This window comes from Ranitomeya variabilis, chromosome 3 (genome assembly GCF_051348905.1).
Source record: "Ranitomeya variabilis isolate aRanVar5 chromosome 3, aRanVar5.hap1, whole genome shotgun sequence".
Taxonomy (NCBI): Eukaryota; Metazoa; Chordata; class Amphibia; order Anura; family Dendrobatidae; genus Ranitomeya; species Ranitomeya variabilis.
Genome location: NC_135234.1, coordinates 550,557,930 through 550,630,018, shown reverse-complemented (window position 1 = coordinate 550,630,018; position 72,089 = coordinate 550,557,930). Strand labels below are relative to the sequence as shown.

General features: G+C 41.9%; 1 protein-coding gene and 1 long non-coding RNA gene across 3 annotated transcripts; one reads left to right on the top strand and one right to left on the bottom strand.

The window, feature by feature from the left end:
* The first annotated feature begins 20,120 nt into the window (after nt 1-20,120).
* Nucleotides 20,121-41,169, top strand: LOC143818373 (uncharacterized). 2 transcript variants are annotated; one of them, XR_013224494.1, is made up of 4 exons: nt 20,121-20,309; nt 29,952-30,038; nt 30,282-30,385; nt 41,052-41,169. It is a non-coding gene; the product is annotated as an uncharacterized LOC143818373 (long non-coding RNA). The 2 variants fall into 2 exon arrangements; XR_013224495.1 differs by lacking the exon at nt 30,282-30,385 and having other exon boundaries at nt 41,052-41,130.
* A 7,371-nt stretch (nt 41,170-48,540) lies between these two features.
* On the bottom strand, nt 48,541-57,740 carry LOC143817733 (uncharacterized). Its single transcript, XM_077299219.1, has 3 exons — nt 57,390-57,740; nt 56,901-57,269; nt 48,541-48,547 (listed from the first exon to the last, which is right to left on the bottom strand). The coding sequence occupies exons 1-3, from the start codon at nt 57,515-57,517 to the stop codon at nt 48,541-48,543; spliced, it is 504 nt and encodes a 167-aa protein (XP_077155334.1). The 5' UTR covers nt 57,518-57,740.
* Between the last annotated feature and the right edge of the window lie 14,349 nt (nt 57,741-72,089).

The following is a 72,089-nucleotide window of genomic DNA, read 5'->3' as shown; positions in this document are numbered from 1 at the left end:
ATGATGTCAGCAGCCATAAGACAGCTGACATCAACCCCACAAATATTAACCCTACTTTCCACCACCACAGGACAAGTGGGAAGAGACAGACAAAGCACCAGAATTGGCACATCTAATAGATGCGCCTTTCTGTAGTGGCTGCAGGCTGCTATTTTTAGGCTGGGGGGGCAATATCCAGCTAGAGAATATCAGCCCACAGCTGTCTGCTTTAGCTTGGCTGGTTGTCAAAAATGGTGAGGGCCCCACAACATTTTTTAAAACTATTTATTTAAATAATTTAAAAAGCAACATGGAGACCCCTCTATTCTTGATAATCAGCCATGGTAAAACTGACAGCTGAGGGTTGCAGTCTGGAACTGTCAGTTTTACCACGTTTTAGACGAGACACCACAACATTTTTTTAATTTATTTATTTATAGCCCAGGCATCAGTTGATGAATACTCCCATCAGCTGGTTAATGCACTTTATCATATATCAAGCAGAGACACCACCTAAATACTATATATAAACATTAGATATTGAATCCCTGTACAAGAAGGTGTGATAGTTTAAATGTATTAAAAAAAAAGAGAAGACCAGAGTCTGGATCATATTATATTGGTAGTTTCAAAAAGTAAGTTATATTTGGCATATTCTTGATTATATGATTGCTACTTGTGCTTCATCACCTATTGTTGGACAGTAGCATCAATAGTATGGAACTTCTTTAGGGCTCTGGTAAATAAAGGCACTTATAAATATTACAGTGATACACAGCACCCTACTGTTACTTCTATCCTACACTTTGCACATAGCACTTTTTACACCATGTAAACCATTTTACAACATCAATTCCTGTCCAGATTGCACTCCTAGCACTTTATTACAATTTTCATTACTATTTAAAATATGAAATCATAGGATTGCTAAACCATGAGCTATTGTTTTACTACTTTTTGACAATACCAATGTGATACGTATCAGACTCCGGTCTTCTCTGGGCTGCATATGGTGATAACTTATGCTTGATTTTTAAATTTCCTTTTTTAAATGTATTGAAATATAAATAAACTTTGCAATTTTTATAAGTTTAGACTATTGTACCTTCTTGTACAGGGACTCAATATCTCTGCAAATGTGTTCATTTATCCCATCAGCCGGTGTCTGCTCTTGCTGTTATCAGCGACAGCAGGCGTAGGCTGATTGGAGTAGTGCTTCCATCAGCCGATGCCTATGACCGGATGTAAATTTTTTACCGCCAGCCACAGCTGCTTGCTCACGCTGTCATCTAGCAGCATTGGAGTCACCGCTCTATGACCGGTGGTAATGATTTATTTGCTGATCAGAGCTGTTTCTCGCGCTGTCTTGCAGATAACTGTTGTGAATTCCGTTCTCGGACTCCCTCCTGTGGTCATGAATGGTACTTTGGTTAGTTCTGCTCTTGGACTCCCTCTGGTGGCTTCGAGCGGAACTGCTGGTCACTGAGGTTGGCTTTATCAGCTGCTCTCGTTTATTGCTATGCTGACTTCCCTATTTAACTCCACTCAGATCGTTACTTCATGCCAGCTGTCAATGTTCAGTATTGGTTCAGATCTCTCTTGGACTTCTCTGAGGACTCCAGCAGAAGCTAAGTCTTTGCTAGTTCATTTGTTGTTACTGCTTCCTGAATATATTTCTTAGTACTGCTAATTTCTAGTCCAGCTTGCTATCTGATATTCCCTTGCTAGCTGGAAGCTCTGGGGGTGCAGAGTGGCACCTCCACACCGTGAGTCGGTGTGGGGAGTCTTTTTGCTTACTCTGCGTGGTTTTTGTAGTCTTTTGTGCTGACCGCATAGTTCCCTTTTCTATCCTCTGACTATTTAGTGAAATCTGGCCTCCTTTGCTAAAACCTGTTTCATTCCTATGTTTGTGACTTTCCTCTTAACTCACAGTCAATATATGTGGGGGTCTGCCTTTACCTTTGGGGAATTTCTCTGAGGCAAGGTAAGGCTTCTATTTCTATCTTTAGGTGTAGTTAGCTCTTAGGCTGTGAAGAGGCGTCTAGGGAGAGTTAGGTACGCTCCACGGCTATTTCTAGTGTGTGTGATAGGAGTAGGGTTTGCGGTCAGCAGAGTTTCCACTTCCCCAGAGCTAGTCCCGATTTTGAGTTTACTCATCAGGTCATTCCGGGTGCTCCTAACCACCAGGTCCATAACAGATAACAGCGTGGGAAACACCCGATGTTCAGGGTGTCGAACCTGAACAGTAACACGGACTTCCTGAAGAAAGTAGGTGTTCGGTACAGACTCCGAACTTTACTGTTTGGGTTTTCCCATCTCTTATTATGATGCCATGATGTCATAATGTGAGTTGTGATGTCAGAGGCCTATTTGGTGCCTGAAGCTCGTGGGAAACCAGTTGAAGCAGAGAGCAGGACAGGGAGCTGTAACGATGGGACAGGTGAGTGGCAAGATATGTATTTTTTTTGTTACGTGCTCTACGTTTATTAAACTCTGGGATTTGGAAATTACATAATAAGGAAAATTAGGTTTGCATTAAATAACTTTGATGAAAAACGAATTTCCTTGTCAAACTTGAAACAACTGTCTAATTCTAATTTCATCAGATTTGCTCAGCACTGCATTATATAAAAACTTACTAGCTAATGGGGGCTTTAGAGGACAATGATAAATTGAAAATCCAGATACAACCTAAAATATAGGTTCAGTGCCTTACACCCACATTTCAGACTTCCAAATCCAGAGATTATTGTTGTGCACATTTAGGCTCCCTCAATTGAAGCTGTTACTGGATATTATGTTCTCAAGTGGTATTATAATGAGATAGCTAGGACGCAGTAACAAAAATAATCAAGTTAATATTAAATTTAACATTAATATCCAATTTAATTCATGGTGGTTATGACCAATAATAGTTCCCTGGTGATTAAGAATGATTTAAGGATAAATCATAATATTCCTAGTAGTTTCAGTGTCAAATGTCAAAAAATGAAATGAATGACCTTCGTCCAATTCTGGTAAACTACTACTTTTAATGAATTAATAAAGCATTGAGTTTGAATTTTATGGATATGGAGCTGGAACAAGTTTTTTTCTTCTCTCACATGTGACTACATTGATCAACGTGGAGTTCCGTGCACCTGCAGTAGCTGTTCGGTGAGCCGGCTTTATTTTGTTTGTCTACAATTCTGGAAAACACCAATTGATAAAAAATATTACTGAAACAGAAACTGTAGAAAACTTAGGTATGCAGTAAAATCAAACAAATAATTTCAAAAACAACAGGATTCAGATTAAAAGACCGATATCTGTGATTATATCACACATGGTAACAATATAATTGGTCCAAAAGTGAAAGTAGCCACATAACAACAATGTGTACAGTATATGTACAAACACATGTTTATTCTAGTGCTCCTCCACCACATCATGTTGAATGCTTTTCATCTTAAAGATAAAACACTAGGGAGAAAGTATCACTAATAGATGTGGTCATTTCCTGAAGAAGTGCTTGATACTTTGAATTGCGTTGAATAAAAACCACATGTTTGAATCAATCCCTGAAAATTGACGTCCTCCATACAAAGCAGCATGGGAGGTATCCACAAATTATTCATATTTTCATCTTAAAGGGAATCTGTTAGCAGGCTTTTGCTATGTAATCTAAAGACAGCTTGAGGTAGGAGTGAGACACTGAATTCAGCTATGTATCACTTATTAGGCTGTGTGCTGTTGTTTTCTCACAGTGAAGGTTTGCTCACTAGTACAATATCTTTGCCCAGTCTAGCTGCCTCGTGACCATGCCCCCTACTTTGATAAGCAGCTCACTGGCATTTTGCACATATTGCAGCCAGAAATAGCATAGGCAGAGCATAGTGTGAGCGTGGGGAGAGTGAAAGGAGCATAGGGACAGTGATAGAAAGTTACAATGAGCATTATTTATTCCAGAAAGCTCTTTTAAGAGCTGAAGACTGTCAATGTTACTTGTGAGGATTTAGTAGTGAGAGATATTTAATAGGAGGAAGGGAGGGAGGGTGGGTGAAAGGCAGGCACTTGGGTGTTCTGATCATTGCAAGTACATGCTGCAGGTCTCTACCTAATATTTTTCTAGCAGTTTGTGTGACTGGAGCAATCTGGGTAGATATAATCTTACGTGACAATTTAGCAGGGGCAATAATCTTCATTACTCCGCATTTGGAGTGTGTCAGCAAGCCGATTGAATAGAAATCATAATTTGCTATTGGCTTACAAAATAGCACATCTTTATCCAGCAGTTGTGCGACTGGTGCAATCCGGGTACAGATAATCTTACGTGACAATTTAGCAGTTTCAATAGTCTTCATTACTCACCATTTGGAGTGTGTCAGCAAGATAGAGTCAGGAATCGTAAGCATGAGGACCCGTGACGTGGGTTATGAGCTCACATATTTTGTCCAAAGTATCAACTAATACCTCACATATTTCTGTATATGTTTTTTGAACTTTATTTTTCAGGGTGCAGTTGGGCCCATTTGGCTCTGTGAGCTGTGTTGTCTGTTCACATGGGATGCATTCTGGATAGCACTGGACGGCCCGCCTAATCTACTAGTAGGGGTGTGACCAATAGGCTGTAAGCCGGATGCTCTGCATCGCCTTTGTGTGAACAGCGCAGCAGACAGACAGACAGACTGACTTTTTTTTTATTGCATTAATATGCCAGGCAGCCACCCCCTCCATAGATTGGCAGGTTGTGAGTGGTTGCCTCATCGGCTTTTTTTGGACCTGTGTTAAGTGGGTCCACTGCATCCTGTTAGTGCATTTGTCTGGAGGCCTGGGCAGGTAAACATCTCTGCTTTGCTTATATTTTTCTCTGTGTTTTGTAGGATTTTTAAATCCTTTTTTTTCTGCTCAGGAATAGAGTGTGTCAGCAAGGGAATCGATAGGGAGTACAAGTTGCACCATTGCACAATGTGCCAAGTTTTTGCAAAGTACAAAACATTAGCCACATGGGGTATACATACATAAACACTAAGTACTTGTTGCAGAAGCAGGAGGAGGAGGAGGAAGAAGAGGAGGAGGTGATATCATGAACAAAATGGGTTTGTATGGTAAGGGATGGATGTTAAGACAACTTCCCAAACAGAACATTTTGGGCAGCTTTTACATTACGCTGCTGTCATCCGTAGGGCTTAAAAAGTCACTTGAAATCCAGCCCTTGTTGAATTTTAGAAATGTCAGCCTGTCTACATTTTCTATTGACAGGCATGTGCACCTATCAGTTATTATTGCGCCAGCTAAACTAAAAACCCACTCAGACAACACACTTTCAGCAGGGTATGGCAGCACCTCCAAGGTTTAGAAGGAGAGGTCTGGCCAAATGTGGAGTTTGGACAACCAATAGTTAAAGGGCACTGAAGAATAAGGAAGAACACTGGTATAGTCACTTAAGTAGTCCTTCACCACCTTGGTCAATTCTCCCTCCTTGTCATAGTTACACCCACAGATAGCCCTTGCTGATGTGACGGTCTCATGAAAATATATCAGTTGTGAACATCCCCCCGAGGTGCACCTAGTGAGCGTGGCTCTCCCCTGTAATCTTTGTGGGTGAAAAGAGCCGATATCACTGCCAGCAGCATTGTCTGAGGGTAATCTTTTTAGCAAGACTTCCACATTGGCCCTCTGGCATACATACACTGAAAATGGCACGTTTGCCTCCGATATGAGAGAAGCAAATTTCTCTTTGAACCGTGGGTCAAGAATGGTGCACAGCCAGTATTTTATGATGGACAAAATGTGTTTCATGTAAGGGTTTTGGGAAATGCATCTGGACATGAACTCACTAGAAAGAGTCAAACGTTCAGTCTCCTCACCAGGAAGAACAATAACCATCCTCTCCTCCTCACGATGCATAGCCTCCTCCTCCTACTCCTCTTCAGGCCATCCGTGCTGGACAGGCAGAGTCCCCTCTGTAGCGCAGACCAAAAACTCCTGTTCCGCCTCCTCCTCCACCTCCAGTACATCATCATCACCCAATGTGGCTTGAGAATATTGTGTGAGGCTGGGCTGTGTGGTATCAGCCATTGATACCACACAATCTTGGAACAATCTTGTTCCATAGCCACCTGTTAAGCATTCAAAGCTTCTTCTTTGAGATTCTGCAGTGAATGTTATAATAGACAGAGCAGCGGGATGATTATACTGACAATAGCGTCACCATCTTTGTGCAGTACTCAAAGTTTTGAAGAACCTCAGAAATGTCACCGTTCCACATCCACACAGCAGTTGTTTTGTGTGGGGGCTGAGTGGTAGTCTGACGGGCATTGAGAAGCTGGAATTCAGACACTGGTCTCTGCTGCTCACTAAGCCTTGCCAGCATATGAACCGCCTACCACCTCAACACAGTTATCTAATTATCCCTGTGTTGCCCACTTAAAAATTTTTCATAACCAGGATCCTTGTATCTTGTTCTCACACGTTTTATGCATTTAATAGTCCTCTATGTCTATACATTTTATTGGTTGGTAACAGGTTCATGCAGCATTATATGAATACCCGATTTGTTACATTATGGCTGGTCAGAACAATGAAAGCAATTGTTACCATCTACCTTTCATATCTCCTCTATTTCCTCATAGATTGTCAGCTTACGAGCAGGAATATGTTGGTGCTATAGAAATAAAATTATTATTTTTTATTATTATAATAAAAAAATGTAAATGTTACAAAACTATGTAAAGCAGTCAATACACGAGAAGATAGTGTTCTGCAGCAGATGGATCTGGATAAGTTGGAAACTTTGGCCGAAAGGTGGCAGATGCAGTTTAACAATCATAAATCTAAGGCTATATACATGGGAAGAAGGAATCAATATCGCCATTACACACTGAACGGGAAACTGGGTAAATCTGACAAGGAGAAGGACTTGGGGATCCTAGTTAATGATAAACTTACCTGGAGCAGCCAGTGCCAGACAGTGGCTGCCAAGGCAAACAGGATCATGGGGTGCGTTAATAGAGGTCTGGATACACATGATGAGAGCATTATACTGCCTCTGTACAAATCTCTGGTTAGACCGCACATGGAGTACTGTGTACAGTTTTGGGCACCGGAGCTCAGGAAGGATATAATAGAGCTAGAGCGAGTACAAAGGAGGGCAACAAAATTAATAAAGGGGATGGAGGAACTACAATACCCAGAGAGATTGTCAAAATTAAGATTATTTAGTCTAGAAAAAAGACGTCTGAAGGGCGATCTAATAACCATGTATAGGTTTATAAGGGGACAATACAAATATCTCTCCGAGGATCTGTTTATACCAAGGAAGGTGATGGTCACAAGGGGGCATTCTATGCGTCTGGAGGAGAGAAGGTTTTTCCACCATCATAAAAGAGGATTCTTTACTGTTAGGGCAGTAAGAATCTGGAATTCCTTGCCTGAGAAGGTGGTGATGGCGAACTCAGTCGAGGGGTTCAAGAGAGGCCTGGATGTCTTCATGGAGCGTAATAATATTGTATCTTACAGTTATTAGGTCCTTTAGAAGGACGTAGATCTGGGGATTTATTCTGATGGAATATAGGCTAAACTGGTTGTACAAATGTCTTTTTTCAGCCTTGCTAACTATGTTACTATGTATTATTATTATTATTAATAAAGGTTGAATTATAGTGTGTGGGCAGGTCATAAATCAGTCAGTGATGAGGCAAATTAAAGCGCTGCTGCAGCAGAGCTAGTCCGCCAAAAGCCTGAGATGACTTTCAGAAATGTGTGCTGACACGCCATTCCTTGGCAAGTAGGACCGATAGGTCAGAGTATGTTTTAAAAAAATGCTGTACAACCAAGTTCAGCATGCGGGCCATGCATGGAATGCATTTACCAGCTTGCTGAACTTTAAAGCCACCACCAAGTTATACCCATTATTGCACACAACCAGACCTGGTTGGAGGTTCAGCGGGGAGAGCCACTGATTGGTTTGTTTTTTTATCACCTTCAACACCTCAGCTGCATTGTGAGCGTCATCACCTAAACAGTTGAGCTTCAGCAGAGCGTACTGCCGCTTTACCAAGGCAGTGCTCAGAACTCCAAGCTGGGGAGTGATGGAGAGGCTATGTTCAGTGAGAAGGAGAAGGAGAGACAGGAACTGTAATACGAGGTGACTGAAATGCTAATGGAAGGGGGACCATTATTCTTGGTGTGGGTAAGTTGTCTGATGCCCCAGCCTCTGACTCTGTTCCAGGGAAATGTAGCATGCCTGTCCACAAGAACATGTCCACGTGTCTGTGGTAAAGTAGACCTTCCCTGTGACTACATTGGCCAGAGCATGGCTGATATTGTGTAACACGTGCTTATGCAATGGCACACCCGAAAAAATAGTGTCAGTTGGTAATTAAGTACTGTAGGTCAGCCACCGCCAAGAGGTTGCGGAAAGACTCTGTTCCCACAAGTCAAAACAGCAACATTTCCATGGCTACTAATCTGACAATGTGGGTGTTTAGCATTTTGGCTTGTGGGTGGGTGGGTAGAAATTTCTGATTTCTGTTAATCGTCTGGGGCATGGACAAGTGAATGTTGTGCTGGGACAATGACCTGGAAGTGGTGCTGACTGTTGTGTCTGTGCAACTGCAGGTTGTGGGCAGAAGGCATCAGCGCCTGTTCATGGACAGCAGTTTGGGAAGGCCATAACAAAGGGGAAGAGGCAGTGGTTTCACCATCAGACACAGATTTTTTACCCTGGTCTTCCGCCCACCTACTGGAGTGCTTAGTTGCCATGTGCTTCTGCATACTGGTCGAGCTCAGGTTGGCAGTGTTCCTGCCTCTTCTTAGCTTGGTATGGCAGATACTGCAAATTACAGTTGTTTTTTCTGAAGGACTTTCAGAAAAAAATAAGCCATACAGGGAAACAAAGCACCCTTGGCCTGTTATTTAGCCGAGTGGGGGAACTCTGTGGAACAGTTGACCAAGTTCTCCCTCTGAAACAAAGGTTAGTGGCTGACAGCACATCTGACAATAAAACAAGTAAAGGCGGATGCCCTTCCTATTTCCACTGGACCCAAGTGGAAGAGTACATACCATAGGTTGAAGTGAAGGACAGCATCCAGTCAAGGTGAAAAAATTCTTCTTTATTATGCCATAAATGCAACGTTTCAACCTCAAGGGTCTTTCTCAAGCATGGCCTGTTATTTAGCTGAGTGGGGGAACTCTGTGGAACAGTTGACCAAGTTCTCCCTCTGGTCAAACCACTACCTCTTCTTTCCTGTTTTCATTCTACGGATCCAACCCTCTCTGCACTTCTGTGCTTGCTAGGTGTGCCATCATGCTAGGTTGGATCAATGGCCTCATCATTGACCACGTCATTTTCCAATTCATCAATCTGATCCTCCTTCTGCGCTGTGATTTTAGGCTGACCTGATGGCAACTGTGCATCATGATTATTCTCCACCTCTTCAGACATGAATTGCCCTTCCACAATATGGCTTTCTCCTGGCCGTGGGTGCTCAAATGTTTGGGCATCACTGCACTCCATGTTCTCATGACCCTCTTTAAAGGTGTATGTTGAGAGGTCTGACAAATTACAAGAGAACGTAAACAGTTCCTCAGAGTGGCCAGCATTGGGGTAATATGTCTCCTGGGACTCTTGATGGTCGGAGGAAGGAGGACCAGTTTGAGGATTCAGAGGCCCAGCCTCTTGGCTACTGAGACTGGTGTTAAAGACTTCATGGTGCTGCTTGTCAAAACACTGGAGCTTTTGTCTGCCATCCAACCCACAACATCTTGGCAATTGTCTGGGTTCGTCAGTGGTGTACCTTGCAGACCACACAGGAAGCTAGAATGAGATCCAGTCACCTTCTGATCTGTAACACTATCTTGGCGGGCACCAACACATCCAGGTCCCTTAATTTCACCCTTTTTCATATTGAATGCTTTATGCTTCTGAAAAAATGCCTGACTTTATTTTTGATGGAAGTGTTATTTACAAATTCAATATATCTAGAAATGTGTGGCAATTTTTTTTAAAGATATCAGCTTTATTACACATAGCAACAGCAGACTCACAAAAATTAGAGATAAATAGTCACATTTGCGTTTCTCTGCAGGCTTTGCGACAGTCGCACAACTGCTAGATAAACATAGGCTATTTATTAAACCAATAGAAAATGCATAGTCTTGTGCAGATTGGTCAATGGCATGCCTGTCTCCCTTGAGGAGGCTGCTTCAAAGTAAAATGAGGTTTGTACTTGTTCTTGACATGGGTTTCAGGCCTGACAGACTAACCACAATACAGCCCCTCGCTTGCATACACTGTATTCAGAATTTAATTTTAATGCTTTTGGTGTCCGGTAGAATCCAATTTACTGACATTGATCATACAGCTCCCCCAAATCCTGTATTATATTCACCATACAGCGTATTCACCCGCTATGAAAGTTGTTCCCTTGGAATCCAGTGGCAAAAATGAACTGTGGAGCTTACAAAATGCAGGTTTCACAGCTGCTGGCCCTCTGCAAATTGTAAGCGAGGGCCACATAATGACATGGACATGGTGGTGAGTCGCCCGTCAGGGCAGTGGGAATACTCGGTACCGGGTCCGGTTGCAATTAAAGGGGTGGTCACAGTGGCAGCGACCCGGTCCGTGGCCCTGGTCACTGAAATAAAAGGGACGGTCTTTAAAAGGGTTGTGGAAATAATGAAAGTTCATGATGCCACCTGTGGTTTTCGGTCAGAGGTGACCGATGCTGCTTAAAGGGGTCCTCTGGGGGCGATGGTGCTGCAGAAAAGATGGTGTCGCTTGCCACAGGTGAAGCGGGGTCCCCAGGGCTCCCAGTATGTTTGGCAGGGATGGTGAATTCCGGCAAATAAATGGAGGACACAGTGTTGCAGTCTTTACCTGGCTTAATGGTGTTAAGCAGCCTCAGTCCAGGGTACCGGCAACAGGTGTAGATGGAATCCAGGCAGCCTGAAGACAAAGGAAATCTCTTTTTACAGGTCAGTTTGGGAAAATTCCACTATGCGCTTGTCTGCAGTCCCTTGCTGCCTGTAGTTGTCTAACAAGGTCATCTTTTTCCCCTATCCAGGGACAGTACCTGCACAGTAGCCAACTTGAGCCATCTCTTTGGGGTCTCTGTCCACGGTGACTCCGGGCTCTGATTGCTGCTGTACCTCAGGTATTATGTGGGCAAGTCCCTTTTAGTTTCCTGCCCTCCGGTTCTGCATTGGGACCTGTAGTTCCTCACGACCTCGGGCTCCTGGTGCATGGTTTCTGCGCTCAGCTTAGAGAGGCCCAGTGGCAGGCCTCCTCTAGCGCCTAAGTCTTTCTGTGCTCCTTCACTGTCTGCTACCAACTGTCAACTGTCTGCTTTTCTGCACCAGACTAACTGACTCCTCCTCCAGACCAGGATGTATATTGAGGGAAGCTCCCCTAAAACCGGGTTTAGAGCTCCCCCTTCTGCCCTGGAGTCAGAATATGTTGCATGTAAGATTACCTGCCATAGGGATCCCTCCTGTCTCCAGGCATGGCATTACCCTCCCCGAGAGGAAGGCAATACCACTGTGGTACCTGAACTCCTTGGATGCCACAGTGGTGGTAGCGGTCAAAGCCCAGAATTCAAATGGGCATGTTTTAGATGTCATTGTAAAGGGATAGGGAATATGTATTCACTATCTGGCTATCTATTTGGCATGAGGGAGGGACCTTCCAAATCTAGGAGTGAGAGCTCTCCCAAATATATAAAACAGGGCCACCTGAGGGCCCTTACCAAACTCAGGATGCACGGCACCTGCTGGCACTCTGTTAATTGTCAGCGAGGGCCGCATAATGACATGGCGGTGGACATGGTGGTGGTGGCGGGCTGTGCTCAAAATTCAAATGTTTGAAAAGGCATTCTAAAGGGATGGGGAATATGTATTCCACTATCTTGCTAAGTATTTGGCATGAGGGAGGGTCCTCCCAAATGTAAGAGTGAGAGCCCTCACAAATGTTAAAGTGAAAAAAAAAGCCAAAATGCTCCTTGTGAACATATGCTAAAGGGGAAGTATATGTACATATTTTTTATTTTTATTTTGCATTATATACATGTAATTATGACTGAAATAATGTTTCTTAGCATTGTTCCCTTTAAAAAAAAATTTTGTTTGGTTTGGTAGGTCTTTTTAAAAATCTATAACACCAGCGCAATATTCTGACAACATTATTCCCAGATACCATATGTGAGTCTGAAAGGCATGAAAGCATCTTCTCCATGCTGTTCCCATTTAGTTTTAGCTCTTTCACATCCATTTCAGCTTTTTTCTCATGCCCCCAGACTTGTTTGTTGGGTCCAGCAGAAAAAATATTCGGGTTTCCCATTGACTTGCACTGGATTCATTATTAGGTACAAATACACAGATATTAGAAATTATTTATGCCGATTTTCCCAAATCTGAATATTTTACTATTCGATCATCATTAATTTGCAGTGTGTGGGAGAGATTAACAGGGCATGCACCAGAGAAAACACTGAAGAAACAACCAGTTGAACTCCAAGCAGAAATTTCACATATTGCCCTATAAAAGCAACAAATGTGAATATCTCTGTACTGAAGCAAAACAGCACAAAAAGAAGAAAAAGCATCAGAAAAGGGGAGCTGAAGGACTTTTACAAGGTATTTAACAATTTTTTTTCCAGCAATTCACAGGTTCTCTTTATGGTATTATTATTTACATTTCGAGGTTATTGTGAGTGGAACAACTGCAATATTATTCACAGATCTGCTGTATTATGAGTATATTGCAGTGCACACATAGAGAGAGAGAGCTGTTAGAAATCCATCCTAAAACATATCTGCTTTTTTTTCCTAACAAAATTATCAGTTCTGTAATTTTAATTACTATTCATAAACATTTACATAAATATGTTTATTGCCAATAATTTGATCAGTTTCTTTGTTTTCTTTAATTTAAAATGATAAACATGAAAAAAATAAATAGTAAAACTGGGAATTAGGTCACCGCGCTACCTATCTCCCAGATAATAAATATACAAAGTACCCACAAAGGGGTTAAAAATAAGGCACTTACCAAGTGTTTGAGGTGCCAAAAAACTTTGGGCTGCGGGCGTTTAGTGGAACGCTGAAGAGGTGAAGGCAGCTGCTCCTCCGCAAGTCCCAGATGAGGAGGTCCGGACGGCAGCGTGAGGTGGCAGGCCCGGGGGGGAGCGTCCTCCCTATGGGCGCCAAGCTGCTGCGTACACGCCGGGAATGTAAACGAGCGACATCCTGGCCAGGGACGCTGCTACACTGCAACGAGGAATAGGGGGGCGTGGTCTGGGTGACGTCACCCGGAGCTACAAAAAAATGGAGCAGAAGACGGATGCCGGACAGGGCCTCTATTGCCTACGCGTTTCGAAGGTTACCGGACCTTCTTCGTCAGGGCTAGAGGTCCCTGGCTGTCTGCTGCTCTATATAGGATGAAAAGCGCCGCCCACTATTCAAATAAAAAAACAATATATATATGTGCATAAGGATGTTGCTTAAGCTGCAGAAAGAGGCTGTAAGTTTGTAAGTCCATGGGTCCAATAGAATCTCTTAAAAAGTATATAGGTAGTCTGTGTTACTATGTATTAATATTTAAAAGAATTTTTATTTTTATTTAATAAATACATTAAAAGTTGCGTTAAAAAATTATCTTTGAACAAAGCAGAAGATAAAAAAATATATAAAAAAAGGGAGAAGGGGATTTTTATTTATTTATGATTGATACATATAAAGGGGGGGAGGAAAGGACACAAATACTAATAAAAAATCATACATATATAACTATTTAAAAGCATAAAGCTCCAATTCATGATTAAGACCCTTAGGGGCCAGGCTCTCCAACATAAAAATCCACTTTGATTCTGTGCGTGACATTAATTTTATGTAGTCACCTCCCCTCCAGTTTTTTTGGACTACTTGAATGCCGCAGAATGTAAGTCCCTTAGTGGACCTACCATGGTATTCCCTAAAGTGCCTAGAAAGGGGTGGCCAGTAAAGCCTTTTTCTATATTATTAAAATGTTCTTTCAACCGGTCCTTCAATTTGCGTTTAGTGCGACCCACGTAGATTTTGTCGCAAGGGCATTTAATCAAATAAATCACTCCTGACGACCAGCATGAAATTTGGTCTTTAATAGTAAATTCCTGGGTGGCGTTAGAGTTGAAAAATTTAAGTTGTTTTATTTTTTTAAAATTTGTACGCACACAACAGGTACAAGTGCCGCAAGGTATAAAGCCTGGATTCTTTGAGGATATACTCTTGGCAGGGCCCTTGTTAATGGTTGGAGCTATGATGTTGCCTATTGTTTGTGATTTTCTAAAAACAAATTTGGGACGTTTTGGTAGCAGTTCCCCTATTGTTTTGTCCGACTGGAGAATTGACCAGTGTTTATAGATAATTTTAGTGAACTGTTTGTATCCATGGTGGAACTGTGTGATAATGGGTAACTGATGAATTTGGTTACGGATATAAGTTGGGATAGAATTATCCCTAGTTGTTCTCTGTATTAGAGTATCCCTCGATATTTCATAGACCTCCTGTTTAGCCACATCCACCAGATCTTTGGGGTATCCTTTCTCCAAAAATTTTTTGGTAAGTTGTTCTGCTTCTATTATATAATCTTGTTTTTTAGTGCAGTTTCGTCTTACCCGGGTAAATTGACTTTTGGGGATATTAGTCAACCAAATCGGTAGATGACAGCTATTAATCAATAAATGTCAATAAATCCATTAGAATCTACTGGTTTATTGTGGCATTTGGTTAATATCTGATTATTCTCAATAAAAATATTTAAGTCTAGAAAATTTATTTCCGATTTGCTGGTAGTGGCCGTGAATTCCAGCCCGAAGTCATTAGAGTTAAGATTCGCGATAAATACATCTAGTTCTCTTTGGGGGCCATTCCAGATGAATAGTATATCATCAATAAAGCGCCTCCACATAATTAAACCGGTGTTGGGGCTTTTGGTGAGTGAAATATGTAGCTCCTCCCACTTTGCTACATAGATGTTTGCGTAGCTGGGAGCAAAACAAGTGCCCATAGCTGTACCTCGTGTTTGGAGATAGAATTGGCCATCATGGGTAAAATAATTGTGTTCCAAAATAAATAAGATACTTTCCACAATGAACTGGATCTGTGGTTTCTTGTGGATGGCCAATTTATTAAGGTAATATTCTGCCGCTTCACATCCTTTTGAGTGGTCTATTACTGTATATAATGATTTTATGTCAAGTGTCCCCAATGTGAAGCCACTTTCCCATTGGATTTTTTCCAATAATTGGAGCACTTGACTAGTATCTTTAAGGTATGCAGGGATAATAGGCATACATCTTTGGAGATGTGTATCTATATAGCGTGACAGATTAGCTGTCAGGCAATTAATGCCTGAAATAATAGGCCTCCCAGGTGGGCGCATTGCATCTTTGTGGACTTTAGGGAGATAGTAGAATACTGCCACACTGGGGGTTTTATTCAAAATAAATAAAGATTCTTTTTTGTTTATAATGCCCAAAGATTTACCTCGTGATATTAAAATATTCAAATTTTTGGTATAGCGTTCAGTAGGGTCGCTATTTAATTTCCTATAGGTAGTTACATCATTTAGGAGTCTATCAGATTCCTCCTGGTATGTGGTTTTGTTAAGAATAACAATCCCCCCCCCTTTGTCCGCTGGACGTATAATAATATCATGGTTTGCTTGTAGGTCCAGTAGTGCCTTTTGTTCAAAGTTATTTAAATTTTGGGGTATATATTTGGGATTCTTTCTCCTCATTCTCCTAATGTCCTGTGTGACTGCGGTCTCAAAGGATCGAAAGGCATTTGAGTATTCTTGTACAGGATGGAATGTAGAGGGATTAGATAGAGACGTCTGTATGTATTCATGAGAAACAGTATTAGGGATTTGTGGTGCTTTTTTAAGGAAATATTTCTTAATGGACAAGTTGCGCAAAAACTGCTTCATACTGATAAATAAATTAAAGGGTTTTGCCATTGAAGTTGGTGCAATGCTTTTAAATAGTTATATATGTATGATTTTTTATTAGTATTTGTGTCCTTTCCTCCCCCCCTTTATATGTATCAATCATAAATAAATAAAAATCCCCTTCTCCCTTTTTTTATATATTTTTTTATCTTCTGCTTTGTTCAAAGATAATTTTTTAACGCAACTTTTAATGTATTTATTAAATAAAAATAAAAATTCTTTTAAATATTAATACATAGTAACACAGACTACCTATATACTTTTTAAGAGATTCTATTGGACCCATGGACTTACAAACTTACAGCCTCTTTCTGCAGCTTAAGCAACATCCTTATGCACATATATATATTCAGTTTTTTTATTTGAATAGTGGGCGGCGCTTTTCATCCTATATAGAGCAGCAGACAGCCAGGGACCTCTAGCCCTGACGAAGAAGGTCCGGTGACCTTCGAAACGCGTAGGCAATAGAGGCCCTGTCCGGCATCCATCTTCTGCTCCATTTTTTTGTAGCTCCGGGTGACGTCACCCAGACCACGCCCCCCTATTCCTCGTTGCAGTGTAGCGGCGTCCCTGGCCAGGACGTCGCTCGTTTACATTCCCGGCGTGTACGCAGCAGCTTGGCGCCCATAGGGAGGACGCTCCCCCCCGGGCCTGCCACCTCACGCTGCCGTCCGGACCTCCTCATCTGGGACTTACGGAGGAGCAGCCGCCTTCACCTCTTCAGCGTTCCACTAAACGCCCGCAGCCCAAAGTTTTTTGGCACCTCAAACACTTGGTAAGTGCCTTATTTTTAACCCCTTTGTGGGTACTTTGTATATTTATTATCTGGGAGATAGGTAGCGCGGTGACCTAATTCCCAGTTTTACCCTTTTCTGTATATATATATGACAGGCTTGGCGCAGTAGCCGTCTAGGCACCAGCAGCTTCCCCCACTCCTATATCTAATAACTCTTGGAGCGCCGGTGTATTTACTATTTTATTAAAAAAATAAATACAACCCCTGGAAAAAATTATGGAATCACCTGCCTTGGAGGATGTTCATTCAGTTGTTTAATTTTGTTTAAAAAAAAAACATATCACAGACATGGCACAAAACTAAAGTCATTTCAAATGGCAACTTTCTGGCTTTAAGAAACACTAAAAGAAATCAAGAAAAAAAATGTGGTAGTCAGTAATGGTAACTTTTTTAAACCAAGCATAGGGGAAAAATTATGGAATCACTCAATTCTGAGGAAAAAATTATGGAATCATTAAAAACAAACAAACAAAAAAACACTCCAAAACATCACTAGTATTTTGTTGTACCGCCTCTGGCTTTTATAACAGCTTGCCGTCTCTGAGGCATGGACTTAATGAGTGTCAAACAGTACTCTTCATCAATCTGGCTCCAACTTTCTCTGATTGCTGTTGACAGATCAGCTTTACAGGTTGGAGTCTTGTCATGGACCATTTTCTTCAACTTCCACCAAAGACTTTCAACTGGATTGAGATCCGGACTATTTGCAGGCCATGACATTGACCTTATGTGTCTTTTTTCAAGGAATGTTTTCACAGTTTTTGATGTATGGCAGGATGTATTATCATCTTGAAAAATTATTTCCTCATCCCCAAACACTCTTTCAATTGATGGAATAAGAAAAGTGTCCAAAATATCAACATAAACTTGTGCATTTATTGAAGATGTAATGACAGCCATCTCTCCAGTGCCTTTACCTGACATGCAGCCCCATATCATCAATGACTGTGGAAATTTGCATGTTCTCTTCAGGCAGTCATCTTTATAAATCTCATTGGAACGGCACCAAACAAAGGTTCCAGGATCATCACCTTGCCCAATGCAGATTCGCAATTCTTCACTGAATATGACTTTCATCCAGTCATCCACAGTTGCTTTTCCTTAGCCCATTGTAACCTTGTTTTTTTTTTTTTTAGGTGTTAATGATTGCTTTTGTTTAGCTTTTCTGTATGTAAATCCCATTACCTTTAGGCGGTTTCTTACAGTTCGGTCACAGACGTTGACTCTAGTTTCCACCCATTCGTTCTTCATTTTTTTTGTTGTGCATCTCCTGTTTTAAGTTTCCGGTCTTGAAGCTTTGATGTCTTCCTTAGTCTACCAGTATGTTTGCCTTTAACAACCTTCCCATGTTGTTGGTATTTGGTCCAGATTTTAGACACAGCTGACTGTGAACAACCAACATCTTTTGCAACATTGCATGATAATTTACACCCTTTAAAGAGTTTGACAATCCTCTCCTTTGTTTCAATTGACATCTCTCCTGTTGGAGCCATGATTAATATCAGTCCACTTGGTGCAATAGCTCTCCAAGGTGTGATCACTGCTTTTTAGATGCAGACTAATTAGCAGATCTAATTTGATGCAGGTGTTATTTTTAGGCATGAAAATTTACAGGGTGATTCCATCATTTTTTCCTCTGAATTGAGTGATTCCATATTTTTTCCCCTATGCTTTGTTAAAAAAAGTAACCATTACTGACTACCACATGTTTTGTTCTTGATTTCTTTTAGTTTTTCTTAAAGCCAGAAAGTTGCCATTTTAAATTACTTTCGCTTTGTGCCATGTCTGTGATCTGCTTTTTTTGTACAAAATTAAACAAATGAATGAACATCATCCAAGGTCGGTGATTCTATAATTTTTGCCAAGGGTTGTACCTGTAAATAACTGGTCACTTCACGGTCTAATAAATGTGAAGAGTTCAGTGTTATGCAGAAAAGAATGATTAAAATATTCTAATAGCAATAAGTCTTAGTACAGTCTTGCCCTGGGGAATGGTAATATACATTAGATTTTAATGCAGAAATTATTTATTTCATCATGGGAACTACTGTAACAGTATTAGAAAAGATCATGTTTGAATTGAGTTGTGTATAATTTTCCACCACTTTTTCCATTTACCTTCTACTAATATATGTTGTTACATTAATAGATATATTACCATAGTGAATTATGTAAATGCATTAAAATTAATTTGGTTTCTTCGCTGTGCAATGGATAGCAGAATAGCAGAATATGTTATGCATTTTTATAAATACAGGACTGTTTCCTTTCATCTACCCCTACATCATTTTTTCAATGGAAATGTAATACATGGCACAGTCAGCCTAATCATATAATGAGACAAACCATTGAAAGAAGATATTAGTTGTTCAAATATAGGACATTTACTATACAAAAAGTCTTAACTAGGTATTGCTTCATATGATGACAAGTCAATCTGTTACTGTTTCTCCATCTGTGGCTACACAGCCATAATATTTCTGCATATGTATTATACCATTATGCCCATCTATGTATAGAAGGCCTGATATTTGAGAAAGTTTCCTATTGTAACAGAAAGTTAAGGAGTCATGAAAAATACTTATAATGCATGACCTACATCTTAGGGTTGTATACATTGACTCAGAATACCATTGTACTGTATACTTAATCACACCATGGATTTCGTATGGACATCTTAATTTTTAAGCAGAATGCAGCTAAAATGATGACAGAGCAGAAATCTATATACACCTAAAAAAAGGAATAAAATCTATTCTGTGTGTCAGACCTGACATGACTGACAAAGTCGTGCTCGTGCTTGTTTAACAATTAAATTGCTAACTTGATATACGGCCTTGAACCAATATGTTCATTAATACATATAAAGTATGACATAATTGCAAAAACATACATGTATTAGACATTGTCTATCACATATTATAATATCATGGACAGATAACTGCAAGCTCCCTTGTTTGGATCAGACTAAAGGTTTACAGGTTATAGCAGACACTGCGCTTCTATGCACCTCTATGAAGCTGGGTTTCCATATATTTGGCCATAAGACTTTTTTTTTAATCCAGCATTTCACTGCCAAGCTGGTAGATAAAAAAAAGGCCAGAAGGCCGCATATCTGGTAGCCCTGGCCTTATAAAGTTGATGTAAGAACAGATTCCAAAGTTTGCCACGTCATCAGGCGCATCACTTCTTGCACTAGGCCCCTCAAGGTGCAAGATCAAAAAAACTGCTTGCGAAATACTGTAAAGGCTTGTGAAGGATCATCTATTGTACCTGTAGCAAATAAATTACATTTTTAGGTACTGCTACGTAATTTTTAGAATGAATATTTAGAATCACAATAACACTGTATTTTTCGGATATCAATGGATGGGCGGAGGCCACCACATCGCTTCAATGGATGTGCGGGGGCCTCTGGGCTTTCACAAAATGCCAGTGCAGCACCCAAACCACAGAGCACCGCTGAACCTGCTGCACCAGCCTGGGAAGGGGGTGTGATCTTCACCCTGCAGCGTCGGACCGGGACCGCCACAGTATCACCCGACTCCTGCTGCCGCCACACAACTTGTAAGTATATTCCGACTATAAGAAGCACCCCCATTTTCCCCTAAAAATTTTGGGGAAAAAAGTGCATCTTATAGTCCGAAAAATACAGTAATTCCAAAGACTTTTAACATTAACGGGCACCACAGTTGCTCAGTGCAGCCTTGAAGCGCTGGTGTCCTGGGTTCAAATACCACCAAGGACAACATCTGCAAGGAGTTTGTATGTCCTCATGTTTGTTTGGCTTTCCTCCAGGTACTCTTGTTTCCTCCTACAATTGAAAGGCATATTAGTAGAGAATTTAGATTGTGAGCCCTAATGGGGACAGCGATGACAATGTCTGTTAAAATGCTGAAGGATTATTGGTGCTATATAAGTGAGTAAAATAAATAAATAACATGCAAATATATATATATGTATACAGTACAGACCAAAAGTTTGGACACGCCTTCTCATTTAAAGATTTTTCTGTATTTTAATGACTATGAAAATTGTAAATTCACACTGAAGGCATCCAAACTATGAATTAACACATGTGGAATTATATACTTAACAAAAAAGTGTGAAACAACTGAAATTATGTCTTATATTCTAAGTTCTTCAAAGTAGCCACCTTTTGCTTTGATGACTGCTTTGCACACTCTTGGCATTCTCTTGATGAGCTTCAAGAGGTAGTCACCAGAAATGGTTTTCACTTCACAGGTGTGCCCTGTCAGGTATAATAAGTGGGATTTCTTGCCTTATAAATGGGGTTGGAACCATCAGTTGTATTGTTCAGAAGTCTGGTGGATACACAGCTGATAGTCCTACTGAATAGACTGTTAGAATTTGTATTATGGCAAGAAAAAAGCAGCTAAGTAAAGAGAAACGAGTGGCCATCATTACTTTAAGAAATGAAGGTCAGTGAGTCCGAAAAATTGGGAAAACTTTGAAGGTGTCCCCAAGTGCAGTTGCAAAAACCATCAAGCGCTACAAAGAAACTGGCTCACATGAGGACCTCTGCAGGAAAGGAAGAACAAGAGTCTTTTCTGCTTCTGAGGATAAGTTTATTCAAGTCACCAGTCTCAGAAATCACAGGTTAACAGCAGCTCAGATTAGAGACCAGGTCAATGCCACACAGAGTTCTCGCAGCTGACACATCTCTACAACAACTGTTAAGAGGAGACTTTGTGCAGCAGGCCTTCATGGTAAAATAGCTGCTAGGAAACCACTGCTAAGGACAGGCAACAAGCAGAAGAGACTTGTTTGGGCTAAAGAACAGAAGGAATGGACATTAGACCAGTGGAAATTTTTTCTTTGGTCTGATGAGTCCAAATTTGAGATCTTTGGTTCCAACCACCGTGTCTTTGTGCGACGCAGAAAAGGTGAATGGATGGACTCTACATGCCTGGTTTCCACCATGAAGCATGGAGGAGGAGGTGTGATGGTGTGGGGGTGCTTTGCTGGTGACACTGTTGGGGATTTATTCAAAATTGAAGGCATACTGAACCAGCATGGCTACCACAGCATCTTGCAGCGGCATGCTATTCCATCCGGTTTGTGTTTAATTGGACCATCATTTATTTTTCAACAGGACAATGACACCAAACACACCTCCAGGCTGTGTAAGGGCTATTTGACCAAGAAGGAGAGTGATGGAGTGCTACGCCAGATGACCTGGCCTCCACAGTCACAAGACCTGAACCCAATCGAGATGGTTTGGGGTGAGCTGAACCGCAGAGTGAAGGAAAAAGGGTCAACAAGTGCTAAGCATCTCTGGGAAGTCCTTCAAGGTTGTTGGAAGACCTTTCCTGGTGACCACCTCTTGAAGCTCATCAAGAGAATGCCAAGAGCATGCAAAGCAGTCATCAAAGCCAGAGGTGGCTACTTTGAAGAACCTAGAATATAAGACATATTTTCAGTTGTTTCACACTTTTTTGTTAAATATATAATTCCACATGTGTTAATTCATAGTTTTGATGCCTTCAGTGTGAATGTACAATTTTCATAGTCATGAAAATACAGAAAAATCTTTAAATGAGAAGGTGTGTCCAAACTTTTGGTCTGTACTGTATATATATATATATATATATATATATATATATATATATATATATATAATTGTGTACAGCCAGGACACAACTAGAAACAAAGATACACACTTTGTGCACCTGCCTGGTATCCAAAATGGAGTAGGACAAGCCTGCATATAATGTTTCCAAAGTTTGCCATGTCATCTGGAGCATCACTTCTTGCACTATTTTTTTTTCTTGCACGCCAGTCTACAGTAGAAGCTAATAAAAAATAGCCCTGATGACATCTCATGCCGTTTTGACATCAGTTCTCATCAGTTGACAAAAGAATAATAGAAACGTGCTCTAAGTGTGTTACCCCCAATATAAGATACAGCGAGCAATGGATTGTATGTGCTTACCTGTCTGCATTGTGACCTGGCGCAACTTCGTACTTGTTAGAATGAAGGGCTGCTGCTCCAACCGGTAACCCACACACCTGTGAGAAGAAACGTATTCAAGGCAAACAGGAAAAAGAGTGTGGTGATTTCCTGAATGAAATAGAGGGTGTACGTTCTCTGGATCTTTATTTTTACAACGCTTTTTGAAGTTGTGTAGATTCCTTCATCGGGTATACTATAGGAGGAGGGGTCGACTCAACTTCAAAACACGTTGTATGAATAAAGATCCTGAGTACATACACCCTTATCGTCACTAAGTGGCATTGCCTGGGAATCACCACTATTTTTCCTTTTTGGTTTGTCATTAGTCTATTTGTGTATTGTATGTTACCCCTTCTCATATACAGCACCATGGTACTCTAACAATAATTAATAATAATTCCCCTTACTGTTGGGGTTCCTCAAGGATCAATCCTAGGCCCCCTCCTCTTCTCTTTGTATACTGCCCCTATTGGACAAACAATCAGTAGATTTGGTTTCCAGTACCATCTCTATGCTGATGACACCCAATTATACACCTCTTCTCCTGTTATCACGCCGACCTTTTTAGAAAACACCAGTGATTGTCTTACCGCTGTCTCTAACATCATGTCCTCCCTCTATCTGAAACTGAACCTGTCAAAAACTGAACTCCTCGTGTTCTCTCCCTCTACTAACCTACCTTTGCCTGACATTGCCATCTCCGTGTGCGGTTCTACCATTACTCCAAAGCAACATCACAAACAACAGCCTTGGGGTCATCCTTGATTCCGAGCTTTCATTCACCCCCCACATCCGATCACTGGCTCGCTCTTATCTGCATCTCAAAAACATTTCTAGAAATTGCCCTTTTCTTACTTTCGACTCTGCAAAAACTCTTACTGTTTCACTTATTCATTCCCGTCTGGACAATTGTAACTCTCTACTAATCGGCCTCCCTCTTACTAAACTCTCCCCACTCCAATCTGTCCTGAATGCTGCAGCCAGGATCGTATTCCTCACCAACCGTTACACCGATGCCTCTACCTTGTGCCAGTCATTACACTGGCTACCCATCCACTCCAGAATCCAGTACAAAACTACTACCCTCATCCACAAAGCACTCCATGGCTCATGGCCACCCTACATCTCCTCTCTGGTCTCAGTCTACCACCCTACCTGTGCCCTCCGCTCCGCTAATGACCTCAGGTTAGCATCCTCAATAATCAGAACCTCCCACTCCCGTCTCCAAGACTTTACAAGTGCTGCGCCAATTCTTTGGAATGCACTACCTAGATTAATACAATTAATCCCCAATCCCCACAGTTTTAAGCGTGCCCTAAAAACTCATTTGTTCAGATTGGCCTACCGCCTCAACGCATTAACCTAACGATCCCTGTGTGGCCTAATAAAAAAAAAAACAAAAAAAACCCATAACCAGGTTCCTCGTATCATGTTCTCATACACTTTATGCAGTTAATAGCACTCTGTTTCTGTACTGTTACATACTTAGGCAGTTAACTGGTTCATGCAGCTTTACATGAACACCCGAGCCTTACACTATGGCTGGTCCAAATAACTAAAGCAATTGTTACCATCCACCTCTCGTGTCTCCCCTTTTCCTCATAGTTTGTAAGCTTGCGAGCAGGGCCCTCATTCCTCCTGGTATCTATTTTGAACTGTGATTTCTGTTATGCTGTAATGTCTATTGTCTGTACAAGTCCCCTCTATAATTTGTAAAGTGCTGTGGAATATGTTGGCGCTATATACCGTATATACTCGAGTATAAGCCGACATGAGTATAAGCCGACCCCCCTAATTTTGCCACAAAAAACTGGGAAAACTTATTGACTCGAGTATAAGCCTAGGGTGGAAAATGCAGCAGCTACCGGTGAATTTGAAAAATAAAAATAGATGCTCCATACCGTTCATTATGGCCCCATAGCTGTGCCATATAGTGCTCTGCACCGTTCATTATTGCCCCATAGCTGTACCATAGAAAGGTGTGCCATATAGTGCTCTGCACCGTTCATTATTGCCCCATAGCTGTACCATAGAAAGCTGTGCCATATAGTGCTCTGCACCGTTCATTATTGCCCCATAGCTGTACCATAGAAAGCTGTGCCATATAGTGCTCTGCACTGTTCATTATTGCCCCATAGCTGTACCATAGAAAGCTGTGCCATATAGTGCTCTGCACCGTTCATTATTGCCCCATAGCTGTACCATAGAAAGCTGTGCCATATAGTGCTCTGCACCGTTCATTATTGCCCCATAGCTGTACCATAGAAAGCTGTGCCATATAGTGCTCTGCACCATTCATTATTGCCCCATAGCTGTGCCATATAGTGCTCTGCACCGTTCATTATTGCCCCATAGCTGTACCATAGAAAGCTGTGCCATATAGTGCTCTGCACCGTTCATTATTGCCCCATAGCTGTACCATAGAAAGCTGTGCCATATAGTGCTCTGCACCGTTCATTATTGCCCCATAGCTGTACCATAGAAAGCTGTGCCATATAGTGCTCTGCACCATTCATTATTGCCCCATAGCTGTGCCATATAGTGCTCTGCACCGTTCATTATTGCCCCATAGCTGTACCATAGAAAGCTGTGCCATATAGTGCTCTGCATCGTTCATTATTGCCCCATAGCTGTACCATAGAAAGCTGTGCCATATAGTGCTCTGCACCATTCATTATTGCCCCATAGCTGTACCATAGAAAGCTGTGCCATATAGTGCTCTGCACCAGGGCTGGACTGGGAATAAAATTCAGCCCTGGCATTTGAAGTTACACAGGCCCACTTGTCACATGGTGACTGTATAATATCTTTGTACACTTGTAGGCAGGGCCGGTTTTAGACAAAGTGGGGCCCTAGGCAAAGTTTCAAATAGGGCCCCAAATGCTAACATATTGCACATCACACAAAAGCATTTCGGTTGTATTTATATGCGCTGATCTCAGGCCGCTAAATGAGTTTGATCGACAATACTGAAGTTGTTCAACGCTTGTTTCCGGGCCTCTTTCCACCTGCTGAGGATTAATGATGGGACAGAATGATCACTAATAGATCACTAACAGATCACCATACAGTATCATGTTATCAGCAGCACATCTACAGTTTACAACGGCGATGTGCTGCTGAAAACAATGATTTTTGTTCCGGCAAAAACAATCTGAATATGCAGTCCTCCTTATATTATAATGTGCACCATAGTCCTCTATATATTATAATACACTCCTCATAGTGCTCCATATAGTATAATGCACCGCCATAGTCATCCATGTAGTACAATTCACTTCTCATAGTATAATGCACCCCATAGTTCTTCATGTAGTGTAACATATTCCCCATAGTCCTCAATACAATATAATGCAGCCCACATATTGTATAATGCAGCCACCACCCTACAGAATATAATGCAGCCACCCCAGAGTATTATGTAGCCAACCCAGAGTATAATGCAGCCACCCCATAGAATATAATGCAGCCCCCTCATAGAGTATGATGCAATCACCCCTCAAAGAATATAAATATAATACAGCCCCCCATAGAATATAATGTAGCCCCAAATAGAATATAATACAGCCCACCTCCCCACAGAATATAATGCAACCCCATCAAAGAGTATGATGCAATCATCCCTCATAAAATCTAATACAGCCCCCCATAGAATATAATACAGCCCACCTCTCCATAATATTTAATGTAGCCCCCATAGAATATAATGCAGCCCCCATATTATATAACACAGCCTCCCCCATAGAATATAATATACCCCCCATAGTATATAACACAGCCTCCCCCATAGAATATAATATACCCACACAATAGTATATAACACAGCCACATAGTACATAACACGGCCTCCCTATAGAATAGAATATACCCCCCATAGTATATAGCAAAGCCCGCATAGTATATAGCACAACCCACATAGTATATAGCAAAGCCCGCATAGTATATAGCACAACTCGCATAGTGTATAGCAAAGCCCGCATAGTATATAGCACAACCCGCATAGTATATAGCACAACCAGCATAGCATATAGCACAACCCGCATAGCAGATAACAAAGCCCACGTAGTAGTATACAGCACAGCCCACACAGTAGTATACAGCACAGCCCACACAGTAGTATATAGCACAGCCCACATAGTAGTATACAGCACAGCTCACGTAGCAGTATACAGCACAGCCCAGGTAGCAGTATACAGTACAGCCCACGTAGCAGTATACAGCACAGCCCACATAGCAGTATACAGCACAGCCCACATAGCAGTATACAGCACAGCCCATGTAGTAGTATAAAGCACAGCTCACGTACTAGTATACAGCACAGCCTACACAGTAGTATACAGCACAGCCCACACAGTAGTATACAGCACAGCCCACATAGTAGTATATAGCACAGCCCACATAGTAGTATATAGCATAGCCCACACAGTAGTATATAGTACTGCCCACACAGTAGTATACAGCACAGTTCACACAGTAGTATACAGCACAGCCCACACAGTCACACAGTAGTATATAGCACAACCCACACAGTAGTATACAGCACAGCCCATATAGTAGTATACAGAACAGAACACATAATAGTATATAGCACAGCTCACATAGTAGTATATAGCACAGCCCACACGGTAGTATACAGCACTGCCCACACAGTAGTATACAGCACTGCCCTCACAGTAGTATACAGCACAGTCCACACACTAGTATACAGCACTGCCCACACAGTAGTATACAGCACAGCCCACACAGTAGTATAGAGCACAGCCCACATAGTAGTATACAGCACAGCCCACATAGTAGTAAACAGCACAGCCCACATAGTAGTATACAGCACAGCCCACATAGTAGTATACAGCACAGCCCACATAGTAGTATACAGCACAGCCCACATAGTAGTATATATCACAGCCCACATAGTAGTATATAGCACAGCCCACATAAAGGTATACAGCACAGCCCGCATTTCTCCCCCCCGAGAATGGCCCCACAGTCCAGTAAAAAGAAGCAAAAAAAAACCACTCCTCACCTCTCCTCGTGCCCGCGTTTCTCCCTGCTTCTGTCTCGGCGGCTGCCGCTGCACTACCTGGCACACAGTGAGTGCGCGCGCACCTGCAGTGTCAGAGGCAGAGCGGGGAATGATGGGAGAGTGAGCGTCAGCAGACGCTCTCTCCTCCATCATTGCATTCAACTGTACCGGCGTCATGGACGCCGGTATAGTTGAATGCAGTGGTGGCGCTGGTGGGGGTGAGTTGGCGCACAGCGGCCCACTACTGGCACCGGCCCTTCTGGCATTTGCCAGAACTGCCTGATGGCCAGTCCGGCCCTGCTCTGCACCATTCATTATTGCCCCATAGATGTGCCATATAGTGCTCTGCACCATTCATTATTGCCCCATAGCTGTACCATAGAAAGCTGTGCCATATAGTGCTCTGCACCGTTCATTATTGCCCCATAGCTGTACCATAGAAAGCTGTGCCATATAGTGCTCTGCACCGTTCATTATTGCCCCATAGCTGTACCATAGAAAGCTGTGCCATATAGTGCTCTGCACCGTTCATTATTGCCCCATAGCTGTACCATAGAAAGCTGTGCCATATAGTGCTCTGCACCATTCATTATTGCCCCATAGCTGTGCCATATAGTGCTCTGCACCGTTCATTATTGCCCCATAGCTGTGCCATATAGTGCTCTGCACCGTTCATTATTGCCCCATAGCTGTGCCATATAGTGCTCTGCACCGTTCATTATTGCCCCATAGATGTACCATAGAAAGCTGTGCCATTGCTGCTGCTGCAATAAAAAAAACGACATACTCACCTCTCTTGCTTGCAGCTCCTCAGCGTCCCGTCCCGGCGTCTCTCTGCACTGACTGATCAGGCAGAGGGCGGCGTGCACACTATATGCGTCATCGCGCCCTCTGACATGCACAGTCAGTGCGGAGAGACGCCGGGAAGACGGAGCGGCGCCCGGCGTGTGGAACGCGGACAGGTGAATATGTAATACTTACCTGCTCCCGGCGTCCCGCTCCCTCCCCTGGACAGCTGGTCTTCGGTGCCGCAGCCTCTTCCTCTATCAGCGGTCACCGTTACCGTCATTAGAGGAATGAATATGCGGCTCCACCCCTATGGGAGTGGAGTCCATATTCATTTCTCTAATGAGCGGTCCCACGTGACCGCTGAACAGGGAAAGAGCTGCAGCACCCGGAGACCGTGGGACTGCAGGGACAGCGCCAGGAGCCCCGGAAGCAGGTAAGTATGCCTCAGCGCCCTCTCCCCCTCACCCGCCGACCCTGCCGCCGACCATGACTCGAGTATAAGCCGAGAGGGGCACTTTCAGCCCAAAAATTTGGGCTGAAAATCTCTGCTTATACTCGAGTATATACGGTAAATAAAATTGTTATTATTATTGTTATTATTATAAAAATTGATAATAATAATTTTAAAATGAAATATGTACTGTATCATTAGGATATGTAACTACTGTAGGAGTAGAACCAGCCATTAGAAAGCAAGTATCTTGCAAGAGGAATTTGTGAAAAACATATTTTTATTATATTTGATTAAAACATATAGATTTCTTCCCCAAGTGTCTTGTGAACCTTAACACACCATGCGTTTTGGATTACTTCATCATCATCCTCAAGCAGTAACAAGCGACACATTGGTAAACTGAATACTTGTACCTTCTAACTGTAAGAGTAGGTCCCAAATATGGGTGTAAACGGCCATTTAAATGTGACCTTAATGAGATATCAGCAGCCTAGTTTGTACTTTATGCTGCATCGTGGTTTTATACGCAGACACAGTGTGCTCGGGAGCATACATGCTTTCATCTGCTTCCATGCAGGTTGTCTTTGTTGCAAATTATCTGCAGAGAAAAATTCATATAGCCAGTGTCCATCACAAGTTAGAAGTATTTAAGCCATTAATGTGATGCATAAAGGAAATATTTTTGACACATGGAATTATATTTCTTTCATGGTTTTTGACACACAAATATCATTCCATTAATCCTCTTGAAGCACATACCCTTTTAATATATAGCCCTCTGGCTATTTGGTCTAAACTGTTGGTTTCTGGTTACTCCCTGATTCATTTCTTGTTCTTTGCTTTTTGTACGTTTTTACCCTGTGGCTTTAAATTAAATGAAGTGTGGTTGATAGTCAGTGCTAGTTTCTTGTGAACAGTCAAGGTACTTCATCACTTTTAAAGAAAAGTTTTAACTTTTCTTATTAGGTATGAAATTATTGCTCTACATGGAACTTAAGAAGTTGAAGAATGCAATTATTTAAAGGATGCAAGAATCAATATAATTTGCGTATAGTAAGTTTTTTCTAATTGGGTTCTGGAAATGAAAATGCCTTTCACTGCTTAGAATGTGTAGCCATAGAGTTATATATTTGTAAAATATGAGCATACTTGGCATTTCATTTCTCTTCAATATCTTCCCAACTTACATTTTTTGCAACATTTTCTTTTGCCACTGAATTAATAATACCTTCCTCTATCAGTCAGAAGCTAAATTCTCACATTTTATACATTTTTTAACATGTTGCTTTTGTTTAGAAGGGTAATGACATCACTGCAATTATCATGCTTGCGAAATACTGTAAAGGCTTGTGGAGGATCATCTATTGTTCCTGTAGCAACTAAATTACAATAATTTTCAGGTACTGCCACACAATTTTTAGTATGAATTTTTAGAATCGCTTTGCACTGACGAGGGGCAGTACCCCGAAACACAGTGTCTGCAAATTGACATTCTGGTTTGGCTTTTATCCTAAGTCATGTGACAAGGCTCATTAAAGGGTTGACATTGATTTTTAGGATTGCTACTTCCAATATGTGGCACTAGAGTTCTACTCCTCCTCCTCTCTGAAGAGACAATTTGAATATTTCCCAGAGGAGCATTGCGGCTTTAAGTCTCCTCATCTTGGCATGGTTAGTGTTAGGTGTCGAGTTCCCGCCGCTGCACAGGGGGAATCTCGAACCATGTCCTCTGCGGTCTCCCATTCTTCCCCAGCCGCAGTGGAGTCTGCTCAGCAGAGACGTAGGTCCCAGCGTCTGGCTCAAGCTGATACTTTGCGGCTGGTTACGGCTGCTGCTCCAGGTTCAGCCTTTGTAACCAGCATTAATCAGTGGCGAGCAGACGTTCCTGGCAACCCACCAGATGGAGACCCCACTTGGAGTCTCCATATTTCAAAAAATGATTGTCACACATCACTAAAGTGGCATCAATTTCCATAGAGTAGAAACAGCATAATAAGCCTCTGACACTCCTTCTACTACAGGCAACCCACCAGATGGAGACCCAATTTGAAGTCTCCACACTTCAAAAAATTATTGTCACACACCACTAAAGTGGCATCAATTTCAACAGAGCAGAAATAGTATAATAGGCCTATGACACACCTTCTACTACACGCAACCAACCAGATTGAGACTAAACTTGGAATCTCCACATTTCAAAAAATTATTGTCACATACCACTAAAGTGACATCAATTTCCACATAGTTGAAACAGTATAATAGGCCTCTGACACACCTTCCACCTCATGCAACCCACCAGAGTCACCCAATGCCCAGTCAGCGAGATGTATCGCCCCTGCCCATGTTTGCTCATCCAGGTGTCAGTAATGAAATGCAACCTGGCAGACACAGATTTTGTCAGGGAAAGGGTGATGTCGGCAACATGCTGGTATAGAGCAGGCACAGCTTTCTTAGAGAAGTAATGGCAACTGGGCAACTGGTGCTGGGGGTCTGGGAAGGTCATAAACTTTCTTAAACCATCTGTATCCACCAGGTGGAAAGGCAGAATTTCCGTGGCCAACAGATTGGAGATGGTGGCGTTCAAGCTCTTAGCTTTGACATGTGCAGGAGGAAACGTTCTTTTATGTGACCACATCTGTGGGATTAAGGCCTGGCTGCTGTGCTGAGAGAGGGTGAAGTGCGGAGAACAGGACAAACTGTTGAACTAGGAGTGAGGTGCAAGCGGAGATGTTATGGTGGATTGAGAAAGATGTGTTGTGCTAGGTGATTCAGAAGCAGCAGGCATGTCCACTACCATAAAAGCTGATGGGCTCTCGATCCTTCCGACTGTAGGCAGTAAGCAAGTGGAGTTTCTGTGGCCAGAGACCTGTGTGACAACACTTGGCACGGTAACAGAGGAGGAAAAAGTAGCAGGTGTGGCTGATGGGGTGGCCGGTGGTTGACAAGGCCCATTACTCAGCATTTTGGCTCAGTGAGATTCCCACACTAGGGCATGTTAATCACTCATGTGCTAGTTCGTGTATGCAATTGTCAAACTATTGCAATTTTTGCTTCTACTGAGTTATTTTTTGCAAATTTGGCAAATAACGTGAGTTGGGTCATCCTTTGGGGTTTCAAAAAAGACCCAGGCTAGGCAACCCTTGCCTCCCCTGCAAACTGCACATTTGTGACCGATGCTGGCCACAGCCAGAGTTGGGGCTGAGGATGCAGCGCTTGTCATGGTTGCATCACCTTGTGTCTGTGTGGGAAGCCGCAACATAACTTCCTTGTCTTTCTCCTCCTCTGCTGAGCTACTCAGCTGTGTACCTCTGGGTTCACACAAAGTGGAATCTACCACTTCATCATCATCCTCTATGTTCTCACACTCCTCATCCTGAGAATCACTCTCCTGCTCTACCTGCCCTGACACCACAGTACAGTCCGCGTGTGCATCTGGTATGTGAGTCTCATCAGGATCACCTCCACCCTCAGGGAATAAAATCTGGTGATGAGGGTCTGGATTCTGCTCAGACCCTACTTTTTTACTTTCCTCCTCTGGATTCTGTGAATCTTTGGAGAAGACCTATGATGCCACTGGAATATAATACATAGTAACATAGTTTTTAAGGTTGAATGAAGACTTTAAGTCTAGTTCAACCCATATCCTAACCTAACATGCCCTAACATGTTGATCCAGAGGAAGGTAAAAAAAAACATGTGGCAAACAGTAAGCTCCACATTGAGGAAAAAAAGTTACTAGTTCCCTGGATCAACACCCTATCAAGGAATCTAGTGTAAATAACCTGTAACATTATACTTTTCAAGAAAGGCATCCAGTCCCTTCTTAAATTTTAGTAATGAATCAATCATTACAACATCATATGGCAGAGAGTTCCATAGTCTCACTGCTCTTAAAGTAAAGAATGCGCATCTGTTATTACGATTGAACCTTCTTTCCTCTACACGTAGAGAATGCCCCCTTGTCCCCGTCTCAGGTCTATGAGTAAAAAGATCATTAGAAAGGTCTTTGTACTGTCCCCTCATGTATTTATACATTGCAATAAGATCACCTTAGCCTTCGTTTTTCCAAACTAAATAACCCCAAGTGTAATAACTTGTCTTGGTATTGCAGACCCCCAGTACTCTAATAACCTTGGTCGCTCTTCTCTGCACCCACTCTAGTTCAGCTATGTCTTTCTTTTACACTGGAGACCAGAACTGTACACAATATTCTAAGTGTGGTTGCACTCTAGACATATATAAAGGTAAAATTATGTTCTCCTTATGAGCATCTATGCTCTTTTAATGCATCCCATTATTTTATTTGCCTTTGCAGCAGCTGCCTGACACTGGCCACTAAATGTGAATTTGTCGTCCACCCATACCCCCAGGTCTTTTTCATTGACAGTTTTGCCAAGTGTTTTACAATTAAGCACATAATTATACATCTTATTTCTTCTGCCCAAATGCATGACCTTACATTTATCCCCATTAAAGCTCATTTGCCATTTACCAGCCCAAGCTTCTAGTTTACATAAATCCTCCTGTAATATAAAATTGTCCTCCTCTGTATTGATTATGCTGCAGAGTTTATTGTTATCTGCAAATATTGAAATTCTACTCTGTATGCCCCCTACAAGGTCATTAATACATAATTTAAAAAGAAGAGGGCCCAATACTGACCCCTGTGGTACCCCACTGCTAACCACGACCCAGTCCAAGTGCGCTCCATTAATAACCACCCTTTGTTTCCTATCCCTGAGCCAGTTCTTAATCACTTACACATATTTTCCCATATCCCCATTCCTCTCATTTTATGTATCAACCTTTTGTGTGGCACCATATCAAAAGCTTTTGAAAAGTCCATATACACTATGTCCACTGCGTTTCCTTGGTCCAGTCTGGAACTTACCTCTTCATAGAAACTGATCAGTTTTTGTCTGACAGGAACAGTCCCTAGTAAACCCATGTTGATATTGGGTCATGAGGTTATTCCTCTTCAGATACTCCAGCATAAAATCTCTTAGAAAACCCTTCAGGATTTTACCCACAGTGGAAGTTAAGCTTACTGGCCTATAATTTCCAATTTCAGTTTTTGTCCCCTTTTTGAATATTGGCACCACATTTGCTATAAGCCAGTCCTGTGGTACAGACCTTGTTAGTATGAAATCTTTAAAGATTAAAAATAATGATCTATCTATGACTGTACTTAATTACTGCAGTACTTGGGGGTGTATCTCATCCGGGCGCGGGGATTTGTCAACTTTAGTGATTTTTAGATGTCGCAGTACTTCCTTCTGGGTTAAGCAGGTGACATTTAATGAGGAATTTTTGTCATCACTGATCATGTTGTCCATCATGGGATTTTCTTGTGCAAATACTGTTGAAAAAAAAGTCATTTAGCATATTGGCTTTATCCACATCCTCATCCACCATTTCACCCAGACTATTTTTAAGGGGATCAACACTATAATTTTTCACTTTCTTACTATTTATGTAGATAAAGAATATTTCGGAATTATTTTTGTTTTTTTGTAAATTCTTTATTTTTGGTAAAATAAAAGAAGATTACAACCATGTCAAAATTATAGTCATGACCAATGACAATTTGCAGTATAATTGACTTGTGAAATGGAAAGAGGAAGAGGATGTGGACATGGGGAAGGAAGGAGGGGTTAAGAGGTAGGTAGAACAGGATTAGAAGGGAAAAATGGGTAAGAGGTAGAGGGATAACAACCAATTAACCAACAATCAATGCAGGTACACACGTTAAAGCCACAGTAATTCAGCTAACTAAACATCGGGAACTATATGAAAGGGCAATTACAATCAGAAAACCTTATTAATCATTGTCTACTTGCATACTCTTCCAGGGCAGCCAAATTTTCAAGTAGAAATCATGGTTGTGAATTTCCCAGCTTGAGAGTTCCTCAAGGCGAGAAATTTGGTTTATCTTAGAAATCCATTCGCGCAAAGTAGGAGGAGACTCATTTTTTCAATGTATAGTTATTAAGTGTTTCACAGCACTGAGCAATAAAGGAAGAGGTCCATGTTTTACTGGTTTGAAGTTTTTTGACCGGCATGAAAGAATGGCTTCAGAAGCCTGTAGAGCACCCTGAAATAGCTTTAATCTTTTAAGAGTGAGATTAACATCATCCCAAAAATCTCTTATTATTGGGCATTCCCAAAATATATGTGTATGGTGACCCTTTTGATTGTGGCATCTCCAGCAAGTATTAGTGTCTGATAACCCTAGATGATGAAGTTTGACCTTGTCATATCCCATCTGGTTAGAATTTTATAAAAACTAAAAGAGAATTACGAAGACGTATTGGTGAACATCTGGGAGACATAAAGCACAAACGGGACACACCTATAGCCCAGCATGTCAGATGTTTTCACTCAAATGACAGTAGAGTAATTTCTTTTTGTGTCCTGGAGGTGGTGCGACGTAATCCCCGTGGTGGCAACCTGGATAAATTGCTCCTTCAAAAGGAGTGTCAGTGGATTTTTAGGTTACGCACTCTTGCACCTTATGGCCTGAATGAACAGCAAAATTATTGCTGTTTCTTATGATGGGTATATCTACCTATTGATATTAGCTAGCTTTTCCTATTGAGGTATTATGCCTGATATATATTTATTTATCTTTTTTTGTGTATTTTGTTATTTGCAGCATTATCACCGGGTTTGGTTTTTTATGGTATTTTTTTATTTGTATTCGTATTTTCCTGTTTTTTGTTTATGTATATATTAATGAAGGTGATGAAGTTTATTATATATTTATCACCTTTATGTATTCTTGTGGTACCCTTTGAGAGATAGGTGAATTGAATACCCAGGGTCTCTTATATCGAAGTGGTTTGTTATTTTTCACTTTATCCGGCGCATTGTCTGTTTTTTAGTGCTCTCATTGCACTGTGCGGCGCATGCGCTGTTGTCTTGATGTTTCTATGGAGCTCCTATGGTCTTCAACATCATGGTGGTGTGTTATCCTCTACCGTTTGTGCATCCGGCGCATGCGCTGTTCTTTAGCGCCTTTATCGGACATTTCCGGGATCTCCTGGCGATGGAGGTACTTGTTGCTTTTCACTTATGTGTGGGGCCGCCGTATGCTCCAATATCATGGCGTTATACATATGCTTTGCCTGTTCCCGCTAACGTGTACATCCTGGATGAGGGCACGGTTACTGACTTTTAGCATTAAACAGGAAATACATACGTCTCCTGCATTTGGAGATCATCTATTTAAAGATGGCCCTTAGGTATGTCGCTGCAGCCCTATCGTTTTTTATATCTGTCTACTGCCATATTATCTTCGTTACTCTCCTGATGAACCCATGGTTATGGGGGAAACGCGTCGAGAGGTGGATTATGGAGTTTGTTTGCCCTATCTTAATGCATACTGGATGAAGCATTAGCTGGGATCTACTATTGCAGCAGATGAGTATATCATTACAAACACTGATGTGTGTCTTTATCTGCTTATAGCATTCCCTCTGATTTATTGGTATTTATTTTACATCCAGGTACTAAATAATCGCAATGCGACTACAGTGGCCCGCGCTCAGGGGTGTGTATATTATAGTAAAAGATTGTAGGCGGCTAACATAAGTATACAATGAATGATACTTGGATCGCTACAATGGTATACAATATATGGTGCTTAAATCACTAATTAAATGCTTAGACCTGCTGTAGAAAGCATATGAGTCAATATGTCATAAATGTATTTATGCCCGTATCGGCTATGTAGAAGTTGCTTACTGTGATTGCTGCGCTGTTCCAGTGTCCTGAGTAGACCCCGGCCTGGAGTCCGCTGTGAGATACGATGCGGCGTCTGTGCAGGGCGGGGGGGGGGGGGGGGTTTTGGTGGAGAAGGAATCGGCAGCTGTAGCGGTACCTGGGAGCCCCGGCCGAGGCGTCCCTGGTAACCGCGAGGAGAAAAAAATGGCCGCTAGCGCCGGCTCGCTGGTGCCTGCAGAGTGACGTCACTATGGTACGGAGCGGTGCTGGAGCCAAAAAGGTGGCGACAAACCAACGCGTTTCGAAGGTGCTCGGCCTCGAACCCTGACGAAGAAGGCCGAGCACCTTCGAAACGCGTTGGTTTGTCGCCACCTTTTTGGCTCCAGCACCGCTCCGTACCATAGGGGCTCCCAGGTACCGCTACAGCTGCCGATTCCTTCTCCACCAAAACCCCCCCCCCGCCCTGCACAGACGCCGCATCGTATCTCACAGCGGACTCCAGGCCGGGGTCTACTCAGGACACTGGAACAGCGCAGCAATCACAGTAAGCAACTTCTACATAGCCGATACGGGCATAAATACATTTATGACATATTGACTCATATGCTTTCTACAGCAGGTCTAAGCATTTAATTAGTGATTTAAGCACCATATATTGTATACCATTGTAGCGATCCAAGTATCATTCATTGTATACTTATGTTAGCCGCCTACAATCTTTTACTATAATATACACACCCCTGAGCGCGGGCCACTGTAGTCGCATTGCGATTATTTAGTACCTACATTTCAATCCCAGGATAGGCACAGATCCTGTGTGGTTCCAGCAGCTAGGGGGGTCTTTTCATTCTATTCCACTCCACTGCCCACTCCTCCTGTCTCCCTGGTGGCGAGCGCCATAGTGTGCGTTATTTTCTCTCGCTTTTATTTTACATCCAGTTATGTTTTGTGGGGACTTCTTTTGTGGCACTTGTTGCTATCTATAGCTCTTTGTAATACTGGTATTACTTATGTGTTTATTTTGTTATTTTTCATTGTATCATTAGTGGTATATATTTGTATACATCTAGTTTTCCTATCCCTACCTTACAGCACATTGTGGGGGTGGGCCTGTTATGCTGTATTAAGTGGTATCACATATATTTACAAGTTATTTACAGCCACTTGGCTTTCTGTTTCACACCCTGTTTCTTATAGGGAGTGTGTAGTTAACCAGGGACAGCCACCGCACGAGCGGGGGCGCCATTCTCGTTTTTCTTAGGGTGCCTACCCCCGCACCTAGGTAGGAAGATAGTTCATAGGGTTGCAAATTTATATTTGCCCTAGTGGTAGGGTTAGTATCTGTGTTTCTATACACCCTTCTAGTTATATCCTGTATATCACTTTTTGTTATATTTTACTATCCTAGTTAGACATATAGGTAAATTATCGTTACATGGTTCCAGTATAGGGCCTTTTCTATTTGTTGGGGTTATTATCCCCTTTATACTCTTGTATTAGATAGGGGTTTGGTTTTAATATTATCAATAAAGTATCCTTTTATGGGGGTTTTTTCCATTTGTAAGCCATTTTTTGTTTTTCCCTCAGTTAGTATTTTTGGTTAGTAAGTCTTCCTTTATTAAGTGTTTCACAGCACTGAGCAATAAAGGAAGAGGTCCATGTTTTACTGGTTTGAAGTTTTTTGACCGGCATGAAAGAATGGCTTCAGAAGCCTGTAGAGCACCCTGAAATAGCTTTAATCTTTTAAGAGTGAGATTAACATCATCCCAAAAATCTCTTATTATTGGGCATTCCCAAAATATATGTGTATGGTGACCCTTTTGATTGTGGCATCTCCAGCAAGTATTAGTGTCTGATAACCCTAGATGATGAAGTTTGACCTTGTCATATCCCATCTGGTTAGAATTTTATATGAATTTTCTTGAAGTAAAATACAGCATGAGAAACCTCGGGCATAGAACAATATTTTGGCAATCTGATCATCTGAAAAAATAACATTTAGTTCTGATTCCCAAGAGTAAATAAATGAAGGTTTAAACTTTTGGGGAGGAGCAATAAGGCGAGAATATAAACGTGATATGAGTTTTGTTCTTGGAGATGGTAATTTAGTCAAGAGGTCCAACCTAGATCAAGTAGTTTTAAGTGGATATTGTTGCCTAAATTGTAAAATAATTCGCTTTAAGGCCCCGTCTCACATAGCGAGATCGCTAGCGAGATCGCTGCTGAGTCACAAGTTTTGTGACGCAACAGCGACCTCCATAGCGATCTCGCTATGTGTGACACGTACCAGCGATCAGGCCCCTGCTGCGAGATCGCTGGTCGTGTCGGAATGGCCTGGACCTTTTTTTGGTCGTTGAGGCCCCGCTGACATCGCTGAATCGGTGTGTGTGACACCGATCCAGCGATGTCTTCACTGGTAACCAGGGTAAACATCGGGTTACTAAGCGCAGGGCCGCGCTTAGTAACCCGATGTTTACCCTGGTTACCAGCGTAAATGTAAAAAAAAAAAACAGTACATACTCGCCTTTCGGTGTCCAGGTCCCTTGCCGTCTGCTTCCTGCTCTCACTGACTGCCGCCGTACAGTGAGAAGTGAGAGCACAGCAGTGACGTCACCGCTGCGCTCTGCTCTCACTGTACGGCCGGATCTCAGTCAGAGCAGGAAGCAGACGGCAAGGGACCTGGACACCGAAAGGCGAGTATGTACTGTTTGTTTTTTTTTACATTTACGCTGGTAACCAGGGTAAACATCGGGTTACTAAGCGCGGCCCTGCGCTTAGTAACCCGATGTTTACCCTGGTTACCCGGGTGCTGCAGGGGGACTTCGGCATCGTTGAAGACAGTTTCAATGATGCCGAAGTCGTTCCCCTGATCGTTGGTCGCTGGAGAGAGCGGTCTGTGTGACAGCTCCCCAGCGACCACACAGCGACTTACCAACGATCACGGCCAGGTCGTATCGCTGGTCGTGATCGTTGGTAAATCGCTTAGTGAGACGGGGCCTTAACATGTTGCTCTTGAAGAACATTTTTTGGTTGGGCTAGTGCATTTCCAGGCCAAACATTATTCCTGAAAATTTTGTTATCATAAAAGCTGCTTAAGGCTTCTTTAGGTAACGTTGGCCAAAGATTATATGGGTCGTTAAAACCAGAATCCACAAAAAGCGGTATAGCAACAATAGGTGTCAATGTAGATGGAAAGGAGTCTGGAGGGAGGTAATTGAGGATTAAACATTTAACACGTAGGGTAGCCAAGATTACTTCATCTGATCTAAGCGAATCGGGTGGTATCTTTCGGGACCACAAAAATGGTATTCCCTTGAGACCTAATAAAGCTAAATCTATGTTGTCTTGATCTCCTTTCTCGTGACTGAGCACAATTTTCAGCCATCTACTCAAATGTATAGCCTTATAATAGATGTATCGGTCAGGAACCCCTAAACCCCCTGAAGAATTGGAGTACAAGAGGAGTTTGTATGACAACCTTGCTGTTTTCTGTTTCCATATAAATCTAGATATTAGGGATTTTAAAATTTTGAAAAAAGTGAAGGGAAGGGGAATAGGGATCATATTCATGCAATATAAAATTACTGGCATGATGTAGGTTTTGAAAACATTAATGTGTCCCATTCAAGATAAAGTGGGTAAATCAAATGACTTCATCAACGTTTCTATTTTCTTTAATAAGGGAGAATAAATCGACAGGATCTCTAGTAATCTATTCCTAAGTACTTTAAAGAGGTTGTAGACCAGGAAAAGGGGGTTAGTTTACGAAGGGTAGTTAGTTGAGTACTTGTCAAGGTTATATTAAGGGCTTCTGATTTTGTGGTATTAATTTTGAACTTAGATAGCAGGCTAAATTGATGAAGTATATCAAGAATATTAGGGAATGCCCTGAGGGGATTAGTAATAATAAAAAGTAAGTCATCTGCGAACGCTAATGTTTTTAATTCCAGCTATCCTATTTTTAGCCCCTCAATGTATTCATCTTGTCTAACTCTTTGAATCAACGTCTCTATGATTAATATAAATAGGGATGGGGAATTTTAGGATTATTTTTACTGGAAATGAGTCTCTCTGTCTCAATCTTTGCTGCCTTGATTTGCTTTTCGCAGAATTTATTTAATTTTCTGTATTTATTTAATGCTTCATCACTACCTACTTGCTTTATTTCTCTAAATGCTTTCTTTTTGTCACTTATTGCGCCCCTTACATCTCTATTTAGCCATAGTGAGTTCCTCCTTCAATTTCTAGTATGTTTATTCCCATACGGTATATCTTGTGCACAGGTCCTATTCAGAATGCTAATAAATGTCTCCCATTTTTTTCTGTACTTTTATGCCTCAGGTTATCGTCCCAGTTTATTGCACTAAGATCATCTCTCAACCGTTGGAAATTTGCCTTCCTGAAGTTTAGTGTCTTTGTAACCCCTCTACTACACATCTTATTAAAGGATACATTAAAACGTATTATTTTGTGATCACTATTACCCAAGTGACCCCCAACCCTTATATTTGATATGCGGTCTGGCCTGTTGGTTAATATTAGGTCTAGCAGTGCCCCCCTTCTTGTTGGGTCCTGAACCAGTTGTGAAAGGTAATTGTCTCTCATAGTTGTCAAAAACCTATTACCATTCTGTTCCTCAATGTATTTTAGGGTAGTTGATGTCCCCCATAATAAGGACTTCTTGAGTCGCTGCTTCATCTATTTGCTTTGCGAGGATATTCTCTGTTGCTTCCATTATTTTTGGAGATTTATAACAAACCCCTATCAGTAATTTATTATTTTTACCTCCTCCCCATATCTCCACCCACAGGGACTCTACATTTTCATTAGATTCACCTATATTATCATGCAGGATGGGTTTTAAGGCTGATTTTACATATAAACACACCCCCCTTGCTTATTTATATGGTCATTTCTGAACAGACTATAGCCCTTTAAGTTAACAGCCCAGTCATGGCTCTCATCCAGCCATGTCTCAGATATTCCCACCATGTCATAATTATGTTCAAACAAAATTAATTCTAATTCCTCCATTTTGTTGGTGAGGCTCCTGGCATTAGTATACAAGCAATTTATGTATCTCTCTGTACCTCTATTCTTTCTTAAATTATTAACTCTTCTAACCCCACCCCCATGCCACCCCCAGTTTTTTTTATTTGTGCCCAGGTCACTATCTTCACTATCTGCTCTCCTATAAAATGAATACCCTCCCCCCAGTCCCTAGTTTCAACACTCCTACAACCTTCTAGCCATTTTCTCCCCAGCACAGCTGTACCCTCCTCATTGAGGTGCAGCCCATCCCTAGAGTAGAACCTGTAGCCAACTGAGAAGTTTGGCCCAGTTCTCCAGGAATCTAAACCCCTCCTTCCTACACCAATTCCTGAGCCACTTATTTATCTCCCTAATCTCCCGTTGCCTCTCTGGTGTGCCATGTGGTACAGGCAGTATTTCAGAGAATACCATGTTGGAGGTCCTTGCTTTCAGCTTGCAGCCTAATTCCCTGAAATCATCTTTAAGGACCTTCCACCTACCTCTAACTTTGTCATTTGTGCCAATGTGCACCATGACCGCTGGGTCCTCACCAGCCCCTCCCACTAATCTGTCCACCCGATCAGCGATGTGCCGGACTTGAGCGCCAGGTAGGCAGCACACTGTTCGATGATCCCTATCTTTGTGACAGACTGCCCTATCTGTTCCCCTAATAATTGAGTCCCCCACTACCAGCACCTGTCTGGCCTGCCCTGCTCTCCTTTTTTCCCCTTACTGGAGCAGACTCTCCTCCGGCTTTCAGAAGACTTGCCTTGCTGCAGCAGTGCTACCCCTGCACTGACACCCCCCTATCTGCCATCTTAGCAAACTTATTGGGATGAGCAAGATCAGGACTAGCCTCCCTGGCACTCTTCCCTCTACCCGGCCTTCTAACTGTCACCCAGCTAACTGCCACACTGTCCTGCAGCTCCACACTACCATCCTCCCCCACATCTATCCCATTGAGTGTCTGCTCAGTGAGCAGCAGACTCCTTTCCATATTGTTTATGGATCTCAGTGTTGCCAGCTGCACATTTAAATCCAGAACTTGGGCTATCAAATGCACAACGTGCTCATATCTTGCACAGCAGTATGCACCCTTGACTGGCTGTTCAAGGATTGCATACATGTGGCAAGATGTGCACTGGATGGCATTGTCAATTATGGAGGTCATTTCCTAATGGGGATTGCACCAGAAAGAAAAGTTAAGTAAAAAGAAATATAGAGTATTAATAAAATTGAAACAGCAATTCAGTGATTCCTCCCTTGCAAACTCCCTGACTCCAAAGTCACTGAATCACAAGTCACACACTTACCTTCTGTTCGCACTTACGCTCCGGACACACTCAGTTCGTTCACACTCGCTATGAATGAAGATTTAAAGAGATTTTTTTTTCCTTTAGCACTAACCCAACCAACAGCTCAATGAACTTCCAAAGGATAATGTGCACACAGCTCTGCAGAATGGCCCATCTGTGGTTCCCCACGTGGGGGGAAACAAGGGTGATTGGAGTGTCACCTCTGAGGATTGTACAGTGTGTGATGTTAAGGTGGAGAAAGAAGAAGAGAGGCCACTTGATGAAGCATGTGCCATCCAATGGAGCTCTTTCTGAGCCTCATCCACAAGGTGTACCACTGTCCGGCTGCCAAAAAAAGGGAACGGAGTAGCCCATCCAGTAACAGATGTTGTCAGTGGTCTTTGGACAGGACGAGACGGTGTTTGTTCAGTTGAGCTTTCATTAATATTAACACTGAACTCACGTACACATCGAACAAATAAGGAACAGTCTCTCATGAGTAGTCCATGGCAATTACAGTTCACACTTAGATACTGAGATGTGATTGGGGTCTGGAGCTTTAGGAGCACTGGACAGTGTTTTTTGGTATTTTACAGAAGGAGGTAGATGCAGCAATTAGAGGTTACAGACCTGTACATGGGGTTAGCTCCACAGTGTGTCATGGCACAGGTGAATGTAAAAACTGCGTGAATCCAGTCAGAAGAACTTTAGAATTATGTCTGTACAGGTTAGAGAGGGAACCCAGGCTCTTAGGCCTGCGGGATGTCTTGTAGTGAAAACAGCCTCCACGTGTCTTCTGCTCTCCCTGATGGCATCCCTCAGACTAAAGAACATTCTAGACTTGCCTGGAAAACAGCTCCTCCTATTGACCATGTGACTAGGAGCTGGCCAATAGGACAACAAATGCATATCCTAGATCCTTACAAAACAATAATTATGAGTCATTGTACACTTTCACCATTAGATGGCACCAGAACACAGCAAATAAGAAATGCATTGCATCTAAAATGAAAATGACTAGAAATGGAGAATTACAGCTCTCAAATGCAGGGGATAATGGAGAGGGGCAGTTAGTGAGTGAGCTGTAGTGTACAGAAGCTACTCACAATCCAGGATTACTTAAAGGGAAGGACACACTCTGGACTGGGTCACTACATGTACACTTTCCTTCTTTTAACTTCCTGTTTCACAACCTTAGGCCCACACCTGTCAGTCACCTGTCACTAAATGAAGAATCACTATTTATTTTCTTATATAGTGTGCCTGAGCAACACTCTTATACCTAACAATTTTGATGAGCACATGTGGCCTCCTGATTCCTCACTGCAAAACAGGTTTATCACGGATTTAAATTAGCAAATTGAGCCTGCACCCCAATATTAGGCCTAACGATTTAAAGCGGAAATCTAGCCTTCTGATTTCTCACTGAAACACAGTTTTATCACAAACTATTTGGATTAGCAAATTGGGTCTTCTGAGACCGCAACACAGTTTCTGCACAATTTAGTTAGACGCTGGAAGATCGATTTAACACTGGACAGGATCCTAGATAGCTAGTGACAAGTTCATTTGCAGTAGCAGCAGCAGAAGCGGCTTCTCTGCACTGTGGCACTGAGAAAATGGTGCCAGGAAAACAAGATGTCCACTTTTTATATGGCCAGGGACATGTGACTTTGGCAGCCAATGACAGAAGACCTTGTGTCATAATGTTGTGGATGGTTTCTGCGCCTTGATTGCCTGCCGGAATGTACACACATTAAGTTATTAAAGAAAAAAAAATTACACTCCGCAGCTCCTCTGACCTAGACACACCCCGTCCCCTCATCAAATACGTCCTCTCGTCTCCACAGCTCATCATACAGCACCAATATCCTAGCCAAAGTAGTAATAAAAGCATTAGTGGAAACGTGATGAGTTAAAGAACTGTGACCAAATTTTGCTGAATTTGAGTAAAAATTCTTGTGAAGCTGAACATAAATCCAAATGTGCTACATTTGTGCTGAATTTGAGATTGGCAAACGTTTTCCGAACAAACTCGCTTATCTCTATTGGTGACTTCAAGCTGAAGCCCACTTGGGTTATGCAGCAGGACAATGACTCAAAACACACCAGCAAGTCCACCTCTTAATGGCTTAAGAAAAACAAAATTAACCCTTTGGAGTGGCTTAGTCAATGTCTTGACCTTAATCTGATTGAGATGCTGTGGCATGACCTTAAAAAGATTGTTCATGTTTGGAAACCCTCCAATGTGACTGAATTACAACAATTTTGAAAAGATGATTTGCCAAAATTCTCCCAGAGCATTTTAAAAAACTCATTGCCAGCTATCGCAGATGCTTGATTGCAGTTGTTGCTGCTAAGGGTGGCCCAAACAGTAATTAGGTTTAGGGGCAATCACTTTATCACACAGGGCCCTGTAGGTTTGGATTTCTTTTTCACTTAATAATAAAGACCTTAATTTAAAACTGCATTTTGTGTTTACTTGTGTTATCTTTGTCTAATATTTAAATTTGCTTTTTGATCTTAAACATTTAAGTGTGATAAACATGAAAAAAAGAATAGGAAATCAGGAAAGGGGAAAACATTTTTTCACACGACTGTATGTGCACCACCGAACAGCAGCCAACTCTGTGGCTCCAGCTCATAGATCCCTGTGTAAGTCCAAATCCCTGTACAGAGATTTAAAGGTGAAGGCCAGGGCAGCCCCTAGGATCTCATAAACAGAGTAGCTAGCACCAAGCATCTTTGCGGCAGCCATATTTAGAAGTGGCCACAAACTGTGCCCTTGTGAATATTTTTGTTGGTAAAAAGCCCTTTGGTAATAACAATAAAAATTAGTACTAAATAAAATGCTCATGTCTCTGGATCCATATGGTTAATTTAAAAAAACAAAACAAAAACAACACAATACTTGGGACCAATGGAAATACAAATAAATAAAAACAAACAAGGAGAATTGGAGCTGCTGGCTCAAAAAGATAGATATGATGTCATAGGCATCACTGAAACTTGGTGTGATGATACACGTCATTGGAATACAAACCTTGGAGGCTGCAACTTATTTATAAGAAAGATTCTTAGCATGAGGGGAGGTGTTGCATTGTATGCTAGGAAAGCGTATATCTCCACAGAGATCCAAGCTTCAGAAAATAGTTGCTCTGTAGAAACTGTTTGGGTAAGCATACAAGGAACAGAAAGGACACTATTTGTAGGTGTTTACTATAGGCCACCCCACCAGGCTAAAGATATGGATAAACTCTTTTTACATCAGATGTCTTTGTTCTTGTTTTTTTTAAAGTACAACATAGTGATCAAGGGGGATTTTAACTGTCCAGAGAATTCTTATCTTCTCTTGCTGACCACTTTATTTTTCAAAAGGTAGAAGAGAGAACAAGAGGATCTACCATCTTGGACCTACTTCTTATCATTAGGCAATCGATGAGGAAGTAAAGGTGGCTGGAAATTTAGGAGGCTTCGATCATGCTATCCTTGAATTTTGAATTACAAGAGTAGAAAGACCTGCAAGGAATCAGGTTGGACTTCATAAAGGCAGATTTTAATGAACTGAGAAAGAGGATAGGAAAAGTCCAAAGGCTGGATGTTCTAAAGGACAAAAATCTTCTTTTGCTAAATGAAATTCTCACTGCACAATCAGTAACAATCCCAAAAAAGAAGGAAGAATTGGAAGCATTTAAAGATGGTGTATGATCAGAGAACTTAAATAGTTGCTAAAAAGGAAGGAATGTATAGCAAATGGAGACATGGGGGCATATCTAAAGAAGAATATAATGCTGTCTGCAGGAAATGAGGGGCAAGTGTTAGAAGAGCTAAATCCAGTAATAAAGTTAGGCTTGTAAGGAAGACCAAAAGCAATAAAAAAGAATTTTGGTGGTATGTCAAAAGCAAAAGAAAAGTCAAAGATGCTATAGGATTTTTACATGATGAAAAGTGATGAAAAATGACGTTAAGAAGGCTGAACTTTTAATCTCCTATTTTGCATCTGTGTTCTCTAAGAAAGTGTTAGGCATTGTGGTTCTATTCTCCCACCTGACCCTGGCAGCGGAGCTATCACGAATGTAGGGAAACCATCCCAATCTTATAGAGCATTGTGTTGTGTTCTGGAGTAGTAGGATGTGTGGGGACATGGGATACCATATCTCTCACGGATTTCACTGCCCAGGGAACATGGAAAGCTGTGTTTCCTTATTGCCAGACAATGCAGGACGCTGCTGTGTCTAGTTGTCTAGTACTAACCAGTGGTGGGATTGTGTACATTCCACTATGCAAGTTAGCAGGGAGTGATTGTCTGGGGTGTGATTGGGAAGTATTTAACACCTGATCATTTCCTTCAGCATAAGGTGGGTTATTTAACCCTGTTCCCAGCTCAGGTCTTTGCTGTTTATTTCAGTTCCTATGTGTTGTGGTGGTCAGTGGTGCTTGCAGTTTTGGTTGTTCTCTTTCAGGGCTGATCATAGGGTTTGTTTCCCTTTCTCTTCATGCTACACTCCTGGGATTTCTTGCAGAGGCATCTAATCTCAACTAGGCTACGGCTGCGTCATCAGATGCCAGCTGCTCGGTGACAGTGGGCCTGGGAAGGGATCTGCCAAAGTACTCTTCCATTTACTGGGAGCTGAAGAGTATCCTGACCCTTTAAGGCCTGCTTAGCTGGGGCAGCTTGCGCCAAGTGTGTCTGTGGCTGTACGTTTGCTGGTTTGGTGCCAGTCTTGCTGGGTCACTCTGCAATTGTGCCTAACAGAAAGCAAATGTAACATAAAGTGATCTTCACTGTGCTATCGAATAAATAAAAGAATCTATAAACAAAGAGACAGTGAGAGAACACTTAGCCAGAATCTTTGAAAATTCCTCGAGAACAGGAGAAGTCACAGAAGATTGGAAAAGGGCAAATTTTGTCCCTATCTTCAAAAAAAAGAAAGAAGATGGAGCCAGGAAATTACAAGTCAGTGAGCCTTACTTCTATACCAGGAAAGATCTTTGAACAAATTATTAAATATCATGTATGCAAGCACTTGGATAAGGATACAGTAATTAACCAGAGCCAGCATGGAGTTGTAGCAAACAGATCATGCCAGACTAACCTAATTTCCTTTTATGATGGAATCACTGACTGGATGAATCTGGAAAATACTGTAGATATAGTATATCTTGACTTCAGCAAAGCATTTGACAAAATATATCATACTATCCTTATTGAAAAAATGACCAAGTATGGAAGTACAGAATTGACAAGGCTATGGTTAAGTGGATTCATTACTGGCTCAGTAATCATACTCATAGAGTGATAATAAATGGTTGCATATCGAATTGGAAGAGTGTTTAAAGTGGGGTACCACAAAGTTCTGTCCTGGCCCCAGTTTTTCAACATATTTATAAATGATCTAGATAAGGGATTCAGAAGGATATAGATACGCTTGAACAATGGGCAGAGACTAATAGACTTGGGCAGAGACTAATAGACTGGTATTTAACAGGGAAAAATGCAAGATTCAACATCTGGCAAGAAAAATAAAAATTACATCTACAGAATGGGAGGAATAGAAATAAGCAACTGCACGTGTAAAAAAAGACTTGGATATAATAGTAGATCACAGACTGCACATGAGTCAACAATGTGATGCAGCAGCAAAAAAGGCAAACACAGTTCTGGGATATATTAGAAAAAACATAGAGTCTAGATCATGTGATGTAATTAGCCTCCTCTAATCCTCCTTGGTCAGACCTCATCTGGAATACTGTGTCCAGTTCTGGGTACCACATTTTAAAAAAGAGATCGAAAAATTGGTGCAAGTTCAGAGAAGAGATACCAGGTTGGTCAGAAAACTGCAAAATATGTCCTATGAGGAATGGTTAAAGGATCTGGAAATATTTAGCTTGCAAAAAAGAAAGTTAAGAGAAGATTTAATACCTGTCTACAAATATCTGAAGGGCTGTCACAGTGTAACAGGATCATCATTATTCTCATTTGCACATGGAAACACAAGAAGCAATGGAATGAAACTGAAAGGGAAAATTAGCAGATTAGATATTAGAAAAACATTTTTGACAGTGAGGGTGATCAATGACTAAAACATTCTGCCACAAGAGTGGCTAGTTCTTCAATGGAAGTCTTCAAACAGAGGCTGGACAGACATCTGTCTGAGATGGTTTAGTGAATCCTGCATTGAGCATTGAGAATGGACATGATCAACCTGAAGGTCCCTTCCAACTTTAACACTCTAAGATTCTGTGATTCTATCCTATGTGATGCATATGAACCAGCCCCAGTCTCGCCTATGTGATGTACAGTATATACCGTAGCCTCAGTGTTTACTATTTGATGTATATGCTCCAATCTCAGTGTATCCCATGTGATGTACAGTATATACTCCAGCTTCATTGCCTGCTGTATGATGTATATACAGTATTTGCCGTGTTTCCAATGTGATGTGTCTTCAGCAGTCTATAAGCGTGACGTGAATATTGATGAATTTCCCACTGTGGGAAGATATGCAGTATAATATACATATGTATTCAAAGCAACTTACTGCTGCGAGTTCTTTACAAAATTTGTCTCAAAGAATTCACTGCACTTCAGACCAACGCAAACCTGGAAAAGGTAGCGAGTAGCCACATCATCAATACCACTCAACTTCGTATGCCCCAACAAAGAATAGCAGTTCAAGCCAACACATTAGAGGTGAGTTAAATGGGTTGTCCAAAACTCAGACAACCCCTTTTTAGTCACTATGTTTATCCCCCAGTAAAATAATAACACCTACTCTCAGCTCCAGTGCAGGCATTGTTCCAGTACTGTCAGAGCTTAGTCTCCCATGACATTGTTATGTCATGCAATCCCAGGGGCCCATCAGCACTGACTTCATTCTCCCCTTCTTCGGATGTAATTGGCGTCCAGAGGAAGCTGGAGAACAGCCGAAGCTCTCCCTTCTTCTGGATGTCTCATTTGTCCAAAGGAGGGGAGAGAAAAGCCAGTATTGATTGAGCTCATGGATTGTGTGACATAACAATGTCACGTGATGCCCAGGAGAGCCAGTGCTGACCCCACTCCGGCATTAGAGATGAGTCTAGGTGTCATTACTTTACTCTGGGAAATATAGAGATTGAAAAGGGGTTGTCTTACTAGTGAACAATGTTTTAATTCATTGTTTGACCAAATATAGCAGGATCCTTTTCCAGGTGATAGTTTTGAATGATTCATGAATGAGGTTCTAAATATCCAAATGGTTCTTGGAAGAAAAAAAGGTTCCCCACCCTTGCACTAGGGTGAGTATAGAAGCTTACTGCATACTGAGTAGTAAAATGAATTCTAAGGACAAAATTGTATTACTTAACTATTTGTAAATTTGCAGGGAATCAGAAAAATGAAGCTGGTGACTGTGTTAACCTACCAAAGTTTTTGGTTTTTGGTTTAACTTTGATATAAACAAAAGGATGGTGACATAATAAATGACTTTCTAGTTAACCCAGGTATTTTCTAAACAGTAAAATAATTACATATTTTGGTCCTTCTAACGTTGAAGGCCAATTTATAATCTGACAATATTACAATAATAGAAACTCTTGAACATTTAATGTTCTCAAACCGTTCAAAAGCATTGTGGAAAGAGTTACATCTATTATTTAAAAATCAGGTCACACAATTTCATAATAATTCTCAGAACATAGTTCTATGCTTCTGTAGAACCTTTATGAGAAAAACAGTGGCATCTTTTGTCTTTCTCCCATGTTTGGATATGTGTTTTGTACCATGTGCTGAATAGAGTAATGCACTGGCTCTTGTAGTCCTAGTATTCTCTCCATCGTCTATAATGTCTTATTCACAATTATCATTTGCAGACATTTTATTCTATCTTCAGTTTCTTTGTTATTTGATGTTCCTTTTTCAAAACCAAAACTATTTTTTTTCAAACATTGAACAATAGCTCAAGGTCTTACACTAAAGCAGTGATGTGGCCATGTCTGAATGTTTTTTATGTTCATGAACCACTCGAACGGTACTTAAGTTATGAGTGATTCATTGTAAGCTTGCCGCACACTGGGATTCTGCATATTATTTTATCTGGTTGTCTTATTATACATTCTTGTGATATCTTAGAAACTGATTGAGAAAAATCTCCCTTTTATTCTTTACAGATGTGCCCATTGTTGAACATGCATACACAAAAAATATATTACATATTACATTCACATTCTAATTGAAAAACAATTATAATTTCTTTCTAATTCCACCAAGTGAATATAAAAGGATATACAAACCATAAGAGTCATTGTATTGTATTGTTTGTATTGTATTAGCTGAAAGATTTTCACTAAATAGAGAAAACAAGGTGGTAACATTAAATCACATACGCAAAGAAATATCAGTATGCTGCAGTTCAGTAGCAGTATGATTTTATGCATATATATATATATATATATATATATATATATATATATATATAAAAGTATATACATTTCAGTTACCTTCTGATGTACAAGATGGATTGATGATGTCAAAATCTGGTGACATGTTATCATTTATTAACCCCTTCATGACCTTGGGATTTTCCGTTTTTCCGTGTTCGTTTTTCACTCCCCTCCTTCCCAGAGCCATAACGTTTTTATTTTTCCGTCAATTTGGCCATGTGAGGGCTTATTTTTTGCGGAATGAGTTGTACTTTTGAACGACATCATTGGTTTTAGCATGTCCTGTACTGAAAAATGGGAAAAAAATTCCAAGTGCAGTGAAATTGCAAAAAAAGTGCAGTCCCACACTGGTTTTCTGTTTGGCTTTTTTGCTAGGTTCACTAAATGCTAAAACTGACCTGCCATTATGATTCTCCAGGTCAGTATGAGTTCATAGACACCTAACATGACTAGGTTATTTTTATCTAAGTGGTGAAAAACTTTGCTAAAAAAAACAAAAACAAAATTGCACCATTTTCCGATACCCGTAGCGTCTCCATTTTTCATGATCTAGGGTCGGTTGAGGGTTTATTTTTTGCGTGCCAAGCTGACGTTTTTAATGATACCATTTCGGTGCAGATATGTTCTTTTGATCGATTTTAATGCAATGTCGCGGCGACCAAAAAAACGTAATTCTGGCGTTTCAAATTTTTTTCTCGATACGCCGTTTAGCGATCAGGTTAATGCTTTTTTTATTGATAGATCGGGTGATTCTGAACACGGCGATACCAAATATGTGTAGTTTTGATTTTTTTTAAATTGATTTATTTTGATTGGGGCGAAAGGGGGTGATTTAAACTTTTATATTTTTTTAATTTTTTCACATTTTGTTTTTACTTTTTTTTTTTACTTTTGCCATGCTTCAATAGCCTCCATAGGAGGCTAGAAGCAGGCACAGCACGATCGGCTCTGCTACATAGCAGCGATCTGATGTTCGCTGCTATGTAGCAGAAATGCAGGTGTGCTGTGAGCCACAGGGTGGTGCTCACAGCTGCCGGGGATCAGTAACATAGAGGTCTCAGGGACCTCTATGGTTACTATTCTGAAGCATCGCCGACCTCCGATCATGTGACGGGGTCGGCGATGCAATCATTTCCGGCCGCCCGGCCGGAAGCGGTAGTTAAATGCCGCTGTCTGCGTTTGACAGCGGCATTTAACTAGTTAATAGGCGCGGGCAGATCGCGATTCTACCCAAGCCTATTACGGGCACATGTCAGCTGTTCAAAACAGCTGACATGTCCCGGCTTTTATGCGGGCTCACCGCCGGAGCCCGCATCAAAGAGGGGCTTCTGACCTCGGACGTACTATCCCGTCCGAGGTCAGAAAGGGGTTAAAGGCATTCTGAGAAATAGAATAAATAGCCTTTCATGATTGTTGACAGCTACAGGGGAACTTTACATGGTATGCAGCTTTTATTTGTCTGTATACAGTAGCTTTCCTTTGCATTATGTGAGTTATGTCGTGCATTCTCACCAGTTTTCCCCTTTACATGCTGTATCTGTAATTTGCAATACACTGGGAGTTGAGGTAATGAGAGGAGCTGCAGTGATTCCTCTCATAGACAGCACAGCAGAGAGGAGAATGACTGCTCTTTAGTCACTTTTTAGCTCACAGACACAAGCCGTAGCCACATGGAGGACATCACACAGCAGAGCTAAGGCTAGTTTCACATTTGCGTTTAAATCTGCAGCGTTTAAAACGCATCCACAAGTGGTGGAAAAAACGCATATAAACGCAGCGTTTTTTAGACGCATGTGGTATCGCATGCGGTTAAAAAAACGCCGCGTTTGTACGCGTTTATATGCATTTTTTTCCTGCGTTTGCGTTATTGGTGCGCATGATGTGAAATTTCACAAGAGAAAAATCTAGACAACCAGACACCGCCAATGGGACTACAGAGGGCGTGTATTATGGGATCTCTATATATAGACCCTTGAACAGCTGAAATGTTCAGATTTTGTTCCTGTATGCAGTGTCATAATGGATCTTCGCATGGAGAGCTTTTATTTCAACCTGGATTTAAGCATCAAGCTGTTTCTTACCGGTGCGTTTGCTTGGGAGCAAGACAGAAATCGCGAAAGATGGAGAAGGAGACAACGTAGGCGTTTTTGAAGACACCCCATTATCGAACTACGTGAGAGCCGTGGAGCCTATCACACGCTGTATGGCGAGCTTAATGCCAACCCGGAGAAATTCAAGGAATACACAAGGATGTCGCAAGACTCGTTCCGGGATTTGCTTGCTCGTGTCCAAGGAGCCATACGGAGACAGGACACCCAGCTCCGTAGAGCGATTCCTCCAGAGGAACGTCTGCTGGTTACATTAAGGTACGTTCCAAATCAAAACCAATGACAGTCCAAATTTTGTGTTTTCTGACATGTATGTTTTTGGTATTTTCCTTTCTTTCTTTAGCGTAATCACACCATAAATAGAATAGATTGTAATTTTTGGGGGGTTTGTTTTTTATTACAGGTTTCTGGCAACCGGAGAGAGTTTATCATCCCTCCATTTCCAATACTGGCTTGGAATATTCACCCTGTCCAGAATAGTTGCGGACACCTGCCGGGCCTTGTGGAATGTACTCCGGGATGAGTTTATACCCCTACCCACCTTGAACATGTGGCTTGAAATTGCGGAAAAATTCTGGAGTGTGTGTGATTTCCCCAACTGTTTAGGAGTGGTGGATGGAAAGCACATCCGCATTATCAAACCTGTCAGAACAGGATCGGAGTATTTCAACTACAAAAAATATTTTTCTGTTGTGCTCATGGCAATAGCCGATGCGAACTGTCGCTTCATCGCCATGGACATTGGAGCTTTTGGCCGTGGCAACGATTCCCAGACTTTCAAGAACTCGGATATGGGCCGCCGTGTGTATGGCAAAAATGTAAATTTTCCACCGCCACGACCTCTCCCCAACACTCAAGGTCCACCGATGCCATTTGTTATGGTTGGGGATGAGGTCTTTCAGATGTGTGAAAACCTACTGAAGCCCTATTCCAGTCGGGACTTGAACCACACTGGAAGGATCTTTAACTACAGACTGACCAGGGCCCGAAGAACAGTAGAGTGTACCTTTGGCATTCTGGTCTCTAAATGGCGCATTCTTGCCTCTAAATGGCGCATTCTTGCATCAGCCATAAATCTAAAAGTGGAAACAGTCGACGAGGTGGTCAAAGCCTGTGTGGTTCTACACAATTATATAATTGCTAAGGAGCAACCCAACATTGAACTGGATGAACCAGTTGCACACCCACTGCCCGATTTCCAGCATCACCCGCTGCGGTCAACTGCAGCAGTTGGTCACATGCGGGACCAATTTGCTGCCTTTTTTGATTCAGATATTGGACGTGTGTCATGGCAGGACAATGTTGTGTAAATGTCCTGTTGTAATTCGATCTGTACCAGTAATTTTCGGCAATGATAATAATATTTCTCATTAATAAACTTTATTTTTGGTTGTGTTGACCGTGTCTCCTATGTATTTCCTCTACAAACCAAGGCTGTCCTAAAACTGGCAGTATTTGGTCTGTATTTAATATCAGTATTTGTAATACAAAACCAGGAGTGGGTGATAGAGGCAGAGGTGATAGTTATTATATTAATATCAGAATTTATAATTGTTCCACTCCTTGTTTTGGCTTACAAATACTAATATAAAACACTGGCCACATACTGCTAGTGTTATGGCAGCCATGTTGCTTTATTGGTAAGCTTGTTGACGTCATTGCGTCCTGATTCTGTTCTGCTGTATCCATTGGACACAGACTGAAGAGACAATGACTGTCACACTAAAGAGATCTATACTCATCAAGTCAGGTGTCAGAAATAATGAATTCATCATGGACATATAAGCTTCATGAATTCACTACTTCTGACACCTGTGCAGGTGAGCATAGATATGCAGTTTGTGACCACCATTGTTCCTTCAATTTGTGTGTAATAGATTATGTACAAAGAAGAGAAAATGGTGGTTATACAAGGTAGTTCTATACTCACCAGGTCAGGTGTCCCAACTAATGAGTTTTTTGACACCTGACCTGTTCAGTACAGGTCTGCACTGTATTTCCACCATTTTCTCTTCAGACTGCCACACTAGTCACAGACTAAGCAGAAAGAAGAGATTATGGAGATAATACATCTAATATTTTTGGGCCCACCTCATATCTGTATACTAAAGACACACAAAGCTGCAGTCTTTTTTTTATAACTACTGGAGATATGATGTGGCCCAAAAAGTAAGTGTGTGGCGAAGTTTCTTAGTTGGCGCATGGTGTGTGTTGCTGGCGGCGATAGACACAATAAACCAAACCTAATTTGGGCAAATCAAATTGTATTTATTTTTTTACAACCAAAAAACTTTATTTAACTGCGCCGGCTTGGGATAGAGTGATGTAAACGTGGAGTGTGAAGCACTGAGGCCTGGCTAACCGTGGACGACGCAGAGGTGGCAGGAGAAGGGGCAATGAAACTACTGGGGTCTGGTAGTTCGGGGATGTGGCTTGACACATGAGATGCTTGAGATGTACTGGAAGGGTGAGACAAACCTAACATTACAGACACATTGGGAGGTGAAGGGGGAGGAATGCTAAGAGTCCTCTGTTTTTTTTGTGTTTTTTTTTGTTTTCCTGGTTGTGGGAGGTCTTGGTGGGCTCATATGGCGTGGCGTGGTGGTGGGTGACCTTTCAGGGTCCGGCTGCACTGTGTCAGAGTCCATTGTGCTCGTAGATTGTGCAGCCATGCCAGAGTCCATAGTGCTCGTAGAGTGTGCAGCCATGCCAGAGTCCATAGCGCTCGTAGAGCGTGCAGCCATGCCAGAGTTCATAGCGCTCATAGAGCGTGCAGCCATGCCAGAGTCCATAGCGCTCGTAGAGCGTGCAGCCATGCCAGAGTCCATAGTGCTCATAGAGCGGAAGGCCATGCCAGAGTCCATAGCGCTTGTACAGCGGAAGGCCATGCCAGGGTCCTGCTGCATCGTGGTGGTGGCGGTACGGAAGGCCATGCCAGGGTCCTGCTGCATTGTGGTGGCGGTACGGAAGGCCATGCCAGGGTCCTGCTGCATCGTGGTGTCAGTGGAGGAGGTCCAAGCAGGAGCAGCGGTTGTCATGGTGGTGGCGCTGGGATGTCCAACTGCACTCGGCATGGTGGTGGTGCTGTAGTGGTGTCCGACTGTGGAAGGAATTGAGGTGGCCGTGCAGTGGTATGCAGCAGAAGTCAGCATTGAGGTCAATCGTGACAGTGAAGGCACAGGTGGATATGCCGACACTGTCTGCTGGAAATACCGACTCTGCTGCATAGCCTGCACGTAAGCAGCATTGCAGGCCTGCATGACACTCAGCTGGAGATCAGGAGTAAGGTGTTCCGACATGCCCTGCTCAATTTGGTTAAAAAATTATGTGCTGGCCTCTGGATGTCGGATTTCACTTGGTCAAGGCTTTTGCTGACCTCCTGGATACGTGCATTCAAGAGGCTATGTGAAACATCCATTCGGTCACCCAAAGCCTTGATTGCTTCGTGTAAAACCGAGCTCAAGTGCAAAAACTCGGGCATGAGTGACCTGTCCGAAGCCCTCTGCCGCTGCCGGGAGGAGCCCAAAAAAAAGGGGGCAGTGGAAGAGGACTGCGAAAGGGGAAGACCTGATGGACCAGCTCCCTGGTCTCCAGTTAGTGTGGAAGGCCCACTTGCTGCTGCGCTGCTGGATGGCTGGGACGGGTCCGTGGCTGTCGGATGAAGGACCACTCCAGAACCTGGGCCAACAGTAGTGCTGTATGTGCTGTGAAAAAAGGAAAAAGAAAATTAATACCAAATATTAACCAGACGCAAAATCCTGTGGAATATAAAAATACAGATTATGGCAATACAATACAACCTAATGCATGTGATAAATACTTACGTTCTCTGGGCAAGGACCGGTCTTAAAAATGCCAGAACTCGATGGTATTTGTATCTTCTGATCCTTGCTCCTGAACCACTGGGAACACGGCTCTCTTGACGCAGGTCCTTGTTGAAGCGGTCCTTCATCGAATGCCAACGTGTTTTGACTTTGGCCACTGTTAAAAAAAAATTGTGGTCAGAAAAAGGACTTTTGGCTGTGCTCACACAACTGTGTGTGATGACAGAAACTCCTGAGAGTTTCTTTCATCACACACAGTCGAGTGAGCACGGCCAAGGTCTCTGCTGCTTCACACTGCAGTGCAATACTTACCAAATGCATTCCGGACCCGTGTCGGGGCGTTGTCCCAGCCATCCCACATCTTTTTGGCCACCTCATTCCATAAGCGCCGGATCGTGATGTTGTGTGAGTGCAGTGGATCCCGGGTGTCCCACAACAGGACTCGCTCCTGGACCAGCGAGATGAGGAGGTCATTCTCAATAAGATCATCCTCCCGTTGTGAAACCTAAAAATTAAATAAAGTCATTAAAGTTTGCTCAATTAACATAAGGAAAAGAAAGAAAAAAGATGCTGAGAAATGGCATGAATAGGAAAGTCAACATACAAAAGGATTCCAGAAGAAAAAAGTTAAGAAATAGGAATGGAAAGAAAAGAAGGTTCAAGAATATTAGACTGAGGATACAGTAAACAGTCAGCCTTGTATACGTACCCGCTGCTGTCTTTCCACCCGACCTTGAGTCTGCTGCTCCTGCCCAGTTTGTGCCGCAGTTGAAGAAGAGCTCTAGAAAAATGAAAAATTCAAATTGTCACATGTGTAGATGTGACAGTGAATACTTACCAATCTGACGAGGCAAGTACTCACCTCACTGACATGCTCGACTTCCGACTGCCCAGGACGAAACTCCTCATCAGAAGAAGAAGCAGAAGACATTCTGATGCATGTAGAAAGAAAGAAATGGCAGAAATTAGGACATGTAGAGAAAGAAAATAGAAAATTAAGGCATTGGCTAGGATATACTCACATTGTTCAGTTTTCTCCAAGGTGTTGTGGTCTGTCTGCTCTGCTTGGCTGTCTGCTGAGAAGTGACCTGCAACTGTCCACACCCTCCCTTTATCACCTTGTATGTGGGGGGTGGCTTATCAGTGTCTAGACATGTTTTTCTCTTGTGGAACGCATGCGTTCATGAACGCAACCAAAGGCATGTGCTTGTAAAACGCATGCGTTCATATAGACAGCAATGCGTTTTTTTGTCGCAATCCTTGCGCAATCGACCGCATGCATTTCCAGGCGGCAAATTGACGCCTCTAAAAATTACTACATGTTGCATTTCCGTGCCAAGCCGCAAACGACGCATGCGTCGTCAAACGCGGCAAAACGCGAAAAAGCAAAAACGCATGCGTCCCTAATGTTAAATATAGGAATACAAAACGCATGCGGATATATGCGGTACAAATGCTGCGGACACAACCACAAATGTGAAACCAGCCTTAGCTGTTCTCATCAGAATCAAGCTCAGATATGAGGTAAAACACTTGTTACAGAGCTCTGCATGGTGTTTCTCTGTCTGCCTCAGCATGTTGCCTTCCGTGCTGCCTAGTGGCAAGTTCAGGAGGCAGGGAAAGGGAAAGAGATGTCTAGTAAATGGGGAAGACAGCAGATGTCTCTGCTTTCTTTACAAAGTTTGCTACAATCGCCTGTACTATTGATTCATGCAAAGTTTGTTGAAAGTACTGTTCCTTTTTAAAACTGGTGAGATAAGAGGGTGTGATTAACCTTTTAGGATGAATTATATGTACAGTATTCAAATTCATTTATACAAAAAATGAAATGTTAGTTTCATATTCTAAACATTCTTAAAAAGTTGAGCTGGCATAATGAGCATCAAATATCTCATTTGGGCATTTGACAAATATGGAATGGTGGAGTAATAGTAAGTACAGTGGAAATTTAGCTCAAATTTTTCCAGTTTACTCCAACTCCTTATTAACTCTCATGGTCATGAAGCTACATGTCCATCTGCCTTGTTTAGTTGTGATAGTCAGTTTTTTTCACGTACTAAAAAACGATCCAAGCTTCATCAGTTATTTTTGCCTGAGTTTCATCAAATTTTCATCAAAGTGTTATCTGAGTCTCATAATACAGTAGTTTGGTCCAATTTTGATCAGTTTTTATGTGATTTGTTTTTTCCCCAAATTTTCTCCACCTTGTATATAACAATCCATGAATATGGACTTCACTCAGATGGCATCCATGTTTGCATGCACCCACAGACTTGCATTTCCAATTTTGATCCTCGGATCAAGTTTGTACATGTTTCTGCAATTTTGTATCGATCACTTTGTCTGCAAAAAATCACAATGTAACAAATGGAAACGGAGGCACAGGTGTTGCAGTTTACATTCGTTTATTGCAATTTTGTGGAACCACGGGACCACGGACCAGGGGGCTCCAAAGGGGGCATGACTATGTGAGCCCCAGACACCCATAGTAAGACCACTCGAACAGGATCAGATTGGAATGCCCGAGGGACACAGGTGCTATCTCCAGTTAGACCCCGGACACGTGGAAGCTGACCCAGCAGAACAGGCGGACTGGCAGGTATAGCAGGTAGCGAAGAACTCAGCAGACAGCAAGCGACAGAAACAGGAAGCGAGCAGGGGTGAGTAGGACCTGGCGCAGGTGGCTCTGGCATTATCCTAGGTGATGTAGAGAAGTGCAGCTGGTACTCTGAGGAGACAAACAGGATTAGCAAGATACTGACAGGATACTGGCGGTACTCTGGCAGAACGCTTGCACCACAGTACGGGGAACCTGAGAATAGCAACAGGAAACACTTGCTGCTCAGGCACCTCCTCTAGGACAGAGGGGCCAGAAATAGTACCAGCTATTCAGTCATTGGTTCTGACCATATTTTGAAAAAGGCGCTCTGTCTCTTTAAGAGACCTGAAGTGCACCCGTGCCCTCAGAGCCATGCCTGGAGACCTGCCGACTGCGTACCAGAAGGCAGCAGCAGGAGGGAAGCCCGTGGACCCAGGGACAGAGAGCAGGTAGTGGAGAGCGGATCGGGAGCAGGGATTCCAGCGGTACACCTGCAGTTAAGCGGGACCGGGTGCTGACGCTACACACAAGCATATGAATAGCCCCATAAACTAACATTGGTATGAGTGGCTAAAATAGGCAGTGAAATTACTGCTAATCAGCTACATGCGGCAATTGTTTCATGGTCTGTTAAGGCAGGCTGACCCCACTTCCGTGCTCACAGAACGATTGTTAATACATTTGTTCTGTACACATAGCATATTATAGTTATTGGCTACACATCTCCTTTTAAGACACAACTGTGTGATGACAAGAAAATTATTTTCTATGCACACAGATTGATTGTGTTAATGACCATTTTAGTTTTGTGCGTGTGGCAGTACGTTTGGCCAATAAGCATATTTCAATTAGCTTCCATGTAGCCGATTAACAGTATTTTAACTGCTGTGGTCAGCCTGTCTAAATGTTTAGTTTTCAGTCGAACATCTCCTGTAGACAAAATGATGTGCTGCCGAGAACGATGATTTTATTGCCAGTATGAACAAGCCAATCGCCTGATGAAAGAGCTTTTTTCTCATGTGTCAGGTGACTGATGGCCTGTTAAGACAGACTGAAAATCTGGAATCCAGCATTCATGGGAAACTTGTTTTCAATTATTGGCTTGTCTAATTGAAACTTTAGGGCCCTTTTAGACAGGCTGAACTCTTGCTTCCCGATTATCACTTAATCATTAATCTCATAATCATTAATCACTTGGTGAATAAGCAAAACACCTATTTATCACATGCAATGATTTCTAAACAATCTTAAAATTCATTGCTCTTAGCAGCACATTGCACTGGGTGAAAAGGAGATGTGCTGCCAACAACATGATGTTGTGGGTACACATAACGATCGTTTTAATAATAGTTCTGTGCTTGTGGAAGTGCGGTTAGCCTGTCTAAACAGGCCATTAAATGACCTGCGATTGCCTTGCATGTAATCTATCAGTGGCCATTAAATACTGCGGTCAGCCTGCCAAAATATGTAATTTCACTGGACCAAGTGCAGTTGAGAACAATGATTTTTATTGCCCGTATGAATGATCCAATATCCCAATGAATGGTATTTTGCTCATTCATTGGGTGATTGGCAACCTACTTAGGAAAGCCGAAAATAGGGGAATGAGCCTTGTTAATAATGATTGTTCACAATTATTGGCTTGTCCATAGGAGCCCTATGTACAGGTTGATCAGTGATCATTTAACCCCTTCATGACCGGAGGTATTTACGTTTTTGCATTTTCGTTTTTTGCTTTCCTTCTTTCCAGAGCCATAACTTTTTTATTTTTCTGTCAATATGACCGTGTGAGGGCTTGTACTTTTGAACAACACCATTGATTTCCCAAATCGTGTACTGGAAAATGGGAAATATTTGCAAGTGTGGTGAAATTGCAAAAAAGTGCAATCCCACAGTTGTTTTTTGTTTCGCTTTTCTACTATGTTCACTAAATGCTAAAACTGATCTCCCATTATGTTTCTCCACGTCATTACGAGTTCATAGACACCAAACTTTTTTTTCTAAGTGGTGAAGAAAAATTCCAAAGTTTGTTAAAAAAGAAAAATTTGCTTCATTTTATGATACCTGTAGCGTCTCCATTTTTCATGATCTTGGGATGGGTGTGGGCTTATTTTTTGTGTGACAATTTTAGTGATACCATTTTGGTGCAGATATGTTCTTTTGATCACCCATTATTGCATTTTAATGCAATTATGCGGCGGCCAAAAAAGCATAATTCGAATTTTTTTACTTTATTTTCTCACTACGCCATTTAGCGATCAGGTTAATCCTTTTTTATTGGTACATCGGGGGATTCTGATCCCAGTGATAGCAAATATGTGTTTTTTTGATTTTTTTTTATTGTTTTATTTTGAATGGGCTAAAGGGGTATGATTTGAACTTTTATATAGATTTTCTTTTACTTTTGGCACACTTCAATAGACTAGACTAGAAGCTGCCATAACCCGATCGGCTCTGTATGAAGCAGAATTGCTGATTTGCTATGAGTGCCGACCACCGGGTGGGGCTCAAAATAATCAGACAGTGACAACCATAGATCACAACCATGATCACAAGACGGGGGTCACCGATGGGCGGATTTCTGGCGCGCTTGCCAGAAGCGCGTGTTAAATGCCACTGTCAGAGTTTGACAGCAGAATTCAACGGCTTAACATGTGCCGGAAAAGATGTGGGTAGTCCGACATCGGCTGTATTATTACGCCCGATGTCGGAACGGGGTTAAAGGGAACCTGTCAGCAGGATTGTGCACAGTAATCTACAGACAGTGTCAGGTTGGATCCGTTATACTGATTAAAATGTTGCCTTGGTTGATGCAATCCATCTTGTGGTTGTTGTTTAATCTTTATTTTCAGTTTTAAGTTAATGATATGCTCGTGTTATGCCCCCGGAGGGGGTCTTCATGTAGTGCTCTGCTTAGGTATTCATGTGTATGGCTTCTGACAGCTTCTGATCCTTCAGTGACCTGCCCCCTAGTTTACATATTGAATATTATGTATATCTTGGGGGGGGGAAACTTCTGCACTGCAGCCTGATTGCATGTGTAATGTGTTTATAATTAAATTCTTTGCTGTTCTCCTGATATTCCTAAAACCCCTCAAAACATTTGAAAATGGTGCTGGCCGCGCAGTAGCAGCTATAATAGCTGCTACTGAACAGGCACCGGCGGAGCCATCTTGCTAGAGAAAAAAAAATACTCCTCCAAGATGGCGCCACCAACACCTGCGCAGTAGGAGCTATTGGCATTCGCTGATCTGAGAAAATTACGCCGATCATAATTATTTTTTCTATAAAATAATTTTTATAGTGCAAAAGCAGCAAAACATATAAAAATGATATGTGGTATCACTATAATCGATGATCCGAAGAATAAAGCTGCTTTATCAATTTTACCATACGTGGAACGGCATAAAAAAACCCCAAAAAATAATTTCTGAATTGCTGGTTTTTGTTCATTCTGCCTCTCACAAATTGGAATACAAAGCGATCAAAATATGTCATGTAACTGAAAATGGTACTAACAAAAATGTCAACTCATGCCGCTAAAAAGAAGCTGTCAGATGACTCTGTTGGCCGAGATATGGAAACATTATAGTTGTTTAACCCCTTACCGACATCAGGCATAATAGTACGCCAATGTCGGCTTTGATGTGGGCTCCGGCGGTGAGCCCACATCTTTTACGGGACATGTCAGCTGTTTTGAACAGCTGACATGTGCCCGCAATAGCCATGGGTGGAATCATAATGCACACGTAGCTATTAACTAGTTAAATGCCACTGTCAAACTCTGACTGCAGCATTTAAATCGCGCCACCGGCCATCGGGCCGGAAATATGTGCAACGGTGACACCCGTCACATGATCAGGGGTCATCAGTTCATCGGCATGACAACCAGAGGTCTCTATGGTTGTCACTGCTGGATTGCTATGAGATCCACCCAGTGGTGAGCGCTCATAGCAAGTCAGCAATTCAGCTACATAGAGGCGAACTGATCATCGCCTGATGTAGCTGAGCCAATCAAGTTGTGCCATCTTCTAGTCTCCCATGGAGACTATTGAAGCATGTCAAAAGTAAAAAAAAATATGTTTTTAAAAATAATAAAAAAATATATATAAATGTTCAAATCACCCCCCTATTGCCCCATTCAAAATAAAACAATAAATAAAATCAAACCTACACATATTTGGTATTGTCATGTTCAAAATCGCCTGATCTATCAATAAAAAAAGGAATACCCTGATCGCTATACAGCGTTGTGATAAAAAAAAGTCAAAACGCCAGAATTACGTTTCTTTGGTGGCCGCGACATTGCATTAAAATGCAATAACGGACGATCAAAAGATCAAAATCACATATCTGCATCAAAATGGTATCGTTAAAAGCGTCAGCCTGGCATGCAAAAAGTAAGCTCTTACCCAACCCAAGATCACGAAAAATGGAGACGCTACAGATATCGGAAAATTGTGCTTTTTCTTTTTTTTTAGCAAAGTTTGGAATTTTTTCACCACTTAGATAAAAAAGAACCTAGACATGATTGGTGTCTATGAACTCGAAATGACCTGCAGAATCATAATAGCACTTCAGTTTTTCTAGCACTTAGAGGCTCTCTATATGGAGTTCGCAAGCTATTCTAGTAAAATCTGCACTCCAGGAGACAAATAGCACTCTTTTTCTGAATTCACTGAGAGGTGTAGTTTTAAAAATGGGGTCACTTATGGGGGGTTCTGCTTGTCTGGCACCTCAGGGGCTTTGCCAATGTGAAATGGCACCCTCAAACCAGTCCAGCTAAATTTGAACTTCAGTATGGCACTTCTTCCCTTATGAGATTTGCACTGTTCCTCAAAAGTAGTTTTCGACCACAGATAGGGTATCAGTGTACTCAGGAAAAATTGCACAACTAATTCTGGGGTCCATTCTCTTCTTGTGAAAATTCAAAATCTGGGCCTAAAAAAACATTTTTGTGGGGAAAATGTGATTTTTTTTATTTTCACACCTCAACGTTATAAATTTCTGTGAAGCACCTTGGAGTTCAAGATTCTCAACAAACATCTAGATAAGTTCCCTGAGGGGCCTAGTTTCCAAAATGGTGTATTTTGGGGGGGTTTCCACTGTTTAGGCACATCAAGGGCTCTGCAAACACGACATGGCGTCCGCTAATTATGCCAGCAAATTTTATATTCAAAAAGTCAAATGACACTCATTCTCATCTGAGCCCTGCCATGCACCTAAACAGTGTTTTTACTCTTTATATGGGGTATCAGTGTACTCAGGAGAAATTGCACAACAAATATTGGGGTCCATTTTTTCCTGTTACGCTTGTGAAAGTAAAAACAAATGGGACTAAAGGAAAATTTTTGTGACGAAAAGTTAAATGTTTATTTTTTCCTTCCATATGCCATTAATTCCTATGAAGCACAAGAATGGTTAATAAACTTCTTGAATGTAGTTTTGAGCACCTTGAGGGGTGCAGTTTTTAGAATAGTGCCACTTTTAGGTATTGTTTTGTCATATAGCCCCCTCAAAGTCACTTCAAATGTGATGTGGTCCCTAAAAAAGATGGTTTTGTAAATTTTGCTGTAAACATGAGAAATCGCTGGTCAACTTTTAACTCTTCTAACTTCCTAACAAAAAAAAATTATGTTTCAAAAATTGTTCTCATGTAAAGTAAACATGTGGGAAATGTTATTTATTAACTCTTTTGTGTAACATGACTCTTATTTAAGGGCATAAAAATTAAAAGTTTGAACATGGCAACATTTTTAAAATTTACATCAAATTTCTGATTTTTTCACAAATAAACCTAAGTCATATCAAATAAATTTTATCACTATCATGAAGGACCATATGTTGCGAAAAAAAATCTCAGAATCAGTGGGATCCATTAAAGCGTTTTAGAGTTATGAACTCATAAAGTGACAGTGGTTAGAATTGGAAAAATTGGCCTGATCAGGAAGGTGGCTTCAGGGTGAAAGGGTTAAACTTCAGATGTGCATTTTTGGAAGCATCATAAACCATTCATGCAGTTGCTTCTGTTTTCTGTAAAAAAAAAGAAAAGAAAGGAGCGCTATCACTCAGACTGGCAGATGGGGAAATCACTTCCCAGTGTCTCCTGGAACAGGCATAACAACTATTTCTGTTTATCTGACAGGCAAATAATGGCTTCATAATTACTACACAAACAGAAGATAAACAAGAACAATTCCTCTCCTTGTGGTGAAAACCAACAAACAATTTTATCCCAAAAAGACAACAGTGAGACATCATTACCCATCAATAAGATGACAATTACCATACAGCAGGTTAAAAGGCTGACCCACATCACCGCTTATAACATAAGGTTGTGAGAAAAAAGAAGGAGCTGCTTCTCAATGACACTTCTTGTTCACTGATTTTCCCGAACATATTCAGCCATTAAGAGAACTTTGAAGTCCTTGTTCTAAACTTAGAAGCTTTATGTCTAAAAATCAAATCAAATAACGAGATCTAAAGAGCTTTCCACTTAACTCTGTATTTTCATACAAAATATTTCTAGGGCATATCTCCTCAACGTTAGCTTAGGAACGGAAGATTGCCCAAGGGTTTTCTGTATGTAAAGTCATAATGGATAGAAAAAGGAAACAATTAATTTATCTCTTTGTCAGCTCGCCCTAAAGTCTCATGGTCCTCACAAATGGAAATTTATTTCATCTTAAAAACCAACACTTCATTTTTGTATAGACCCGGTGCGATTGTAAGATACATTTCAATTAATTCTTCTACCAATGCACTATCTCTCGCTCATCAGAACCTTTTATAGTGTTAAAATTAACAATTGTGCAGTTGATGGCTGGATGAATCCACAAGGGGACTTGCAAAAGGCCTCAGATAACACAACATGTATAAATCATTCAGGAGAACAATTCATGAAAGAAAAGTTATCTGTGTTTTGGATGACATTGGAAGAACTAAATAGGAGTCAATTTGAAGAAGGGACATTTCTCTTCATTGTCCAGTGCTGCTTTTCTCTCTTTTTTTTTTATTGTGTTGTAATATACATTTTCAAAATTAATTAACCATTAACTGCTAGATAAATGCTTTCCCGGCCTTGTTGGTGAGAGATTACTTCACATGAAAAGTATTCTTTGTAGGGCGCTTTTGCCAGATAAGGTGGCAACTGTACTTTTAGAGAAAACAAAGGGGGATGACAGACAAGCCAGTGTTTACCAACCTGAATAGAGGGCTTGGAGGTTTCCACTCGCTGATCGCTTACATGTGCACAGTGATTCAAGACTAACGTGGTGTTTCACCTTACAATATCTATAACAAGCCGTAGATGAGGCTTTACACAGAATGAAATCCAACTCTATGCAAATCCTAGGTCCTTTTTGGTACTGTTATCTTTTAATTGCTGTGTTCATTCATGAGAGCGTCTTGTTCTGTTTTATTAGATTTATGTGTCCAATTGCAATAAAATATATTTATAGTAGAATGCCTCTTAGATGCATTTAAAAATATATATGTATAGATAGGGCTCATTAGCGTCAGCCAAAAATAAAGGAACAAAGAAATGTGCATTATGGAATAAAATATACTGATCAGAATATGTTAGCTATTAAACTTGTCCAGTTATAATTTAGTAAATTAGATTACACGGAGAAAAACATGTAAAAATGAGACCACAGAGCAAATGTTGGAATGAGGCCCTCTTTCATCTTGAATATTATTGCGGCAATTACTAACCATGGGACTATATGCAAATGTTGGAATGAGGCCCTATTCTGCCAATAATATTAATATAGTATTGATTATCCGTGGAGTCACATAGAAAATGTCATAATGAGGCCCTACTCCATTATGAATAAATATGGTACTCATTCTTTGCAATAATAGTAATAATAATAATGATAATGACTAGAGATGAGCGAATATGTTCGGCTCCCTCCTTATTTGGTAAGCTACAGCACTTACCGAAGAAGCTGCAGAGGGAACCCGGATATCTAGATCGCTCCTGCTGATCAGTGGTCCGGTGCCGCATCTGCATGTGTCGAGGCTGTGTGACAATCACAACGCATGCATGGAGAGCCCAACAAACAGTGAAAGAGCTGTGACACATGCAGCTGTGGCGCCGGACAGCTGATCAGCAGGAGCGATCCAGGTATCCGGGTTCCCTCTGCAGCTTCTTCGGTAAGGCCGGTTTCACATTTGCGGATGTGTCCGCAGCGTTTCTTCCGCAAATATCCACATGCATTGTGTATTCCTATATTTAACATTAGGGATGCATGCGTTTTTGTTTGTTCGCGTTTTGCCGCGTTTGACGAGACGACGCATGTGTCGTTTTGTCGTCTGCTGTTTGGCGCGGAAATGCAACATGTAGTAATTTTTAGAGGCGTCAATTTGCTGCCTGGAAACATATGCGGTCAATTGCATAAGGTTTGCGACAAAAAAACGCATTGCTGTCTATGTAAACGCATGTGTTTACAAGCACACGCGTTTGCTTGCGTTTATAAACGTATGCGTTGAACCAGAGAAAAACATGTCTAGACACTAATTAGCCCCCCCCCCCCCACATACAAGGTGATAAAGGGAGGGAGTGGGCATTGCCAGGTCACTACACAGCAGACTGGGAAGCAGACCACACAGAGGAAAGCACCTTGGAGGAAACAAGACTTTCAACAATGTGAGTATATCAAAGCCAATGCCTGTATTTTCTATTTTCTGTCTCTACATGTCCTAATATCTTCCATTTCTTTTTTTCTGCATGCATCAGAATGTCTTCTTCTTCTTCTGATGAGGATCAAACGCCTGGGCCTGCACAAGCGGAAAATGTCAGCGAAGTGAGTAGTCACCTCCTCAGATTGGTAAGTATTCACTGTCACATCTACACATATGACAAATTATTTTTCCTTTTTTCAGAGCTCTTATTCTACTGCGGCAGAGACTGGGCAGGAGCAGCGGAGTCACAGTCGGGTGGCACGGCGGCAGCGTGTAAGTATACCTGGCTGACTGTTTATTGTATCCTCACTTTACAATTCTTGAATCTTCATTTCTGTACTTTTCTCTTTCTTTCCCTGTTGCTTCTGTACTAATTTTTTTTTAACTTTTAATATTCAGGCCATTTCTCTGCTTCTGATTTCTTTCTTCCTTAATGTCTCCAACATTAATGTTATGGTTTTTTTTTAGGTTCCAGAACGGGATGAGGACCTCATAGAGAATGAGCACCTAATCTCCCTGGTCCATGAGCGAGTCCCGTTGTGGGACACCCGGGATCCACTGCACTCCAACAACGTGACGATCCGGCGGCTTTGGAATGAGGTGGCAACAGCGTTGTGGGATGGCTGGGACAACGCCCCAACTCAGGTCCGAAATGCATTTGGTAAGTATTGCAATGCAGTGTGATGCAGCCAAGACCTTGGCCATGCTCACACAACTGTGTATGATGATAGAAAGTCATTAATTTTTCTCATCACACACAGTTGTATGACCACGGTCAAAAGACCATTGTCCTAACTATTATGTTTTGTTTTGTCAACAGTGTCAAAAGTCAAAACACGTTGGCGATCGATGAAGGACCGCTTCAACAAGGACCTGCGTCAAGAGAGCCGGCTTCCTAGTGGTTCAGGAGCAAGGATCCGTAAATACAAGTACCACCGCATCCTTGCATTTTTGAGACCGGTCCTTGCCCAGAGAACGTAAGTATATTTTTGGTGAAAAAAAAACGTTTTTTAATGCATTTGGCTGCCGTCACACTACCATTTTTGGGTCCATAATTTGCATCAGTTTTTGTAAATGAAACCCAGGAGTGGTAGATAAATGCAGTAGTGGAGAATATGTTTTTATTATACTTGTCCTGATATACTTCCACTCCTGGTCTTGGCTCCAATACTGATGTAAAATACTGAGCCAATACTGACAGTGTGACGGCAGCCTACACAACAGATCTATAGTCATCAAGTCAGGCGTCAGAAATAATGAATTCATGATGCACAAAGAAAAGGCTCATGAATTCATTATTTCTGACACATGTCCTGGTGAGTGTAGATATGCCTTGTATCACCTCCATCGTCCCTTCATATTCTACATCAGTATTTGGAATCCAAACCCAGGAGTGGTAGATAAATGCTGAAGTGCAGCATATGTTTTTATTATATTTTTGCTCGTACTGTAGTACTTCTGATTTTGGCTTGCAAAGTAAAACTCTGTCCAAATACTGCTAGTGTGACCTCAGCTTAATCTATGTTTTTATTCCACAGGAATTTGCATTTTGTAAATATTTGGTCTTATATTTTTTTCATTCTTTTTTCACAGCACATGGAGCACCACTGTTGGCCCAGGTTCCGGAGCGGTCCTTCACCAGTCAGCCACGGACCCGTTCCAGCCATCCTCCAGCGCTGCAGCAAGTGGGCCTGCCACACAAACTGGAGACCAGGAAGCTGGTCCATCAGGTGTTCCCCTTCCCCAGTCCGCTGCCTCTGGCCATTTTTTTTTGGCTCCTCCCAGCAGCGGCAGAGGGCCGCGGACAGGTCACTCATGCCCGAGTTTTTGCACTTGAGCTCGGTCTTCCACGAGGGACTCAAGGCGATGGGTGGCCGACTGCCATTAGTCATATGAGTACACATATCCAGGAGGTTACCACAACCCTTGCCCAAGTGAAAGCCGACCTCCAGAGGCCAGCACATCATTTTTTTAATCAAATAGAACAGGGCATGTCGGAACACCTTACTCCCGATCTCCAGATTAGTGTTATGCAGGCCTGTAATGCTGCTTACGTGCAGGCTATGCAGCAGAGTCGGTATTTTCAGCAGACAGTGGGGGCATTTCCACCAGTGCCCACACTGTCACGCTTTACCTCTATGCCGACATCTGCTGCATACCACTGCACGGCCACCTCCATTCCAAACACTGCCGGACCTTATTATAGTACCACCACCATGCCGAGTGCAGTAGGAAAGCCCACCGCCACCACCATGACAACTGCTGCTCCTGCTTGGACCTCCTCCACTGCCACCACCATGCTGCATCCGCAAGACCCTGGCCTGTCGTTCCCCGCCACCACAAGAATGCTGCTGCCGGACCCAGGCCTGTTACCCGCCACCACCACAGGAATGCCGCTGCCGGACCCTGCCCTGGCATTCCCCGCCACCACCACTACTTCAAGAATGCCGCTGCTGGACCCTGCCCTGGCGTACCCTGCCACCACCACTTCAAGAATGCCGCTGCCGGACCCTGCCCTGGCGTTCCTCCCCACCACCACAAGAATGCCACAACAACAACAGGTCAGCCACCACGGCCAGGCCAATACCAAGTAGCCCAACGAGGCTCCCCGGACGGCAGCGCCAATCCAAAAAAGGGAAAGGCAATAAAAAACCAAAGACAATAGCTATCCCTCCCCCCTCACCTCCCAATGTGTCTGTAATGTCTGGTTTGTCTCAACCTTCTAGTGTGTCTCTGCCCTCTCATGTGTCTAGCCCAAACCCTGAATTTCCCGACCCCAGTAGTTTTATTGCACCTTCTCCAGCCACCCCTGCGTCGTCGATAATTAGCCAGCCCTCACTGCTCCACACCCCCCAATTTCGTCAATCAACCCCAAGCAGGCGCAGTTAATTTTTTATTTTATTTTATTTTCTTAAAATAAATATTCATGTTTTTTGCCCCCAATAAGGTTTGGATAATTGTGTATTTTGCCGCCGGCAACACACACCGTGCGCCAAATCCAAAAATGCGCCGAACACATTTTTTGGGGCCACCTCCTAGCTCCAGTAGTTAGTTAGTACAACACTAGTGTTGAGCGATACCGTCCGATACTTGAAAGTATCGGTATCGGAAAGTATCGGCCGATACCGGCAAAGTATCGGATCTAATCCGATACCAATACCCGATACCAATACAAGTCAATGGGACACCAAGTATCGGACGGTATCCTGTATGGTTCCCAGGGTCTGAAGGAGAGGAAACTCTCCTTCAGGCCCTGGGATCCATATCAATGTGTAAAAGAAAGAATTAAAATAAAAAATAGGGATATACTCACCTCTCCGGCGCAGCCTGGACTTTACCGCCGTAACCGGGAGCCGTTGTACCTAAGAATGCGCGCTTGAAAGGCCTTAGATGAGGTCACTGCGCTCTGATTG

Excerpts from the sequence above, each read along its gene's own strand:
- LOC143817733 (XM_077299219.1), bottom strand. The coding sequence starts at position 57,517 with ATGAAGGACCGCTTCAACAAGGACCTGCGTCAAGAGAGCCGTGTTCCC. Across the intron at positions 57,270-57,389 it reads CCGGTCCTTGCCCAGAGAAC|CACATACAGCACTACTGTTG; the intron begins GTAAGTATTTAT and ends CTTTTTTCACAG.